The sequence below is a fragment of the Manihot esculenta genome, chromosome 6 (genome assembly GCF_001659605.2).
Source record: "Manihot esculenta cultivar AM560-2 chromosome 6, M.esculenta_v8, whole genome shotgun sequence".
Taxonomy (NCBI): domain Eukaryota; kingdom Viridiplantae; phylum Streptophyta; class Magnoliopsida; order Malpighiales; family Euphorbiaceae; genus Manihot; species Manihot esculenta.
The window spans coordinates 23653594-23715015 of record NC_035166.2 but is presented as its reverse complement, the minus strand read 5'-3'; the positions used below and the strand labels follow the sequence as shown (position 1 = coordinate 23715015).

The 61422-nt window shown below is 34.7% G+C and overlaps 9 protein-coding genes and 1 non-coding gene across 13 annotated transcripts; all 10 read right to left on the bottom strand.

The window, feature by feature from the left end:
• Positions 1-871: 871 nt before the first annotated feature.
• On the bottom strand, positions 872-5567 carry LOC110617990 (1-deoxy-D-xylulose 5-phosphate reductoisomerase, chloroplastic). Its single transcript, XM_021760982.2, has 12 exons — positions 5406-5567; positions 4915-5093; positions 4745-4831; positions 4396-4521; positions 4247-4309; positions 3653-3802; positions 3470-3537; positions 2957-3068; positions 2735-2839; positions 2498-2619; positions 1791-1937; positions 872-1258 (listed from the first exon to the last, which is right to left on the bottom strand). Exons 1-12 carry the CDS (start codon positions 5491-5493, stop codon positions 1090-1092), a joined length of 1416 nt encoding a protein of 471 aa, XP_021616674.1. The 5' UTR covers positions 5494-5567; the 3' UTR covers positions 872-1089.
• A 2739-nt stretch (positions 5568-8306) lies between these two features.
• LOC110617671 (peroxisomal membrane protein PEX14) lies at positions 8307-14755 on the bottom strand. Of its 3 annotated transcripts, none has more exons than XR_002488421.2 (14): positions 14597-14755; positions 14437-14517; positions 13351-13592; positions 13175-13214; positions 12874-13067; positions 12480-12669; positions 12254-12343; positions 10876-10952; positions 10694-10736; positions 10536-10603; positions 10021-10065; positions 9871-9939; positions 8963-9439; positions 8307-8712 (listed from the first exon to the last, which is right to left on the bottom strand). XR_002488421.2 is itself a non-coding variant. In XM_021760621.2 (13 exons), exons 2-13 carry the CDS (start codon positions 14498-14500, stop codon positions 9014-9016), a joined length of 1548 nt encoding a protein of 515 aa, XP_021616313.1. In that variant the 5' UTR covers positions 14501-14517; positions 14597-14755; the 3' UTR covers positions 8806-9013. The 3 variants fall into 3 exon arrangements, 1 of the variants encoding a protein (XP_021616313.1); XR_002488420.2 differs by having other exon boundaries at positions 8307-8703; XM_021760621.2 differs by lacking the exon at positions 8307-8712 and having other exon boundaries at positions 8806-9439.
• Positions 14756-18601: 3846 nt separating this feature from the next.
• On the bottom strand, positions 18602-22415 carry LOC110617198 (protein KINESIN LIGHT CHAIN-RELATED 3). 2 transcript variants are annotated; one of them, XM_021759833.2, is made up of 4 exons: positions 22085-22415; positions 21825-21877; positions 19394-21511; positions 18602-19109 (listed from the first exon to the last, which is right to left on the bottom strand). In XM_021759833.2, exons 3-4 carry the CDS (start codon positions 21463-21465, stop codon positions 18896-18898), a joined length of 2286 nt encoding a protein of 761 aa, XP_021615525.1. In that variant the 5' UTR covers positions 21466-21511; positions 21825-21877; positions 22085-22415; the 3' UTR covers positions 18602-18895. The 2 variants fall into 2 exon arrangements, with proteins under 2 accessions (XP_021615525.1, XP_021615524.1); XM_021759832.2 differs by lacking the exon at positions 21825-21877 and having other exon boundaries at positions 22085-22413.
• Positions 22416-26589: 4174 nt separating this feature from the next.
• TRNAL-UAG lies at positions 26590-26669 on the bottom strand. The gene has a single exon. It is a non-coding gene; the product is annotated as a tRNA-Leu (tRNA).
• A 75-nt stretch (positions 26670-26744) lies between these two features.
• On the bottom strand, positions 26745-30632 carry LOC110618211 (serine/threonine/tyrosine-protein kinase HT1). The gene is made up of 3 exons (XM_021761321.2): positions 29453-30632; positions 27716-28171; positions 26745-27215 (listed from the first exon to the last, which is right to left on the bottom strand). The coding sequence occupies exons 1-3, from the start codon at positions 29810-29812 to the stop codon at positions 26985-26987; spliced, it is 1047 nt and encodes a 348-aa protein (XP_021617013.1). The 5' UTR covers positions 29813-30632; the 3' UTR covers positions 26745-26984.
• A 3424-nt stretch (positions 30633-34056) lies between these two features.
• LOC110618212 (CASP-like protein 4A3) lies at positions 34057-38425 on the bottom strand. The gene is made up of 3 exons (XM_021761322.2): positions 36147-38425; positions 35206-35341; positions 34057-34505 (listed from the first exon to the last, which is right to left on the bottom strand). Exons 1-3 carry the CDS (start codon positions 36827-36829, stop codon positions 34311-34313), a joined length of 1014 nt encoding a protein of 337 aa, XP_021617014.1. The 5' UTR covers positions 36830-38425; the 3' UTR covers positions 34057-34310.
• Positions 38426-38576: 151 nt separating this feature from the next.
• LOC110618210 (protein EXECUTER 2, chloroplastic) lies at positions 38577-44986 on the bottom strand. The gene is made up of 11 exons (XM_021761320.2): positions 44582-44986; positions 43886-44002; positions 43735-43800; positions 43030-43136; positions 42885-42966; positions 41001-41699; positions 40489-40615; positions 40188-40351; positions 40020-40094; positions 39101-39193; positions 38577-38934 (listed from the first exon to the last, which is right to left on the bottom strand). Exons 1-11 carry the CDS (start codon positions 44918-44920, stop codon positions 38833-38835), a joined length of 1971 nt encoding a protein of 656 aa, XP_021617012.1. The 5' UTR covers positions 44921-44986; the 3' UTR covers positions 38577-38832.
• A 978-nt stretch (positions 44987-45964) lies between these two features.
• Positions 45965-50178, bottom strand: LOC110617470 (E3 ubiquitin-protein ligase SIS3). The gene is made up of 10 exons (XM_021760252.2): positions 49900-50178; positions 49746-49784; positions 49201-49267; positions 49020-49093; positions 48533-48671; positions 48236-48328; positions 47972-48037; positions 47766-47885; positions 47095-47208; positions 45965-46519 (listed from the first exon to the last, which is right to left on the bottom strand). Exons 1-10 carry the CDS (start codon positions 49926-49928, stop codon positions 46124-46126), a joined length of 1137 nt encoding a protein of 378 aa, XP_021615944.1. The 5' UTR covers positions 49929-50178; the 3' UTR covers positions 45965-46123.
• Positions 50179-51806: 1628 nt separating this feature from the next.
• Positions 51807-54103, bottom strand: LOC110617471. The gene is made up of 5 exons (XM_021760253.2): positions 53730-54103; positions 53301-53546; positions 52933-53014; positions 52221-52435; positions 51807-52133 (listed from the first exon to the last, which is right to left on the bottom strand). Exons 1-5 carry the CDS (start codon positions 53963-53965, stop codon positions 52013-52015), a joined length of 900 nt encoding a protein of 299 aa, XP_021615945.1. The 5' UTR covers positions 53966-54103; the 3' UTR covers positions 51807-52012.
• Positions 54104-55611: 1508 nt separating this feature from the next.
• On the bottom strand, positions 55612-58060 carry LOC110616473 (polyamine oxidase 1). The gene is made up of 8 exons (XM_021758839.2): positions 57848-58060; positions 57457-57703; positions 57221-57370; positions 56764-57142; positions 56531-56680; positions 56183-56437; positions 56017-56098; positions 55612-55948 (listed from the first exon to the last, which is right to left on the bottom strand). The coding sequence occupies exons 1-8, from the start codon at positions 57957-57959 to the stop codon at positions 55869-55871; spliced, it is 1455 nt and encodes a 484-aa protein (XP_021614531.1). The 5' UTR covers positions 57960-58060; the 3' UTR covers positions 55612-55868.
• Positions 58061-61422: the final 3362 nt, after the last annotated feature.

The following is a 61422-nucleotide window of genomic DNA, read 5'->3' as shown; positions in this document are numbered from 1 at the left end:
TTGTTTGGATGCATATACATAGCTCCATTATTGAACCCTAAGGTTTGTTTGGAATACACTGCACCGCCCTCTTCCCTTGATTGATTGATTAGCAGCGTAAAGCCTCCAAGAAATTGGATGAATTCCCAACTACCAAACAACTCACAAGTCACCTTGGATACGTGCAGGAGGAACAGTTGCACCTAAAATTCCAAAGAAAAATCAATCGAGTTTTTGACGTACATGAAGGATTGATGATCGTTGTTCGTTTTTTTCTGAGAAAAGATCATGTTTTTTATTGCTAATTTTAGCTAAGACAGTAGTTATAAGTAAATTGGATATTTAGACCAGATATAATTAAGAATTGCTAGTGTAAAACAACTTTAATAGGAAATAAAAAAAAAAATAAAGGTATTGCCTTTGATTCTTGAGATGGGCTTCGTTTTATAAAATTTTCAGCCCAGGACTCACCAAGTCTAACCAGGCCAGGACGTGCTTGAGTTACTTGTCTTTGTTCACGGTTCAATGGGAAGTTGGCCTTGGCTTTTGCTGGAAGGCCTGCAACTTTCTTCATGCTCGCTCAATAGCAACAGCGTCAGCGTTTGATAGTACAAAATTTACGTCTTGAATTACCTGATCAGATTTTGTTATGGAATTTTCTTTGATGACTGAGTTTTAACAAAGTAATCCTCATTTTGTTAGTAGTTACTCTTGAATGATCAGCACTAGTTCCTTCATCTTCATGATGAGAAAGGAAAAGTTGTGCATAATCTAAAATGCTGTCAGCATCCAACCAAATAAAATTCAAATTAACTGAAACTTTACTTTTTAGGAACAAAATACAAATTCTTTTTTTCTTTTTTCCTTTTTCCAAAATGGCGACTTTGAAAACTTATCTTTAACTTCCAACTTTCTTAAAGGGCTCAAGGATAGCAATTATACAATCAGTATGAAATGGAAGATGAAACACATTCATCTTCCTATTTTATATGATACACCATGCTCGCTCCCATAAACCCCAGCAAGAAAGCCATTTTCTTCTTGGCTGGAACACATAATCTATCTCCAGTTCCAAAATTACTAACTCCTTTGGCATGGGCAGGCTGTTAATCATGCAAGAACAGGGCTTAGACCAGAAGAGTGCTGCAAACTAGCAGCATATTCTCTTGCCCACAAGTCGTAATGTATAATTTCCTCCAGTGAGGGTGAGGTCACCAGCTCTGCCCTATGTTTATCACATGTTAGCTCCACAATCTTGAAAATATCGAGATACCCGATCCTGAAAAGAGTCAAATTATGCATTAGCTAAAGATTCTCAACCCAGCATATACATATGATAGCGCCCTGTTCGCCACATGATGTTGAAAGCAAGCAAGATTAAGTAAAGCCGAACCCACATCCAAATGCATCAGATAGTAGTAATCTAGCCTCAAAATACCCACCACTACAACGTACAACACTATCAAGATAAGAACTCACGTTTACCAATTTACAGGATCATACCATGCTAAATGAGGCTTCTAAAAGATGGTGATTCAAGCTATTATTCAATTACCTTTCCTAAATATTCATAAGTAAAATCAGTAAGCTGAAGTTTTATCATTCTTCACGCATTGGATATGAACAAGTAGTGAAGCACACAGCGATCAAACCATCATCAAAGCAAGTATAGAATGATATTAAATCCCTTAAATTTTCCACAAGAAATAAGCTCTTAAGAACTATTCTGCCAGAAGCTATGCCAGCAAAAGACTGACCCTTGACACAAATTTTATTATTTGAAATAGATAACTGGAAGTTAATAAACATACTTTTCATTGATGAACATCTCTACAGCTTTCTCATTAGCAGCACTAAGTACTCCAGTCATAGTGCCTCCAGCCCGTCCAGCAGCATAGGCAAGATCCATAGAAGGATATTTTACATTGTCAGGAGCTTTAAATGTTAGAGACCCAAGCCTGCATCATTTGTTTAATTTTAAACATTAGGTAACAAATAATATTTAGATGAGTATTCAACATCTTATGATATCCTAAATATCAAAATTCCAAAACTTCAGCTCATTAGTTCCATAAATAAAAGATGATTAATCATCCTGGGATTCTCAGTACTACTATATCCGGAAATTTTGCTGAAAGATACTAAATTCACAAAACATTCTTTGTTGATGTTAGTTATACAGTGAATGAAAAGTGTGTCCTGAGTTGAGAAATTTCATGTACTGGAAACAGAAAAGTGCGCTATGCTCGTGCATCTGCTTACAAGTCCATGCTCATGATCAAAACATGTCATCAATTTCTTGAAAAGTAAGTTTGTTTTTAATCCTTCTTCATCTACTAGGAATCCCTGGCTAATGGTTCTCAAACCAAGTGATGCATCTTTCCTTGGAAAAAGGCATACAGATAGCTCAAGTCCTAGGATTGTAACCAGGAATGGCTGAGAAAAATAACCATCACAAAACCTTTTTGTTAAAAGCTTGCAATATATTTAAAGCCATATTATGGAAGGAAATCATTACTTGCAAAGATCAAGGCGAGGCCAGGTTATTTCAGAGCAGTATATTCTGTCAGGCCATGACATAGTGTATAGAATTGGTAAGCGCATATCAGGCCATCCCAATTGTGCAAGAACAGATGAATCCTGGAAAGAAAAGGAAATGGATCTAGAATATAAGAAAAGAACGAAAACCCACAGTAATTTCTAATGTCCTGCATCTAAAAAGTAAAAGCAGCAGAAAAGTTACGAGTTATAATACCTGTGTTTCAACCATTGAATGTATTATAGATTGTGGATGAATTACTATCTCAATATTATCATAGTCAGCTCCAAACAAGTAATGGGCTTCAATGACTTCTAAACCCTGCAAGAAAGAAAATAAACTTGACTGTAAACCAAAGCATGGTTGCCAAACTGATTGTCACTCAATATTCTGCTTGCAATTTGTGCAAACTACAGGCAGCAAAGCAACATAACAAACCTTATTGAAAAGGGTAGCAGAGTCCACAGTGATCTTTTTCCCCATGTTCCAGTTAGGATGCTTTAAAGCATCAGCTACTTTAACTTCTTTCAATTTATCAACAGGCCAATCCCTATCAGCAATAGCTAATAGTTAAAATCAGCTTCTTCAAAATTTAATAAAGAGTTCATGATATCCAGAATCAGCCATAAAAAATAAAATATATGACAGATCAGTTTTTCAGTACTGAACAAATTTAATATGCAGTCACTGCAAGACTGAAAGTCTAAACAGTTTATAAATTGAACTTGGATAGGCACCTAAGTTTTTGTAGTGTCAATTTAATTGCATTTAAGATTAAAATGACATGAAGAGTGCATCATAACAAGTTCTAAGCAAATAAAACTCTCCAAATTGTCAGCAAACCTATATCTCTAGAATAAAAAGAACCTAACTTGAGGCAGAAGATTAATATTCCCCAGGTAGACTTAGATTACAAGCTTAAAAGTTGCAGCTTGAATTATGAATTCGCACCTGAAAGCTCCACCAGAAGCAGTTAAAATAATACGCCGCAATGCACCATCTGGCAGGCCCTGGATGCACTGTTGAAAAGAGATCTCTTAATAGTTGCATATTTAGTAATGTCAAAGATTGTGCAAATGCTAGAAATAAGACAAGAAACTTCCAGAGGCAAAATGCATGGATATATTTTCATACCTGAAATATAGCAGAATGTTCTGAATCAGCTGGAAGAATTTTCACATTGTATTTTTTAGCGAGAGGAAGGACAAAGGGACCTCCAGCAATTAACGTCTCTTTATTGGCCAAGCATATGTCTTTTCCAGCTTCTATTGCAGCCACCGTAGGCTAAAAATATACAATTAAAAAAAGATTAGGTGATTCATCCATTATTCCTGTTGTTAATAATTGGACTAATTCTTGGTTTTCAGCCCAATGCTCAATTTAAATCTAAAAGAAGTAACTCAGGCTCATCAAATAGCCAAAATATTAAGGTCGGCAGAAAATAAGAATGGACATGTGAAGACAAGCACACATTGACAAACAAATTATGTTTTAAAGTATATTTACATAGATGATCAACTGAATCAACAAGAAAGGAAATTCATGCACATTTATGTTCACAACTCCGCATCATATTGAAGTAGGATATAAGCTTCTTAAATTATATCATGTCCCTAATCCAACATCCTTTTTACCTGATAAAGGCACCAAATCTTTTTTATCCTATGGTGCAAAAAAAAAAAAAAATACAAATAAAAGATTAAAAATTACAAAATACTAGGGCTTTACCTTTAAGCCTGCACAACCTACAATTCCTGTAACTACACTGACAGCATCTGGATGGCGAGCAACCTGAAAATAAATGATGGGCAATTAATAACAAGAACATCTTCATGAACCAAACCAAACCAAAGATGAGGTGTTAAATGGTACGATACCTCAACAACTCCTTGCTCCCCAGGAATAATCTCAGGCTTTTCTTCAACATCAGCCAAAGCCTCTTTGAGTTCATCAACTAATGACTCATCTCTAACAGCAACTAGTTGAGGTTTGAAAGTCTTCACCTGTACAATGTGAACAATTTATTAAGTGACAAAGCTCTGAGCAAGGTTGACTTTCACTAGATTCCATTCGTTTTCATCAATACCCGCTTAAAAAAATAAAAAGCTGCCCAGCACTAGAGAACAGTAATTATATGAAAGATAAAGATAAGGAAAGGAGATAACCACAAGGGCGTAAAAACATAAGAACTGCAGACACTACAGAACGTAACGAAACTGATATTACCTGATCTGCAAGAAGAGTAACATTTGAACCAGCTGCAAGTGCCACAATTCTGAATTTATCTGGATTCTCTGCCACGATGTCCAATGTCTGCAAAATTATCAAATCCTGTCATTAAGATAAGGGGGCAGAAGTTGTTTATATATCACTTGCATACTTGTTCTCTTAATTACCTGAGTCCCAATGGAACCAGTGGATCCAACGACTGAAATAGGCTTTGGACCATCCCAATTCTTACGGCTTAACTCTGGAAAAGCTCTTCCTGGCCAGGCTGGCGGTGGAGGTTGGGCCGAACACTGAACTTTCTTCCCAAATGCTACCCCAAAATCCTTCCTCTTTACACTGAAACCACCTGAAATTTCACAAACACACAAGGAAAGCTTATATTTAACCTCCAAAAAACACACGAAAAACAATCATTTCATACAAAATGCTTCAGTACCACAGAACCGACAATGACAAAATACTTTTTTCCCTTTTTTGATCACAGAAATCTCAGAAAAATAAAAAAAATTCATACTCTTTTATCTTTTCGTCAATACCCTCTTGGGATTGTATAAAAGCAAAGAGTTTCGCTTTTTAAGAATTGGAAAAGGTAAGAGTATGCTGCAACCAAACAGAAAAGTGAAAAGAAAAATTGACAGAAAGAATGAAGAATTGAAACCTGAAAGCTTAGGGAGGTGATTGGACTTTGTAGAATCCAAGAAGGAGATGGCCTTGATTTCAGCAGGGGACAGCAAATTAAGCGCCATTGGCTTCAGCGAAGTAAAATCAAGGAAAGATGAGTGAGCAGGCAGGGGAGTATTGGGCCTGGATAGAGAAATAATATATAGTGCCAGGAATTATTTAATTAATTAATTTTATCGGGAGCTTCTATGATAAAAAAAAATAACTAAAATAAATAAAAAAAATATGAATTTTTATTAAAAATGAAATTAGCTTTGGCTTTTGGCTGTGTGGGATAAGACACTAATGGAATCAGCACATCTTTATGGACTAGTGCAACTTATCTATACTCTTGCACTCCCGACATATTTAATTAATTATATAAAGAATATATTGAAAAATTACTGATTGATCCCTATAATATTTAATAATTTATTAATTAGTCTTTTACTTTTAAAAAAAATATATTAAAATATCTTTTATATTTTAAAAATTATGAATTCAATTAATAAATTTTTTTATAATATTAAAATCAAATAGTAAATTTTCTTTTATTATTTTATATTATATTTATTACCCTAAAATACATATTTTGATTATTATTTATCTATCTATTTATTTTTTAAATTTATTTAGTTGTATCTTGATGATTTCTTCATAGGGATTGATGTTGCATCGTTAACCATTAAGACAAGGTCAAATCATGCATCAACTTCACAATCTCAGAAAATATTGAGATTTTGAGATAATTGTAAAGATTTGTATTTGGGTAAATTTGGATTCCAGAAAAATCATGTAAATTAAACTGTATATATAAATGTCAGATATTAAAAAAAAAAAAATTATAAATTTTGGTTGAAGACTGACTATTATCCAATTCTTATAATATAATTTCTTTCTTTTGTTTTTATGCAAAAAGAATCTTCTGAGTTTTTGATGCTCAACTATATCTAATATCAATTCTCCTAATTTCATATCTGAAAGGTAGAGATTAATTAGAAAAGAAAATATAGTTGGAAATATAACTCTAAAACTAAAAAAAAAAAAAAAATTAACCTAATAGGTTAAAATACGTTTTCAAAACTATAAATTTAATTGTTTTTTTCCATTTCAAAAAAAAAAAATTTAATTGTTTTTTGTACAGCATGTATTATTCTGTGGCATCTTGAATTAATAGAGATAATATAATAAGAAGATGCTTGAGTTGGCCACTTGTACATTGTTGAAAGCATGTATCACCTTTTTTTAAAAAAAAAAAAAATTAATGAGATTTTTTAAATAATTTTTGCATTTCTTGATAATTTTAAATTTCCTAAGTGATTTATCCAATCAAATAAGGCAAATTATTTATATTGAAGTAAACAGTAGAGTTGTACAGGTAATTTTCATTCAAGAAATGACTGCTCTAAAATTCTGAGGCAGCTCAGCTCAACAATTTTCCATTTATTATTATCAAGTAATATGATTTTAAAATTTTAATTTATATAATACTATGTAGAATTTAATTAATAATAAATCAGGAATTTATTTATTGTGCAATTGATTCTAAAATAATACCAGTCAAAAAAAGGCAGCTCAAATATTTTTCATTAGAGTTAGAAAATGAGGAAGGAGAACTATGAGAGAGTCAACGAAAGACTATACCCAGTAGTAACCCCAGCAGTCTGCATGTTATATTTTGTTGGGCTGCTATTTATTAATTAGATCTGGCGTTCTTGCACCGTTGTTGCAATTCTTAAATTAAAATTTTAAAACAAATCTATTCAGAGAGGGCTGCTTTTAAAAAATCACCCAATGATGAAATATTTTATAATATTTCACTCCACTGCTGATTTATAAGTATGATGATGTAATGATCATCAGTTGCATTCACAAAATTTCCAACCAAGAAAAACACATAATATAATTGCTGAGTCAAAGTTGGAATATATATATATATATATATATATAGCTGTGAGGACCAGACACCAGACCAGACCAGTAGGATCTTGTTCTTGGCTGATCGAAATTGAAGATCCAAACACCACGTGCTGTTACGTAGGCTGCTCTGAGGAACTAAGCAGTCAAGAATGGCTAGCTCTACTGGAATATAAAATTTCATTGCCAACTCCTTCAATTTTGAGCTGCTGCTTTGAATATCTATTATATGTTGAAATTATTAATTTCTCATCATAATTATAATTATTGAGAAATTGGAAAGAGCTTATTAAAGCATTAGAAAAATAGAAAAATTTCCATGCTGAGGGGAAGTCAGTTCTTCAACTGGTAAAAACGTAATAAGGTTGACAATTTAACGCTGATATTATAAAATAAGAAGCAATAAAGACTTGACGAATTTCCACTAACTGAGAAGAGGGAAGCCTACAAACTACACTTGTGGAGCTTTGATTCACCAAAAGTGCATTGGCCACAAGTGTCCATTATCACTAAGCCACTCCCAGCATGGATCTTTATTTTTTTTAATAATCTTATCCTTGAACAAATATTATCATTTATATTTATTAAATTAAAAGCTGATTTATGTTCTTCTTGGTAATGGTATTGGTGGGTGTTATTTGCCTGCTGAACAAATCAAGTTGAGCCACCCATTTCTACGTGCATAAAATCAGAGCTGATTTTTAACGAATCACAGCCGGGAGGAAAAAGATGAAATTCGATGATTAGAAAATAAAGTAATACAATAGTATAACTTTGTGATTCACGAGCATATATTTTTTAGAAATCAGCGCTCTAGCAAACACGTGTACATTTATTGTCACATGAAATCATACCAGAAACATTAATTTAATGCACGTGGATTGATGTGAAGAATGCCTCCTTAAAACCCAGGAAAACTTCAAACAGGTAAGATCTGTTAGGTTAAAAATCTAATCATTTAACCAAACCAGTAAAGCATCTATTTAGAAATTGGATTCAATGTAATTGATATCTTAGAAAGTTTTTGTATTTTTGTTTTCCTCGTTCATTTTTCAAAAAATTTATAATTGAGCTATTTCGCATGAGCAGTACAGTGTAATTCAGCTTGACACGCATATAGTGAAAAATTGTAAAATAAATCAATTGCATCGTATATCAATTTTCACCCATGCAAAAGATTTCTCCAAGGTAGGCGCATCTGGGCCTGGATGATGGTTGACTCAAGATTATCAGGAAGGATGGTGTCCCATATAAGTTTTCAGCCAATTTTCCCAGCTAAACAAGTATGAAGCATCCTCAAAACAAATGGACTGCAATGCGGTAGAAACGACAGCATTCTTCCGATTCGGTACAGTAGCAGGCTTTGACGGTAAACAAAGCTGCAAAAGCTAAATGTTTGATTCAGTGCACGAAATAACCACGAAAATACAATACACACATATCATGGGCCACAAAATACTTTGTGCAAACAAAATTTGTAATGAGCTTTCAGAATTCATAACTTTATTCCTCTCGAAATAAACAACACATATAGCTTCAGCAATCAGTTTGATACACAACAGTCGTGGCACTAGAATGGTCGTATCAGGCTGGATATATAATATGCGTGGGCACTTACTTTCAATTTTAAGTACCTAACTTTATCTTAGGGAAAGCAAGTCATCCAAACTGAATTCCATCTTCAATTCTTCATAGAACCTCCACCGCACTCCCTGATTCAGATACTTTTGTTATTCTTTGCAACTCATCTGTTACAGCTGTTGAGAGAGAGACAGACTGATCCTCTGCCACCTGTTCTTTCTGAACTGATGATTTTGGCTGTCGAATGGCCTCCGCTGCTTCAGGCATTGCAACTGGGGGAGGTTGGGGAGGAACCCAAGTACGCTGAATTGGCTGCTCATTAGTTCGTGCAACATTAGGTCGGGCCTTGAGTTCATCCTCATTTTCAATCTCCGTAATCCTGGCATTCTTCCGCTGCCACCAAGGCGTGGCACTCTCACCATCAAACTGATAGGTAACCCCATTGTCTTGTACCTTGGGTTTTAAACTTTCTCCATTTACATGAGGCTGAAGTACTTGGCTTGAACTGTTTAAGAATTGACCAGCCTCCCAGGGCTACATGAGGATGAAAAGGCAACAATTAGATTTCAGGAAAGGATACTTTTCAATAGAGCAGATAAGCACCAACAGGTATTCTAGGTGTCTCAAAGTCAAATATGTGTATTCTTTAATAAATTTCATATCACACACCAGTAATAGTGATGATGGAATATTAAAATGGAAGAATGAATTTAAAAAATGATCTTCCCCAAGAAAAGTGGACTTGAACTTTTGAACGACCAAATAGGATTAGAATCCCAAAATTCTATACCACGTATAGCCAATCACATCCAAAATTCTAGTCTTTCTATTCCTTGTATGGACAATCACAACCAGAACTCTAGTCCACATATTGACGGGAAGTAAAAAGGAAGAGATAGAAAAGAAAAAGAAACAAAAGCGGGGGGAGAAGGTATTGAGTACGGCAAATCTTTCCGAAAGCACACCTTGCTCCTTGGTGCTAAGCGAGTATTTGAAATTTGCTGGTTAGGGTTGGGTGGCTGATCATTGATATCCTGTACATAATTCCAGGAAACTAAGTTAAAAGTTCACCTGAAAACAAACCAACCTTAGTGTAGAAACTAGGTCCACATTACTCTGATGTTAGGAGGTCTCTCTCCTCTTTGGACCATTGCCATGATCTGCAACATCATTAATGTATATATATAGAAAAAAGAATCAGCAGGATGCCATAAAAAATTACTCAACAATAGCAAGTTAAAACTTGATCCATTATTGCTATCCAGACCATTAGATATAAATGAAGCAGTTCACATTAGATATAAGCATGCAGTAATAATTTGTCAAATTATGAACACAAATTCTATCACAATAAGTATCATCAAGCTCAGGCAATTTTTTTTTAAAGAATATTTTATTCTAAAATTTGGTAATTCCTTAAATCCAGTTCAGACAAGCTAATAAAAGAAACTTCTAACCTCAACTGCAACCCTGTTTCATCCCCAATGCCTAGGACCACAAAACAGGGGAGGACAAAATCCTCCAGGTACCAGTCTAAGATACAAAAAAGAGGGTCTCTACATGCTTAGGTGGACCAACCAAAGCACTTATGATCCAAACTTAAATAAACAAATTATACAATTTTCTTCACCTCCATATATGACATTGGATGTGGTGCAACAGAGGGTTCAGCAGATGTAGGTGGCGACAAAGATCTCACTGTCCATGAGATTATAATTACATGAGTGGAAAACTAAATCATCAATAAAGAAACAACAAAGAAAAAAACTGGAATTACTGGTAAACAACCTGAACGTGAATCAGACTCAACCTTCCCATTCACATAGGTTTGCTGTGGAGACAAACAAAAAAGAACAAATGAATCAGCAAGAACGTGGATCTGACCAACTGAAACTCAGACTAGAGAATTCATAGTCCAATTTCACTTTCCAGATCATGAAGCTTCATCATTTCACACGTGTTCCACTCACCTTACTATGATTTGCCACTGAAAGAGTATAATCTTCTTGATCAACAAGAGAGGTTCTCCCATGGTTATTAGTTTGTCCTAACAGACAGGAAAAGAAAATGTTCAACCACAGATGAACAAAATCCTAGCTTCTTTTAAGATGGCTTTTCCAGAAACGTGAAATTTCAACAACCCTAATTTGGTTAATGTAGGACCTCAAAACACGCAAGGGGGTTTGCAAAATTTCCACAAATTGACAACAATGAGGAAAAGAAACTTCTGACAGTGCCAGTGGATAGTTTCATTTCACATTTTCACTGCTTGCCAAGGAACTTCATTACCACCATGCAAAACCACATTTACCACACACACACACATGAATGACTTCTTCCAAAGTTGTGAATGAGGTAGCAACATATCTATGTTTTTTATTTCTGACTTTTGTTTTTCTTACTTGTGCAAAGGCTGATAGTATAAATTTGTAAAGTTTCTTTATATTTTAATTTGTTTTAGGACTACAGTAGTCAGTAGATGACACATCAACACCAGTCTTGGCTTGCAACTGGGAGGCTTATGTTGGAATCTTGGGAGCAGCCAGTTCAGGCAAAAATCATGTTGAAGGATATGGATATCTGTAAATACCCTGGACCACACCTTTCAGGTCCATAACTAAGTAATGGGCTTCATAGCAGTAATTGACATGAAAGGTCTCAAGATAAGTTGACCAAGCCTGAACCTTGGTAGTTGGTAATAGGTAACAGTTAAGACTTGCAAGATAATGTTCTTCAGATATGATCATTCATGCATTTAGTTATCACCTAAACAAAAAAACTTGTGTTAGCAGGAAGGCTCTAACCATAAGAATCAAAGGTTTTGAGTAATCAAGAACTTGTGGACTGATTATAATTTGCCAAACAAAAAGGTTACATAATATGTGGCAAAAGCTTAGCAGAACACAAAATTTGTAAGAGTGCATCCTTAAACACTGATGAAACTGAGCCTCTTGTACTCATGGATGGAAAGGCCCAGCCTAGAAGGTTGAGCCTACTTGATTGTCCATACGTGACCTAATTAAGTAAAAATGTGCATAAAATACATCAGATCTATGTAATTTTTATGGGGCCAAGCCTCAAAGGAAGAGTAATCAAAAGCCTGGCCCACTTTGGGAGCTGGGTGGGTTGAGCAAAGAGACAATTATGAGCATTGTACCTCTCAAACACTAGAGATACATCAAGTTTTCCTTTTAACTACGAATGGATCATATGCAAATTACATCCTCAGCAAATCAAAATTTAGCATTCATTGCTCAGAGGTAGGTAAGAAACAGCATCTCAACCAACATGTCTATGCAACCATATTAGAAAATCTACTTGTTGGATAAGAAAAAAACAAGTCTTTACCTTCCAATTTACGTATTGCAGTCCTCATTGATTTCATTTCCTGAACTTGCACATCCAACAAATTCATAAATTTGTTGAAGTATCTTCTCTCTGAGAAAGAGAATCAAAGTTCAGAAAATATGAAGGCAATAAATTATAAGCGAAGGTAATCCAAATCACCATAACTAATGAAGCAAATGAAACATTAACAGCAAGTACTGACAGTACACAAGAGTCCACATCCCACCTTCCTTTTTTGAGTTCAACATTTCTTGACTTGCTTTCGCAACAGCAGCAGCAGCAGCTGCAGCTGCTTTTGCAGCCGCTGCTGCCTCTTCTGCCGAACTTGGTTTTGCATTACCTTTCATCACAGGGCCATCATCTTCTTCCAATACAACCTTACGTATCCAAGACTTCAATCTAGGGATAATAGCACTCTGAAAAAGAAATATGTTATTTTTACATCAAACTTCAAATGTAGAGTCATAAGAACCTCGAACACACATAGAATGCATAATTGGGCATACAATACATAAAGAATGATCTGACAATCTGGAAATAGCATATGAATGTCAGTTATTTGCTTATTTGACTAAATCAATGAAGTGGTAGACGTAGAACGAGAAAATAACTGTTGATACCTTAATTAATACTGCTGTTCCAGCACCTGAAGCTGACAGTAATCCTACAGCAAAAACAATATGATACCAGTGAAATCGGGATTGCATTAAAGTTCCCGCAGAGGAAATGGCGCCAGTTGGAGCAGCTGCTACAGGCTGAAGAGCCTGTGTTTGGGCTGGTGGCTGAACAATTGATGTTGATTTCATTTGCGGCTCTATTCCATATTATAGAAGAAATACAATAATATCAGTCATGAAAAGACAACAATAACAGCTCTAGGGAAATGACATAATCCCGCTTTAATACTACAAAATTTATTACCTTGATTTGTACCAGGTGGTTGTGTGCTTGGAGGTGGATCCTTCAATTTGCAGAAATGTTAACATGTTAGAGATAAGATGGAACAAACATGCACACAGCGGAAATTCATGGATTCTTCATAAAGTTTAAATGGAATTTATGCATAAAAAAGTGACTCAACAAAAGAACTTGCTTACTGGCACACGGCGAAAAGCTTCATCAATCTCCTCCTTTGTGAGGCCCTTCCTCTCGAGGAAGGATCGCCTATACATGACAGGAGAACCTCTAACTTTTGGGTGTGAGAGAAATTTTACAGCATTCTGTACTTGTTCCTCTCGCATTGGTTCGGAGTTCACAAAGACAGATGATGAACTTTGTGTAGGAGCCTCTTCCCTGGCATGTTGCTGAATCTCATTTGTTGGTTGTGGCAGCTCTGAACCTAAAAGTTCCAAAGAGCATTATTATGCTATTTAGCCAAGGTAATTCGACACATTCCATAAAGTAATCACTATATCCTATCAAAGACAAATAAATTTAACCGAAACTTTCAAGTTCTCTTTGATGTGAGATTCAACATGGTAATTGCTTTAAATTAGTTTGAGTTTAGGTAGGTGTGGCTATGAAATGAAGGGATGTGTATCTTAATGATGTTGATACTATAGATTTTATTTGCTCGGTTAGACTCACGATGAATATTTAGATTCACGAATGTGAGTTGAACTTCAAGAATGAAATTGAAATATTTACTAAAATAAGGTGATAGATAAGATATGGTCAAAGAATGTCTACACCCTCCACCTTTGCAAGTCTGAATCTCTACTGCTACTATAAAACAAAAATTCAAATTCTTGAATTTCGAAATCCCTATCAAGGCAAGACAATAGTAATGTTTATGGAAGTCAATCAAACATAATGCCCAATGACTTTTGCAAAGGTGTTAACATATTTGTGTCTCACCAGAAAATGGAATTATATAGAATTGTTTCAGCTTAACACCTGTTGATAAGGTTCTGCATTCATTTGAAGTCTAAATAATTTAATAACTTAGCATAAGTTCAGAAAGCATCAATTGAATGGCCTTGTCCTTTAAAGGACATCCATTGAAATTGAGAATAATATTTCTTGGTACTTCACCATTCAAACTTGATAAACATATTACATACGATTATGGATACGTCTTACACTGACAATACCTATCAGCAAGTTATTTACCCGAAAGGAAATAAAAAAATTCTATAAACAGGACAAAAATAACCAGAGGAAAAAAAAAGAGGAAATCTCACCTCGAATTCGGGGCTTGTCATCGGGCGGACTGGAAGGAGGAGGAGGCGCAGATTGAGTAGCCATGGAATCACCACGATTGACTGAAACACGATACCGAAAATTTTGAGCGATGAAAAGTGAAAAATTGGAAGGACAGATAAGAAAGCTCGTTTTCATTACCTGAAACGAGGACAAATTGATTATGGTGGTAGTACTGGTGGTATCAGAACTCAGAAGCGGTTTTAGCTGATTTGGACGAGCGTGCTGCTGCGCTGGTGCTCTCTACGCAAGAGTTGTTAGCTTCGGTGATGCATACAAACTGGAAAGGGATAATTACTATCTAAGTTGCTTAATTTTCAAAAATTTATTAGTCTATTTTTATTTTAAAATTATATTTTATATTTATAAAATTAATTTTTTAATTTTTATTTTTTATAAAAAATAATATTTATTATTTAATTCATATAATTTTAACTATAAACATTACATTATAAAAAAAATATACATTACATAGGCTTTGTAATTCTAAATATACATACAGCTAATTAATTCATTTTAACTATAGTTTAACTTAAAAATATATATATATATATTTTGATTAAATATTTTAAAAAATAAATCAACACAATTTTAAAAATTCAGACTTACAATAAAAAACTGTAACGGAATTATATAATAACGTGGTTTATTACAATCCATTTATTTATTGCTAAGTACATAAAAAAAAAAAAAGAGTCAACCGTTTTTATTTTTACTTTTTTTTGGTATATTCATTTATTTTTTATTTCACATGTTTTAATATTATTGACTTGTACATTATTTTTATATTCTAAAATCTCTTTTTGAATGATATTTATTTTTTAAAAAATTAAAACTGAAATATAATATAATTCATTAAATATAAATTAATATATTTAATTTACTTCAAACGCAATTCAAATTTAATACTCGATTAAGATGAAATAATCTTATTTCGTGCACTAAAAAAAAATACGATTAAGTGAAAAATAAAGAGAAAATATTTTTAATGAATGGATATTTATTTGTGTCGGCTATAATTTGCTTTGCTTTGCATTTTGAGGGTATGAATGATTTTGTAGGTATTGAGTGATTTCAATTTTTGAATTTTATTTACCTTTTTATTTTTTATTAGAAGACTGCATCGATAACATTCAGCACTAGAGCTCAATTGACTCCTCAGAGTAGCTATATAGCTATTAAAAATTAAAATGCTATGGGTCGATCATTCTCTTTAATAGTTGATAATGATGAATAGGAGCTTTGACTAGATGTACAGCTAGTGCTTCTTGGTTGTGAACCGGTGGCGTTGGGTTTTAGCACCCGTTGCTTGATGATGTTCTTATGATAATTCTTCTCACTTCGGCATACTTAGGCTTTTGCTATGGACTTGGTAGTAATATTGCTGTGAATAGTTCATTGGGCTTTTTCAGAGCAATGATGTAAATTTCATGCTCAAAGACCTTTTTTTTTTTCTTAAATCACTTTAAAACGAAAATTTCCAACAAAATATTAAATTTAATTAAGAGATTACAATTTTCAATTGCACTTTTTAAGTTCTAAATTGAAATCAGTGATTCAGTTTAAAACTAATCTAAATCGGTTCGTTGACCACTCAATAGTAAGTCATATTCATTTTTAAATTATTTTAATATTATATAAACTAATATATTAAAATAATATTTTTTCATCCCTTGCAGGGAATATGGCTATGGGCTCTTCTCCAGTCCATTTTCTTTTAGGTCATAGCGCAATTTTTGTAGCATTTCACACTTTCATGCGCTGCTTCTATGTGGATTTGGGTTTTGTTTATTAGCTGGATGCATGGTCCATAATCCGCCATGCTTTATAGCGTGGTTAAGAAGAGACTGATCCTAGAGTTCGGACAATATACTTGCATGGTCCATCTTCATGGCCAAGCTGGTAAAATTGCATTCATGCTAGATTGGCAGAAGTCATGGCTAATCACATTTTTTCTGGCTTGATTCTCATAATAAAGTTACTGAGTCATCCTTGTAAATTTATATGAAGATTCAGGGAAATGGAATGAAGTTACTCGACTTGGATTCAGACATTTAAGTAAATAGGAGTTGAAAGAATCATGCAGTTGGATTCAAGTTAATAACAGAATTCATTATTATAGTTTTAAAAAAATTCAAATCAACAGCCAACCGGAATGGCTTTAAATCATAACCATTTTCAAACCACAACCATATCAAAACACAACGCCAATGAACCGATAGTTCCAGCCCAAAACCAGACCAGACCGGAACTGGGCCAAGGCCCCTTCGAGGTGATTCATCACAATATCTTCTTTGGTGGTCTCTCACACGATTGGGGGACTTTTCTGAGCATCGTTGATGGTATTTCATTTCCAGGCAAACTTAATTAGCTGAGACGGGATCAGTACAAAATTCAGATCTGCCAGGAAACAGAGGTAAAAAGCTCCACCCCTGAGATGGTCAGCGAAGATTTTTGCTGGTCTTTGCAAGAGAATCAAGTCAAAGTATCATCATTTGTTACTTGGAAACCTGGGAAGTGAACTTACTGAAGTAAATTTTACATCAGCTAAGACCCTGTTTGCTTTCAAAGGAATGGAACCAGAAGTAACTAAATTCTCATCATTGATGCATGGTAAGGTGTCATGACCTGTAGCATCAAGTATCAACTTCCACGTTAAGCCTGTGAAGGGTAGCTGATGGTACATCATAACCTCTCAGGTGTTGGGTATTGTTGAGAAAAATACAGAGAAGAGGCACCATTTGCTACTAATTTGCCAAACAATGACTGGTTAATATAAAGCATTCTCAACTTCCAGTTGTAGGAGTGGGACACTGCGAGACAAGATCACATTTAGATTGGGACATTTGAACTGCTAGAAGCATATCTCTCCAGTACGCATTATTTGGTTATCGAGGCTACAAGAAACAAGAGCACTAGCTGAAGCCAGCTATTGAATGATAATGAAGAGATAGCTACCAAGATTTTTGTTTGCCGACTCTGGAAAACGTCAGCTTCTGTTTTGATTGTTCCTGTTGGGACAATAGTGTGTATGTGTAGTTTTATTTGGACCACTAACTTGTGGTGGCTGAAGACCATACCAGAATGTGAACCCATCCTTTAGGTGATCCCTCAATTGCTAAGAGAAGTTGTTTTCTAGAGTTCATAAATTTCAATTTCGTAAGATATAGAAATGATTATTTGACTAATGATTTTTATAATGGAGAAATGTAAATATTTGCAGAATAAAATGTAAGGCCTAAAAGATTACTTTGTACTAATAATAACGGAAGGAAGCAGTTTGTTCCAAGCTTCCAGAAGGGATAAACCACTACACCTGTTGAAGTGGGAAAATATCCTCCATACCTATTGGCTGGCTCCACTCATGCTCTAATCCTGTCTTGTCCCATACCTTTAGCATTTAATGCAGTTCTTTTAAGACAAAACAAAACTCTTAATAAAACGTGACATCACAAAACCATTCAAACTACCTTGATAAAAGATGTCCTCAAACGTTTTCTTTGGAGTGCAAAATTAGCTGACTGCAACTAAACATGGAGATGTGAGTTACTGTGAAATTCTGATGTTAATACCAGAGCTTTTTAGCTTGGAAAGAGGTAAGAATATCAATTTCAATTTCAACTCAGTTTGATTCAAATAGATTCCTTCCCGGCAGAATTATTGGGCTAAACAAACTTACTTCTCTAGCACCAAAAAAGAAATGGCTTTGATTTTCTATGAAAAAATGTCAATCAAACATATATAAATTTAACACTTTCTCGAAACTTAAAAGTTTCTTACTTGAGTTACCCAATAAAATAAGGCCGAACATCTTAGGATTCATCAGTTAAATAGAACCATCATTGTACTATTTAAAAGATAATCTCAAGTAGTTCATTCAAACACAATTTGAACAACTATAGCTGCAGCAGGCATCGTGATCCATCACATAACTGGTTGAAAGAAGATAAATGTATTATGCCAAAATGATCCACTTTACTTCCTTTGAATATGATAGATTGTTGGAAGTTCTCAAAACACAGAGAGATTAATTTAGGAATAAATGTTACTGCAGAAAGTATACTCGCAAAGATGTATCAGAGATATCACATTTCATACAAATAGAATACAAGTGAATCTACATTCCATAGCTTCTTGATCATGACATGAAACAATATAGTACCACCAAGGATTTACATTGATAACTTAAACCAGTGTGATACAAAATAGTACAACCTTTGATAAATGCAAAAATAGAGATCAATAATACAACCAAATCTGCATCTGCAGTTATTTTGTTCAACTCTCCCACAATCCTCACCCAGATTAAGAATCAAATCAAAATAGTGAAAAGTCCATCCCTGTATTCCTTTCTTCCTTTCCTTTTTCATTTCTTCTTAATTTAAGTCCTACAATTATCATATTATATTCAGTTCAAGTACACGTGTGTATAAAACATTCTTATGATACTGTAATGCCATCTTTGTTTACACTATGAGAGTTGGAATCAAGGAGATTCTCGAGTGACTTGGCTTTTCTGCTTCGAGCTCTTCCTGCTTCTTTCAATAACTCAGCTAACCTCTTCTTCTCATCATCAACATCTGGATTTGCTGTACCAAGTTTTTCCTCCCTCACCCCAACAACGTGCTCCAAGATCTCAATTGCATCATCCAACCTGCATTAAAGTTGCATAGCACCTTAAGAGACCAATTCAAACTTACTACTACAGGGAAAGAGAGAAACGTACATGCACATTCCAAGAGTTGTGGAACTCAAGTGAAGCAAGTAAAGCAAATGCATTTATTATCTATTGTAACTGGATTAACTATTAAACCTATCATTGCTGTGTAAAGACAGTAAAGTTAATAAATAAATAAAAGCTTTGCTCAAAGCAGAAAATTAACTTATGAGAGATGCATATGGAAGATGATACTAAAAGAACTGGTAAGTGGTGGTCACCTGCCCATCGCATCATAAGTTCCAGCAAGATTGCTATATGCCCCAAGAGTGTCAGGGTGATATGGTCCACACTCTTGTTCCAAAATACTCTTAGATTCTTCAAACAGCTCTGCAGCCTCACTTATAGAATAACGCTGCACACAAGCAAGTCCCATTTGGTTAAGAGCAATGCCAAAGAAAGCAGTTTTCCTCTCCCCACTTGCACGGAGCTTTGAAATTGCATCCTTGAAGGAGTTGTAGGATTCAGAATAATTCCCCATCATGTAGTACATGACCCCCATTTGGGCTTCAATTCCAGCAATTGTGCTCTGCTGACCAGGGGCGTCATTATATATTTTTAATGCCTTTTGAAGCAACTCGATTGCCTGCTCAAGCTCATTCATTGACTCATAGATAGCAGAAACGTCAGTGAGACCACTAGCAATCTCCTCTGGAGGGACCCCAGGCGTGGGTTTTTCATAGATCCGAAGGGCATTCTCACAGTACGATTTACATTCCCTTAACTTCCCAGTTTTATAGTATAAGTCGGCCAAGCGCACAAATACTGAACCAACAGCTGGATGATTCTCTCCTTTTGTGGTCTTAAAAGCAGTCAGAGCTTTTTGATAAGCAAAAACAGCCTCATCATATCTAGACAAAGATAAGTAAGTGTCTCCAATGCTGCAATCAACAGAGGCAACCTCAGATTCCTGGCCGTTTGCCACCATAGCCATGCTGGCTAAAACAAGATGCTCGAGAGCAGCTTCATGATCTCCCTTTGTTTCACATATAAGACCCATGAGCCTCCGATCAGCTGCCTCTTCAAGAGAAGCAGGTGTGCCATTCTCTTTGTGAACATCTAGAGCCATCGCACAAAGCCTCTGAGCTTCATCAAACTGCAATGCTTGAACATAGGCTTCAGCCAAATACCTACAGGTCTCACCAACCCTAGGGTCCGTTTCTCCCAGAACTTGTTTCTGGACTTCCAACCCTGTTGTGTAGCACTTTGTTGAATTCTCAAGTTGGCCCAGCATTGCATAAGTATCACCCAACTGCATGTGACCGGCAAACTTAGCAAGGGCATGCTCTTGGCCTTCCTCTATCAATGGAATCTCAATTGAGTGCTTAAGCACAGGAATTGCCTCGTTATATTGGCCTATGCTGCAGTATATTGCTGCCACAACATGCAGGCTCATCACCAATTCTAAACTGGGTTTCCCATTTGCACAAATTTCAAATGATTTAGCTGCTCGAAGAGCTAATTCAAGAGCCTTCTGGGGATTATCCCCTGAAGAAATCAAATCCCTTGCTTGCTTTAGCAAAAAACGTCCGAGATCCGGATTGTCCAATCCTGACTCAGATGAATCCTCAGCTCCATTCTTTAACTTTGATCCTCCTAGAGGAGAATTCCTTCGCTTCTTTGTTGACCTGAATGCTCCATTTACTTTTTTCAAATTTTTATCACTCCGCACAACAGTAGGGGGTTTCTCCGGAGGACTTTTGCCCTTAGGATTCAACTTTGATGATGCTTCAGAGTCCAATGCTAACTGAGGACCTTTCTTTGAGGTGTTTGAAGAAACGGATTTGGTGCTTGCAGATTGGTTTTTGTCCAGTTTTCCTGAATCCTTACTCCCAGATGATTCTCCCTTCTTAGAAGAGGAGTTACTATGATTATCATGCTCTGGCTTGTCTACCTCTTCCTCTTCCATTATCTCAACCTCTCTCATCTCTCCTCCCACAAGATGGCGCAATTCCGAGTCAATTCGGGACTCCTCGCCATCAGATCCAAAACTATGCCTCGAGGGTGATAGATCAGAACTCTGCATATCACAGACATTCTCATAAAGCTGCTCAATGGAGGTGTCAACCACACCATGACCAGTCTCATCAACAGCCACCTCATCAACAACCAACTCACTAGCAGGCATCCCACCAGCAGGAAAATCCATGCCTGTGCTGCGAGGACTTTGCGGACTCAATGTACTCCTAGGGGACTTATTCGACACCCCATTTTCTTTAATAGATACAGAATTTCCATCCATTTCATTCACTACTGCTTCCTCATTAATTCCATCCATGACCATTCCAGGCATCCTTAACTTCCCAAATCAACAGAAACACTGAATTCTAGTAAATTTCCTGCAGCAAGGGTTTAATATATTGAATAACTCAATCAAACAGTGGGAAAGCAGATCCAGCTAAGAGAGTCATGTATTTACAATAAAAATCCGGTTGCCTACAAATCACCAACTAACATATAGAACCAATATGCATAATCTACCATGTGCGAAAGAGGTCAAATGAAAACAAAGCGAGGGGGGAGAGACAATGATAACAATAAAAGTTCAATCTTTAAATTCTACGCTAAAATCTAAATTGCAAATCAAACTATCCACGTTTTGCCAAAAAATTTACATAGCCCGACGTGATCTACCAACACAAGAAAACTCACCCTTCCTTATTGGATCTTCCAAAAAAATCAACAAAAATGAACCCGCATAATAACTGAGCAACAACAATATGACAACAGCAGAAATCAGTATAAGAGATTAAACAACGCAAACCCATAAATAAGATAACTAATGAAAAAAGAAATCTAACAGAACGAAAGGCAAAAATCCATTTTTCGTGTAGTTGACCCCTCAGAGCAATCCAACAACCGCAGAAATAAAATGGGTAAAATAAACAGAAAGGATACAATAAATTCAATACCTTAGAAACCAGCCATGAAGAAAGATAAGAAGATGATAAATCTGACTTCTAAATGAAAGATAGAGATTGAGATATCCGTGTACATGTAAATGCAGAGAAAAAATCCATCTTTTGGTTTGTGTGTATATATAAGCACGAGGTGTAGAAAGAAAGGAAGATAAAAACAAGAGAGGTTTAAAGAATATGGTCGGGCTAAGATGGGAATTTGAGAAGAAAATAAAAAATGGGATTTAAAATTGAAGGAAAAAGATAGGCATTCAATAAAGAATATCAAAAAGGGTAAAGAATTTACAGAGGTGGAATGTCAGAAGAGGGAAAGGGGACTTCTAACCCACCCAAACAGCGCGCAACGACGGCAACTGCTGATCTGCTTTCTGTCTTTATTTTCCTGTTTAACTGGATTATGCCACGTGGCTTTAGGTAACTTGGGTGCCACTGGAAAGACAATTATGTCCGTGGAAGTACAAGTCCAACGAGGTAGGTTAATTTTAATTTTTTAAACTAAATAGATTCACAATTTTAGGTTTAATTTAGACTTGGGTGGTGAAATGTAAGAAGTTTGGAATGGAACTAAGAGGGTGATGATCATGAAGCCTCTTTGATCCTTTAGATCTAAGCATGAAAGGTGAGTGTCACCCCTCAACTATTTCTTTCTAAAAACATCTATTTCAAGTTCAAAATTACCTATTATTATTATTATTATTATCATAAAACAATACATAAGAACTTTTACCCTTCCATTTTAATATTAAAAAATTTTAGTCAAACAATATGTTTAGCTTAAAAAAATGGTTATAATGAATATAAATACACATCTCTTAATTAAAATTTATTTATTGCCCCATAGTATAAAAAATTATAATTTTACCTCGTTTAGAATAAATTTTCTTAATAATTTAATTTAATTAATTTTTTTTTCTAATAATTTTTCTGTTTAAAGTGAAATAATTTAGGGGAAAAAAAGTTGAAGCATTGAGTTTGAGTAGGATAGGATGTTTGAACTTTGAGGCTTATAGGATTTGGAGTTGAACAAAAGAATATAGAAAGTTGGTTGGAAGATGTTGAATTAAAGGGAAAGAGAATATATATTTAAAAAAAAAGAGATGTTGATGTTCAGATGTGTAGATGGGTGTCGGTGGATGAATTGATTCAATAACTCCTATTTTATTGGTAGTTTAACACTTTTCTCTGCTTAAGTAAAATCTCTTTTAATATTTCAATCCAATTACATTAATGAAAAAAAGAAGGTATAGCAATAATTTAATTAAAATTTAAATTTATTCATAAAGTATATGAATAATTTATGCATATACTTTTTTTTCCTTATAAATTAATGCAATGGTAATATATCAGAGGGATAAATTTTTTAGAAAAATAAATTTAACTATATAAAGTTAAAAATAATAATTGATGACCGCTGGATTCTCCTCACCCGGTCTAGAGCCAAGCCCATAGCAATAGCCTGTCACTCGAAGGCCCACAGGCTATCTGCATAAAACAAACCCAACTTCCTCAAACATTAAAATCGGACTCTACTTGGACCTCTCACTCAGTAATAAAGACCAAGCCTGCTCATTACCTAAGAAGGTCAGGAGCTCGGCTCACAGGTTAAAAACAGAGCTCACGGTTACGACTAGTCCAACTCGGAAAAAGATAAATAAAAAGTTCAAAGACGCAAGCAGATGGAAGCATGATAAAGACCAGACCTGCTCATTACCTAAGAAGGTCAAGAGCTCGGCTCACAGATTAAAAACAGAGCCCACGAGTACGACTAATCCAGCTCGGAAAAAGTAAGTCAAAAGCTCAGTTGGCTAAATGAACTCTAGTTCTGAACGACTAAAGGGGCGAGAGGGAAAAAGCAATACAGCAGATCCCCCCGGGAAAAAGTTATGGAGCAAGCAACCTAAGTACTTCATTTATGACAAGGAAAGAACAGCTCAAGTATGAACGCAAAACAAAAATTTCATTAAAAGAAAAACACATTATAGCATGTCACAAATACCAATACTACGGGATAAAAGGCTATCCTTAAAGGATTTACATGTCCAGATACATCATCATCTACGTTTACATCACTGTCGCCTACCCCACTACCTTAGCTTTCGACTGTAGAAGAATTCTCATAGTTCGGAAGATGAGCTTCGCAGGTCGGCTGAGCTCTATCTCGTTATTATAGGGGAACTGAACAAGTCGATCCCCATAAGCATCTTTCACTGTTCCGTCATAGGTAGGCATTCTGAAGAGCAATGGAACAAGTGAATGTTGCAAGCCTACACCCAAATGTGATGCACGATACACTCATGCACACCCAGGAAAACCAGCGATACATTCTGAAGAGCAATGGAACAAGTTAAACTTTCAATATCTTGAAACATATATGGAAAGGCATCATCAGGAGGTGGGGCAGGCTTTGTTCCCATCGACCTGAAGTCTTCGATTGATCTCAAAGTCCGAGAGGACCTGAGAGTTCGAACAATTAGAGCAGCTGAGACTGACTTGACACCGATGTACAGCCTTGAAGATTCGGAACCTCGAGAACTAGCCATGGAAGCCCGAGCTGGAGCAAGGGAAGGGCAAACCATACTCCTTCCGCACAACAAAGATAACTAAACTCGCATCTTTCGGGAGATCGGTTGAACAAGAAGAAGGAAGATCGAAAAGAGAAATCTCGCTGTTTCGTTAAAGATCCCAAGGATGAGAAGGAAATGTTAGTAATATATAGTCAGAGGCTGAGCTTTTAATGTGAAACAGGGCGACTTCATACTCTAGGCAAGCAGCATCAGAATCTTTAAAGGCTATTTATCGAAAGGGAAAGAAAGCGTACTGGGAAGATAAAAGTAAGAAAGCGAGGATAACATCGCGCACAAAGAGCAGAGGAAAGCTAAAAATAGAAAAAAGACAGAGAAGATTTAAAGTTACAAGTAACAATAAGATGAAAGGGCAAGCCGAATTCAAACAGACGCGGTCATAATGATTCTAGGGGTTTACCCCCTCGACAGTTGGGGCAATAACTGCCGAGAAGGTAAAGGGGCAATTGATGACTTCTGAGTTCACCTGACCCAGTCTAAGGCCAGGCCCAAGAAAATAACCCATTACTTAGAGATCCTCAAGCCACTCACGCCAATCGGGTCCAGTTCGCTCAGCCTCACGACCGGGCTTCATCTGGCTTTCTCCACCAGGCCGGCCTCGTCTTCACTGTACTCGGGTCGATCCCATTTGGGCCCAGCTTTGTTCCTATCCTCCAACCCAACCCGGAACCCGAAGAAGGATCCATCCACCCGCCTCGTAGACCCGCCTACACGCGCACAGGGAGAATCAGAGGCTGTTACGCATGGGGCAGAGATCTGACGTCCGTATCAGCGTAGCAGAGATAGGTGGTCTAATGATATTCGTTCTGTTGGCACATCACTAGCAGACAAAAGAAAACATATAAAAGGGAAAAAGCTCCTCTCTATGTTTAAGCTTTTTCTAAATTTTATAAAGTCCATTGTAAAAATTTTATTTTCTGGATCTCAGATCATCAATAATAAATAATTAATTGAAAAATAATTTTTTTTTGAAAAAAAACAAAGTTTTAGTGAAATCGAAGAGAAGAGTGTAAGAAAGAGAATTGTGTCAAATGATTATAATTGGATGAGTAATTTAACAAGTATTTTGTAGTTAAAGTATGTGCTGTGATATTCTTTATAATCTATCATTCGTTAGATGAATACGATCTTATAAAAATTTTCATAGGAAAATAGATAATTTAAATAAAAGTTGTAAATTTTATACTTCTTCCTAAAAATTCAAACAAGATAATTTTGATGAAAGACCTGACCTGCTTGACTTTTAAGATTGCAAAAGACGCTTTTGTTTTATTTAACTGACTAATTATTTGCATGTAAGAGCAATTATTTGAGGCATACAATTACAAAGAAACCCCAAGACATAATTCAGAATAAAATAATAAAAGAAAATAGAGAGGGTTGGGAGTTGTGGATGCCAAAATCAAGATGTAAAGTTACCCAACTTTTGCATAAATTATATGAAGCCCATAGACTTTTGAAATGACCAAAGCTGGACTCAGACTTAAAACTCAATCATATGCCTTCAAATTATATTTTAAAAAGAGATTTGCATAATTTTTTTTAAAAAAAAAAACTATATATTATTGTTATTCCGAAATAATAAAGAATAATGCTTCGCACGTACCTTTCATTCTGCACTCTTTTATCGTTGAAATTTCAATAAACACCACCTCAATAATTCAGCTTTGCTCTGCAATTTTTCTTTGTATAAATTACTATAATTTTTTTTTATTTTCTAAAATTAACTAATTTTTACAATTTTAATTTATAATAAATAATACATTAATAATTGTACTTTAGTTTTTATTAGAAAAAAAAAGGACCGACTATCTTTACAGATAGAAAGGTTAAAAATTAAAAATTTTAATTTCACAATATATATATATTTTATTTATGTTAAAATTGGAAAAGTCTGTTGGAAAAAGAAAAAACATGTGACAGCTGTGGGATTTGAACCCACGCCCTTTCGGACCAGAGCCTAAATCTGGCGCCTTAGACCACTCGGCCAAACTGTCCTTCGCATTCTTTCTCTTCATGTTTTTCTTCACTAAATTTAAAGTAAAGCGGCGATTGAAAACTTGGGGGCTGGGTTTAATTCATGATTTATCACTCCTGCCTCAATTTAAGGCTTTTTTTTTTATTTTGGCTGATAGGGATGAAAGGAACTGTTTACGTTCCAATATATTTTATGCAGAAGGATTACAGAAAAAGGAAATAAAGAAAGGGGGCTAAAGATAGGCTGCTAATCATAATTGAAGATACAAAAACCTAAAGAAAAGAATTATAAATTATGTTACACTTAGCATCACACGTAACTGAAGAAAGAGGTACTAGGCTTTTACAGAAGCCATGCATTGCAGGAAGCAACACATACTTTGTTCAGAGGAAGGTTTGTAATTTGAGAAAAATTCTGGATCCTGTTCAAGCCACTCTGAATATCTTTCCAAAATTCCAACTATCTCATCAAAATGCGGTCTTTTATCTGGATTGCTTGACCAGCATCTATTGATAAGATGACTGAATGCTAATGGACATCCGGCGGGTAATGGTGGTCGCGCATTCTGCAGAAAACTCCCAACATATCAGCTATTAGAACTAAATGAACTCTGGCATTGAGACAAGCTTAATCATGGCAGAAGTTGTGACCATTGCTTACAGTCCCTTGAGGAATTAAAAGGGAAAAAGAATTATGCACCATTGTCAATAAAAATATACAGATATACCAGGACATTCATTTTAAGGTATGTAAGTTTAGCCACATGATCTCTTACTTTTGGAAACTCTTTTATCAAGATAAATTGTTCAAAATCAGTACTTTATGACAATTTCATCACGCAAAATCTACTGTCAATGATAAACTCATTATCACACCAAACATCTATTTCCCAGCAGTCTAGGTTTGTTCCTTTCTACTCCAAGCTTTATCTAAAGGAGATATTGCACGTCCTTGATCCTACTGACTGGCATGCATAAGTGGACTCAAGGTGCAATGCATAAAATCGCGCAATAACTATTTAAAACTGGAAAAAGTCATACCAAAGAAACTAATTGTATGAACTACCTTTTGGCAGACTGCAAATGCAGCTTGTTCCGGGGTCATGTTGTCAAATGGTGTCATTGCAGTTAAAAGCTCCCATAGTACTATACCAAAACTATAAACATCAACTTTCTTTGTGTGATGTTTCTCCTTAATCATTTCAGGAGCCATCCAACGGTAAGTCCCTGTAAATCCCTTTGCACTACCACACTGAGATTCCAAGCAAGATATACCAAAATCAGCGACTTTAACACACATGTCTTCCGTGAGCAATAAATTTTCTGATTTGAGATCCCTGTGAAGTACTCCTTGGGAATGAAGATATAGCATCCCGCGTGCAATGTCAAGAGCTAATTTCAGAACTAGTTCAAGTGGAACTGAGTGTGGCTCTTGCTGGTGGAGATATTTTCTCAATGATCCTCCAGCCAAATACTCAGTAATTATACAAAACACAGGAGGTTTCTTGCAAGCTGCAACAAACTGAATGAAGAAGTCAAAAGGATTCAGAGATTTTTCATAATGATAATTAACAGAGACTATTATGCTATTTGATTTCTCATTTAGCAAGGATACAACTACAATCTCCATAGGTTGCTAGATGTAAAATCTCATGAGGCTAACCCATCAACAGTAGCATTTCATATAAACCTGAGGCTCTGTTAAGACATTATTGAGCCATTTACTTTTAATTTCAAAAACTATGAATACCCATACAAACAACACATACATTAATTATATATATATATATATCCTCAAGTCTTTAATCTTGACTCTTGATATATGCTAAAGTCTTCAATATATTGCTCTCGCCTAAATTCATCAATCTAGAAAGACAACAAAGGCGTTATTTGCCATCATAAGTTCTGATAATATCTTTATCTTTCTGGTCTGTGTTTTCTATTAAAATAATTTAAGTAAACAGTGAAATTAGAGCCATGTTACAACTGCCTGAAGAAATTTCTGCTAAATGATTTTAATGCAGAAGATAACTACCACAGATCATAAAACTAGCTAATGAGCATGTGCGTGACACTTATCCATTAATTGCATGTTCACCCCATTCCTGGAGCAAAAATCTGCTTGTTGGCATCATCAAGATAATAGAAGAATCCTTGATGGCATAGATCAAATGTTAGAATTTGTAACTCCCATTTGTCACTTAAGTAATAATCTAGAGCGTATTCACCTGATCAATGAATAAGTGACATTTTAGTGATAATGGTAGGTCTCATATTTAAATTTAAATCAATTTAGACGTGTGTACAAACACCTTTGCATATATACCAGCAAGTGAAATTCTACGCTATTGGTAGAGATTTTAAAGCTCTTCCTCATCAACAGATGCTAAAAAAGCATTGTAATAAATAATGCACATGGGTAACGTTACAGGCATGATAAACAAAGATGCAATAAATGTCTATCAGATTGTACAACCCCGACCCAGAAAAGCATTAACTGTTGGAATCAGGAAAAGGCAGAAATCTTATCTACCAGAGGAAAAAAGATACTGTGGTTCCCCAACCCTAAGCATTTCACTATGATAATAAAGTTTCTTTCCTATGACTTCGATTTTTTTCAGAAACCTCGCCAGCCATTTGCATCAACTTTAACGAGTTAGTAACATCATTTTTTGGCAACCAATCACAGGCTCTAGCACCAGGCTCCATAGGAAATTATGAGTATCTTCCTTTTGTATTCTAAACAAAAATAATAATAAGAAGAAAAGGCAGAGCCACCTCCGTTAAAGAAATAAAAGCTTACAGTGACGATATTAGGATGACTTAACCGAAAAAGCAGAGCCACCTCTGACGTAAACTGCTTCTCAAGCGTAGAAGCCAACTCCTCATCCTCCTCAGGTTGGCTTATGATCTTAATTGCCACGTCTCTTTGCTTATAAATCCCTCTATAAATTCTACTATGCCTCCCTGATGCAAATTTGTTACCAATAAACAATTGGGACATATCTGCACTCCATTCTACCTCTCCCTCTCCTTTAATCTCTGCCCCAGATGACACCAAATATTTGGACCAAGAAACTGCGTTCTTGTACTCTCCAAGAGAGAGTCTCCTTCCTGATCTGCCGTTGTTGGAGATTTGCTTAAACCAGTAAAAATTTTTCATGGGTCTGAACCAAACTTAGCAAAATAATCAAAAGGAAACCAGAAACCCACAAATTTGGAAGTAAAACCTCAACTTGAATGTGATCCGATGAGGAAAAAAATTGAACTAGCAAGCAGTGGAACTAATTCTCCCTCAACTACATTTGGAGAAAAATCATTATTCATGCATTGAAACGTTGATTAATAGAAGTGATGTAAAACATAGAAAGAAAATGCTCTATTCAGTAACCAGCCATTTAAATTGAATTCCCATACTTGAAAACAAATTTGAAGATAGAAAATATGGCTTTTCACATCAAAATCAAAATAACAAGTTGGCTAGTTTTGCAGCAGAAACAAAAGTCATTCTTGGATAAGAGAGAAGAGGGAGTGAGAGACCCATTGCAAATCCCAAACCTTTAGCATAAAATCAGACAAACGAGACAGAATGAACAGAAAAAGGCACCGTCTTGATTTTTGTTTTCTCAAAAAGTTCAAAGTACACCGCTTTTGATAATTTTGAAACGTTGAAGCTAAGGCCAAAGTGGTTCAGAGAGCCATTTCAATGGCGAGAAAAGATTACAACTTGTGTGTGAAGATTGAAGACGGGAAGGAGAGAGTTGTTGTAAACATTGTAGTAGTGTTTGAGGCGTGTGCAGTAGAGAGCATATGCAAAGAGCTGGCGCTTCTCGTTCTCTCTATAAGATTCATAACGTGCCAAGATCCACTTCTGAGGAGACACTGGGGTCTTGTGACGGTGACATCTGCCGTCAGTTTCCCATATTCTCCTTCCATTTCTTCCTTAATTTCGACTCTGTCCACCCTGGGATTTGGCGTTTGTCCTAGAAGAAAAAGGGTAGTTAGGTAAAAGCAGAGAAAAGGGCAATTGGGTCAATGAATCAGCAGAGGCGTTATAAGCTTCTACGACTTCATAACAGAAAGAAGAACGGAAAGAGGTGGGACCCAGCAGAAGAGGGTGGTATCCGTGGATGCGTCGGACAAAGCCGTATGGTATGGTCCTCTTCCGTATACGGTCTCTGTCTCTCTCTTTACATCGATATCAGTAAAGCAAAAAGAAAGAAATAAAGAAAACAAACACAGAGTAACTTTTGATTTTTTAAAGAAAAAAAAAAGGGTTAGCTAATAAAAATGGCATAGTAATTTTATTGCAAAGGTGTTGTGATTGGAAGAGAAGGCCCACTCTTAGAAGGGGGGAATGGGTGGCGCACGCTCCACCACCACAGGCAGGGAACCACCCACCAAGAATGGCTGGCATTTCCACCCCTTGAGCCGGCAACTCTTCAGACACACTCGGTTTTGACTCTTCTTATGTCTGCCTTTGATTTCCTTTTACTCATATTTACTCAATTCCTTCTAAAAATAAAATTAAAAATAATAAATTTTATTTAATGTTAAATATATTTCTACTCATATCATTTTATAATATAATTTATTTCGTCTAAAACTCAAACTACTTTATAGTTTTGGAGACAATTTTCTTTTTAATTATCTAAATTCCATTAATTCATCCATATTACTTTATTAAAATTAAATAATTTTATATAATTAAACTAATTTTTAAAGTAATTCTTCGATTATTTTATTCTTGTTAATTCTCATTTCATTTACATCATACCAAACATGCCCTTGCATGGTATAGTAAATAGCAAATTGCTCGTAAGGTAAAACAAAATAAACCTATATGATATAGGTTGGGTGTTACGTGGTTTTCTATGAATCAGTTGATGAAGTTCGGGCAACTGATTCTGATCCTGATTGAATCGGCAAAATTAAATAATTGGATTATTAAAATATAAAAATTAAATAATTAATATTGTGTTGATTAATTCATTTCACATTTTAAAATATAATTAAATAATTAAGAAAATATAGTTAATGCAATTAAAATAATAAATTTTGCGCTATTTTCTTATAATACATATTCCATTCATATTACTTTTTTATTAAATTAATATTTATTTTTTAAATACAATATTAAATAAGTAATTTATAAATCAATAAATAAATTATCATAAAAATGAATTAAAAAGATAAATAAACCAGTAAGTAACCCAATAAATTTTCAAAGAATCAGAGCATAATGTGCACTGTGTACAGCATGAAAAATAATTTAAAAAAAAAATTATAGATTTATTCCAATTAAAATATAAAAAAAAAACTGAAATTATTCGGGAGAGAGTAACCTTGTTCGAAAGAAGAATCAATTAGGACGAGAGAAGGGAAAAACAACACTGCAAAAAAAAAGCAAAAAAAGAAGATAAGATTGTGAAAGCCGATAGCTGTTCAAAAATGGAATTCGGTTTTTTTCTCTGAAAAATCAAATAAGAAATTAAAAATTAAATTTTCTGAAAAATATTATTTTAAAATATAAAATTCTTTAAACATTAATCTAATTAGTATTAATATTATTTATTAGGTAAAAAATTAATTTAATGTATTTTAAATTAATAAAAAAAGAGTTAAAAGATTTGTCTCCCACTCACCTACCCTTCATCCATTTCTTTCCCACCTATCAAATCCATCAATTCATTCCTTATTCCTCATCTCTCTCCCACTCTCAAGCCTCATCAAAATCAAAGGAATTCCCAATCATGAAACCAAAGCTTCAAAACCTCATAAAAAGAAAAATCGAAGATTCAAAACAAAGGTAAAGTTCCAAAAACCTTTCTTTGCACCTAAAAACTGAAATTCCTAATTATGGAATCAAAGTTTTAAAACCTCAACAAAAATCAAAGCTTCTAAACCATGGGGAAAAGAGTACGCTTATCGAAATATTCGATCATGAAATTCCTTGTTTTTTTAAATTTGTGATTCTCTACATACGAAAATAAGATCAAACTCTGTTGTCAACTGGGTACCTTCCTTGACTTGAAATTTTTGGCCTCTGTTGATGATAAGACTTTTCTTCTTCTCTATACGGATCCCCAAAATTCTTTTCGGGCTGTCTTTAGACCCTTTTTTTTAGATGCTTATCTCCTGTGTTTCGGTCAATGTTTTGCCTATGGACTACAATAATGGGGATTCGTCAGCCGTTTATGGCGTTTCCTTTGGTGGCTGGCGTTCTGGAGGGAGAAGGAAGGATCAATTGCTTTTGCCTAGAGTTTTTCGGGAATTGACATTGACAGGTTGTTTGGATTGGTGGAAAGGGGAGGGGAAGGAAAATATTTGGAGGAAAGTAAAGGGAAATCCCACTTTCCCTTGTTTGGATATGTAAGGGAAAATAAATGGAGGAGGGAAAATAACATGAATTTTCATCTGGTTATTATCCCTCCATTTTGGAGTGAAAGTGTGAGGATCGAGGAGTAAAGTCCGCCATTGGCTATGAAATTATTCATGTGCCCCTATCATCTGTTTTAAATTATTTTCCTATCATTAGCTAATATAGGTTGGTTTATTTTGAGGTTGTAACTTTATAATATAATTTTTATTTGTGTCCAATTCTGTGATAGTATTCAAAAAATATAAGAATGACTGGATTCTATATATAATAATGTTCAATACAATACATAAATTTTAATAAAATAAATTGATGTAAAAATTATAATAAAGTTTATTCGTTAAAAATATATTTTTTTCTTATAAAAAAATATGGATAGATAATTTTAGTGAAATTTATTATTTAATATGTTTGATATTATTACTGTTGATAGATTTTTAGTCAAATAATAAATTATAATTTATCTAATAAGAGCATATTAGTATTTTAATTTTTTTTTTCATTTCTTCCACCTTTAAATAAGAGAAAATAAATTTATTTTCCACTCATCCAAACAAATGAAGGAAAAATAAAAAAGAAAAAATAAAATTTATTTATTTTTGTTTTCCTTTCCCTCCAAAATTTTATCCTTACATAGCATGAGTTTTGGATCGGAATTTAGTTTACATTTTAACCTTTTTTTATTCTCGTAAGTCTGTATTAGTTGGTGTTTAGTTTGTTAGACGTTTTTTAGACGATGTACTCTTTTTCATAATAATGACATCTTTCTAACTTTTCGAAAAAAAGAAAAGGAAAAAGAGTGAATGAGAGAGACTAACAATATTAAGTAGAAAAATTTAGAGAAATATTATAAATAAAAACATTAAAAATAAAGCTTGATGAAAGGGTGAGACTAACATGAGACATCCTTGCAAGCCAATGGGTAACTACATTAATTTGTAGCCTAATACAGTTTACTGTCCAATCAAACTAAATTAGTATGATTAAAGAAAAGAATGCATTTTATTCATGTTATTTGCTTCCAGGAATAATCAAACAATACCTGCTAAAATGCTCTGTTATTGATGGCTTAGTAACGTTCATATACATTCCAAATGTTCACTTTTTCACTATCGCTAAAAGGAGGAGAGAAAAAGAGAAAAAAAAGGAGAGAAAAAGAGAAACAAAGGTTGAAAAAAATGCTGTCTGTCTCTGTACAGAATAAAAAATGATTGGCATTTAACATTTACTTAATTCCTTTCCCCACAACATTATTTGATACAATCTGAAACTGCCTCTGAGATCAACTCGAGCTATTGTTGTATAAGTTGTAACCTGAAATGAGGGAGCTAACAGCAAAGGCAATAAAAGCTAGGAAGGCCATAGCGACTGAAGCACTAGCCATCTTTGTAAACTCATCCTTTCCCCAATTAGATTGCCAGTCATCTACCCGCGTGGCTGCTGATGAAGCAGCTGATATCAGAAGATACGCCAGTATCTGCCATTTGAGACAACAAAGCAAGTTTTCCCCTTTAGGCATACAAAAATGTGAAAACATTTAATGTTCATTCAGTTATGCTAGTTTTGTTTTAAACAAAAGTTCCACCCCACCCACACACTGATCCCGACAAAACCAAAAGGCTTAAAATGTTTCACAAGCTAGACAAAATTTTGTATTGAAAGTTTAAGAAGTTTACCACTGCACCATATGGAAACTATTTTTAAAGTTCTATCAGCCCAATTAAGACCTTCTACCAGCAATAGGTACGGTAAGTAATTAAATGCATTGAGACTCAAAAGTTATTACAATAGGAAAATTATAACCCATTAGATGATATGCATTGCCCAATCCAGAAATAAGCAAGTGCATGTTCTCATCCTATTCTAGATAATCATTAAGCTACTACAAGAAGCAACACATTTTTTATCCATGACGACTGGCATTGGCCCTAGCACAGAAGTTAAACTCACATTTCAAGACTCTACATCACAAGATGCAATCCTGACTGACAAATCATTAAACTGAATATCAGTCTCCTAGGTCATTGACATATTTCTGCAAAAAGCTTGCTTCCCTACATCATCTGGCAACAAAATAGGAAATGACAGAAACTGAACAGAATGTCCCCAGACCCCAGGGGAGATGACTAACATAGGATGCATGGAATTCAAATAAATAGCGAATTTAAGTAACTTGCCTGATCCATAAAGAAATTAAAATGATAGCGTAGGTGGTGCCGTATCACATGTTTGCCTGTGGCCAGATGGTAGCCAAGATCATAAGCTTGGAATCCTGAATATACAAATGCTATAACATTCACAGACAAGCAATACCTGTCATCAAATAATCTCAATCAGGCAATCAAATCACTTCAAGAAGTCTGGAGTGGAGTTAAAAAAGGAAGTCACACATGAATAAGGGAAAGGGTGGGAGAGTATCTCATAGGTCAATTCAACGAAATTTCAGCACATTGACAGAGATATAGAGCATAGCATAGACTGCCGCTACAATCACTAAGGATTATAATTTATATCTTCTTTAGGTCACATATCCAGCATAGCCAAAAATTTTAATAAGTATTACATGCATGTTAAGGACTTGGGGGAACAATGATCACCCTACCAATCACAATCAATCAATTAATGACAACATAACTATAGAAGCAGTAACTGCAAGTAAGATTATTCTCTTTCCCCAGAAAATTTTGAAATTATTATGTTATTTTATTAAAAGATTATATTAAGTTGCCTATACTTGTCCCTGAAGTTCTTCTTTTCCCTTCATAAAATTCGACTTCTTGTTAAGCTCCTTTCCAAAGGACTAAGTTAAAAGAGCAGACTGAATCAGTGATGAGAACTAAATACCACACAAATTCAACTTCTTGTTAAGCTCCTTTCGAAAGGACTAAGTTAAAAGAGCAGACTGAATCAGTGTGGAGAATTAAATACCACACTTGGAAATGTAAGCATCTTAAACAACCATGGAAGATTTCTCCAACTGAAAAACTAGTATTTGGATGAAAGACACAAACCAAATGCATAACAGTGAATAAACACCAAAGTGACGATTTTTTACAAGCGAATCATTAGAACATACAGAAGATGTACATTTATGTAAGCTTCTCAAGAGAGGACAAACCTGTATTCTCTGTACCGATCATAGGAATCACCACTCCACCCCTGAGTCTTGTCAGCTGCCATAACCGAGAACGAGATCAAGCACAAGACGACCTCACTAATTCTAAACCCTAACTCAGCGACCTTCATCGTATCCTCTCTCCTTGATTTCCAGGAATCCACCACAGCCGATCTCCCATTAGGCCTCACCTTCCCAACGACTGGCGGCCCTTCTTCTCTCATTGCCCTGTTAAACATCATCGCCGAAGCCTGAGGATACGCAGTATTTTCGTGGGGGCGAGGGGACGGTTGCGGAGTGCACTGAGTGAATTTATCGACAGCGACAATAGCCATTGAGTTATCAACCGGAGGAGACTTTCCCGGGGAGTTCATGGGGGAGACGAAGGGAGGAGACTCATGGGGATCGCCCTGGTCGGAAGGGAGGGGCGAGTTGAGTCGGAGAGGAGAGTGGGGGGAGTCGACGTGGGACTGTGAATCCGAGGATGATTGTTTCATGTTGTTTGGGATTTGAATTTTGGGTTTGGAGCTGGTTTCCATGATTTTGATTTCGCGGAATTTTATGGACAAGTTATAGACTTTGTGTTGGGCTGTGAAGGGGGGACATGAAAAAGAGGAAGCTGAAGAAGGAGGAGGCTTTAACTTCATGTTTGAATTGATAGTAGGGACCATCACCACGTGGGTCATACCTTTAATTGCACAATTATGTGGCAGAAATTCATTGGCTTAGAGTGCTTTTACTTAAGAGAGTGAGATTCCATATAAAATATTGCACGCTAGATACGCGGGAGAAAGAATTCCGACGAAATTATATATTTACCCCGCAAAAAATCTTAAATTTCACATTTCTTCCTCTTTATTCTTATTCTCATTCTTTTTTGGAAATACAAATGCACCAAGACCTTTTCCCTAACCAATTCGAACAAATTTCAAGAAATTACTGACCAAAAAAAAAAAAAAAAGAAATTACATACTGGCTAATAGCTTTACCAAGAAATTAAGAAAAAAAAATTATTAGGCCAAAAAATAGATTTTATTATGAGAGGATTTTTTTTTTTTTGGTATGAATTGGATGTACCGGTAGGTAGGATTAACAAGAAAGCTTAAGCAGAGCAAGAAAAAGGAATAAACACAAAACTAATTAGTGAGGAAGATTTGAGTGAGCAAAAGTGGAGTTCTTTAGCATTTCTTTATGGGTGGGATTTCTTTTATGCTAAAGGGAACGAAGCACAAATTTCTCTCACAACTTTTTCATTTTCTTAAGAATGATCAGATTCCTTGCAATGCTGTGCAGGGTGTCCACGGGAATGAATACCTATCTCTGCCCACTACCTGCCTCCTTCGCTTATGATATATTCTCATAATCAATAGCCCTATCGGCTTTGTGTGGATATACCTAAAAGCCACAAGAAAAGCATCAAATCACTCTCCATATCCAAAGCTCTTTGCTTTCTTTTCCCCTGCAAAACTCCATTGCATAAAAGTCTATAAGCCAATTACATCAAATGACTGAGGCCTGGAATACAAACAGAGGCAATCTAATATCGAAACCAAAATCTCAACTTTGGAAGATGAGCAAAACTACTGGCATCACTGCCCACATCAAGCAAACACCATCTGAGCAGCTGGCTTCAACCAAAGGACTTTAGAAGCGATTGCTCCCATCTAAAGCAAACACAACTGAGCAAATCAACAAGCTTCAGGAGGAAGAACAATAGGCAACACCCCACGATCCACAAATCCAACAGAATCACTAGCTTTTTTCATCTATAACTATAAAGGGGAAAAGCTGAGCCACAGCATCTCTACCGTAGTCGGAGACAAGCCAGGAAACTTTAACCCAGAGCTTGAAACAGCGAAACAGAGCAACCTCACCACTAGTCTAAAGCTTAACCCTCATAGAGTATCAATCAACACCTGAGATCAAAGAACCAAAACCACGCTATCTAAATCCTTTTCAGTAGGAGAACAAATCTCCTCCTGCAGCTACGCTCCTTTGGCGTTGCCTTAAATAACAAAATGAACTACCTAGCGTATTTTTGCTTCTTTCAACTTTTGATGCCACCAGATTTTTCAATGTCATACTCCTTACTAAAAACGAAAGCGACATGATGATGTCCATTCTTTTCCTGAACTTAAATTGCCATTTCAATGTCAATGCTATCCAACAGTCGATGACTGTTTCAGGCTTTAATCATGCAACCTAATGAGCTGTTGCTTATGGTATAAAGCCTGATGATATTAGAGTGAGATTTCAAGTTTGAGTGCAATGGAAGCCAAGGCATCTTAAAACATTTCTGGTGCCAAAAGGCTCCCAATCATTCAATGAATAAACACACTTACATTTGGGGAAGCAAACCAATTAAAAATCCCCTTGAAATTATCAATTCAAATACCCTGAAAAAGCATCGAAACTAAGTAAACTGCAGGTGAATGATCCTTCAAATGCACTACATGATTATTAGTTCGGTTAGTTAACAAACAAAGAAGATTTACATGAGGAAAGAATTTATATATGGAAGGCATACAAGGAAAAATGCCCCTCACAAAAATAAAATATGATAAGGTATAAGCGCTTACGAAGTGGGATAAAACCGCCTGCATTTCTCAACAAACTATATACACAAGTACTCTCCTCACTATCAGATGCTTCAATTCTCACCGTATCAGAATGGAGACAAAAATGTGGCTTAGTCTGGTAGTTTCAACCGATTAAACAACACAAGGAAACTTTGCTCAGGAACAACGTAAAGAAAGCCAAGATCTGCGCCTTTGACATAAGGTCCAATACCCTAAAATAAATGAAAAAATTACAAATAAATTCAGCCAAATTACATGAATAGAAATTCTACTTAGCAAATCATATGAAGAAAATTCTAGTTAGAAACTGCAAGAAAATAAGATGGAGGAGCAGCAGCAGGAAGAAATGTTTGTGAGCATCTTGAAGAATTTCATTACCTTCCCATTGAGTTGGAGAAGTTCACCATCAACCCATTGTGGATTTCGGAAGCCAAATTCTGCTATCCTTCCTTGACCTTTGTAACTTGCAACCTGATTAAAATAGCCTTTTCACACACCATTGCATGCATGATGCACCTTTAGGGTACATGTATATAAGGAGACCAAAATGAAGCAGCCAACAAGTGAATTTATTTTTCAGATGCTATTAAACTTCCACAATTTACAACTTATCTGCTTAGTACATGTGACTAAGAAGATGGGGTCAAATTCTATACCTTGTTTGCATTATTCACATTTCCATGCACACGTAAACACAAATTCACCGAAAAATATGGTATCTACGGTGATAAAGCAAAGAAGCTGAATGCAGAAGAATATGTGAACCAATAGATGTCCTGGCTGAGATTGTGATTACATTCATAGATAAAGCAGCCCTAAAATCCTTAATATCTGCAAATCGTGAGGCACATTTTTCTCTACTTTGTACGCTAAGATTTATTAGAGAAGATTTTAAGCTTTCTGGGTTTTTTTTAAACCTCCATTAAAGACTGGAGCAACCACAGTACAGATTTTTGCAAGGAACAACAGGTCTGATATTCTTTATAACAATAAAAGAAGACCAAGAGAACAACAACAATGAGAAGATACCAAACAAGCATAATAGTTGACAAACACATGCGAGCATGTGCGGCACACACATTGAGAGAGAGAGAGAGAGAGAGAGAGAGAGAGTGATGCATGAGCAAGTATAGTTACCACTCCTAATTCATCTGGATACATTCCACGATTAGAATTGTGACTCCCTTTCCCAATTTTGGCATGAAATGTGCACATGCGCACACACACACACACATAGAGAGAGAGAGTGAGAGAGAGAGAGAGAGAGAGAGAGTAACGCATGAGCAAGTATAGTTACCACTCCTAATTCATCTGGATACATTCCACGGTTAGAATTGCGACTCCCTTTCCCAATTTTGGCACGAAATGTTACCTAAATATGGAAATGGTAATTCATTACTATGAATTTTCTGTTCTACGAACAATTTGAGTAGCCTAATTACCAATAAATTTTAATGATGCAAACCTGGCCAGCAGGAACATTAAGGTCTCCAGTTAGTTTCACTGCCTCAACATACTCAAAGAATTCTACATCTGAGGACTTTTCATCCACACCATTCCAGTGACCAAATTTACGCCTCAATTGTACTATCTCCGTTCCATAGGGGCCAAAAGCACCAACATATAGGCCTGCACTCAAAAGGTTATATCATCATTAAATATCTTCTACCAATTAAATCAAGGATGCCTCGATCACAATGAACCTCACTTTTGGGGGGCAACACTATATCAAGGAAGTAGGGAAAAAGAAATGTAAATTGACTGACAATCAAATGGATCAAAATTGTTATTGGAAGTGGTAATTCTACTGAAATTTGTGTATTTGCATAAACGATTTTGCTTCTGAGCTTGACTAACAGCAAGTTTGACAATTTCGCGCACATCTCTTGAAACCTGAAAGAAAAGTAAATGAACTATCAGCTTCTTGTTGAGAGAAACATACTCTTAATATACAGAATAAGGTAGCAGGTTATTAAGCACACCAGTCAGCCTTCAGGGGCCAAAGGTCTGAATGTAGCTAACTACTATAAAGATTTTAGCATTCATACAGTTACCAATTTTGTTATGAATCAAACTGGATGAAATTTGATCAGCATAATATCATGAACATCAAAATGTCCAGCGTTCTGTGATTGTCCAAGTTGATGTTGGAAGCCTAGAACAGCTAAACTAAGAAATTCCCCAACAGGGCAGTTTCTTTTACCATTTAATTTTGTGACATCAAGAAGCAGAGAATAAATGAGAATTAAGGGTCTGCTAATTCTAAATTAAACCATACCTTTGAAGAAACTTTATCAGCACCCCAAAATGCCTTAGCAACATCTGGAGGCATCAACTCAGAAACACCTTTAGCTGCTATAGCTGCCACTTTTATCCTAGAAGCTTTACTTTGTCTACTGTCATAGTCTAGACTTCTCTCAGGAATATGTAGTACAAAAGAATCTTTCTCCATGTCATTAATTTCAGCAGGTAAACGTACATAGTCATCCTTATTAGGAGTGTCCTCATCACTGTGAACAACTCCACCGATAAAAAGCTTCATATCTAAATCTTTTGCATCTTCTGAGGGATCACTATCACCTTCCAGGGAAACTCCATCTGGCTGAATCTCTTCCAACTTATCAATTTCATCCTCAGAATTTTCACTACTAGTTGCCTGCTCTTCATCTTCTTGCATCAGCTGCTTCACAGAATCATTATCCTCTATCACTTCCTCAGCAGCATTGATGTTCATCACTTTTACTTTCAACCCTGGAATCTTATCTTTAAGAAAGTTTATCACACTTTTTATCCCTTCCTCAGTTGCTCCCTCAATATTTATCCCCTGCTCCTCACTTTCCTCTGGCTTGATTTCATTTTGCTTTACATCTACCGCAGAAGCCTTCTCAACTTCGGAAGTGGATGGGCTTGTACCAGATTTAGAATGTGAACTTGTGGAGTTTGTTGAAGCTCCTTTAGCACGCTGCAGACGTACAACCTGTCAAGAGATGCAATATGAGTGCCACAAAATACAGAGAATGTGAATGGAAAGTATAAAATTTATATCTAAAATAACATTATGAGCAGCTCAATCAGATCTTTACAGGCCAAAATTCTCAATATACATGTTTCGTGAATTTGATTTGATATTAGATGTACTCCTTGAATGACAGCAAGTTTTCAGCGAAATGTATGCTACACATATACATCCAAGTAGAGTAAAAGACAGATGCAAAGCTGATATTAGCCGCCTGTCTATACATGGTTAAACACTTGCTATTTCTTCTGTACATCTCCAATGTTACACTCACAAGTCAATACCAGCAAAAGAGATACCAGGTATCTATAAAATTTAGCTGTGTGTCCAAAGTTCCAATAGAAATTGAGAACATCATATGCCTAAAAGACAAGAACCACCGCACATATAACCAGGAGAGTAGACAGAGCATGTTATCAAAGCAGTTATCACTTAGCAGCCATCTGAAAATCCTGAGATGGGTCAATGGAAGCCCTATTTAGCATCAGCTTTACGTTACTAAGCAGAAAAACTCAGATTGGTTGATATGATTTTAAGTTCTGCTTTAGAGGGCCTGTTTGGCATTGCTGTTAAAGCTACTATTGAGAAAAACACTTTCATAAATATAATAGTTACAAAATATTAAAAATTGATTTAAATTTATTTTTAATATAGTTTAGTAATAAGAACACCAAGATAACAAAAATAGCTTCTCAACAACATGTAACATATTGCTTGTTCTGAAAAGCGCTTTTCTAATCCCTAACCTCAATGCCCTCAACAACATCTAAAGTATTGCCTGTTCTAAAAGCGCTTTTCTAATCCCTAGCCTCAATGCCAAACAGGCTTGGAGTGTTGGTTGTAGGAAAAAAGGAAAAAAATGATAATGAAACAGCCAGACATAAGAACTAACCTCAAGTAACATACAGATTTAATTAAATGTATAAATAATAAATATTGGAATACCTTCTCCAAACTGAGAGCAGAAATAATGCCAAAAAGTATCTAGACATGACATGATGAATATGAGTTAAAAAGATGAAATTGGTTGTAGTATAAATGGACCAAGACAATTAAATGCATAATCTGAAATCTACCCTATGCTGTCCTTCAACCCACACGAATTTCCCTTGCACCTCATGACTGAAAAACTTAAATGAGCTATACCTGCATAACATATCTTTCATCTGCATCTTTGACTACAAAAATTTCGAACAATGGAGTTCCAGGAGATGCAGTGACCAACTGCCTGTAGCAAACAATATTTATCAGCAGTTCAGAGAATTAAACAATACAAGCCACAGATTCTCACCTTGGACTGTAACTCCTGCCAACAAATCTGCCCACTCCAGGTGTTATCTGTACCAGTCTACCAAAGGGATCATCAGAATCTGTCGAGTAGCCCACCCACCAACCTACCTGTTAACAGAAAACAGAGAATTTTCATCAAAACTTCAAAAACCCACATTTCATTAGAGCATGTGTATGACATAACCATTCAATTGAACTTGCGCAATTGTGTAGGTGACAAACTGATAATACCAGCAAAAATCATGGTATCCCAACTTTTTGGTAAAAAAATGCATGAAAAATCAAATTTCCACAGCTGTATCAATTGATTAGAGGTAAAGTTACAAGAAGCCGTCCTTAATCATACAATGAAAAATGTTGGTTACGTTTACTGGCAACTATGCTGGGCAAGGAATAGTAGACATGCACTAGAAATTCACACCCATCTTTAGTTATTGATTAAACATGAAACCTCAGAAAAATAGTGCCTATGGAAAAGCAGTTTATATGATTTCTGGGGCCAAAATGGAACCACCACATTTTTATCAAATCAGCAACACTCCTCTAAATTGTGGGTCCTTATTAACCTTAGGCTATATATATTAATGATCTTTGCCTTTCCACCTTACTGGCCAAGAAAGCAAATCAAGAATTTCACTAAAAACTTGGAAGCAGGAAACATTTAAATGGAAAGATGAGATTATATTGACAAAGGGACGCTAATTACCAATCCACTGCCAGTATATTTACACAATCTTGAAGCATCATGATACCGTTCCTCATCTATTGCATTCTGCAGATAAAACAAAGATTAGATTCATACAGGTTTTCAAAGAACTTGGACAAATTTCTAGATCCACACTTGTAGGGACTCTAACCTGCAACTCCGTCATTATTTCAGCAACACTATCCTTTGAAGTAGCTTCTGCAATGGCCATTTTCAATTTTGCAGCTTCTTTGAAGTCTTCCTTCTCAATTGCATCTTCAAGTTGGAACTGCAGAAATCAGTATTGCATTAGTGATTGAAGTTAGACTAGATTTGATGGACCTCAATAATATGATACCCAAATCTACGTTTAGAATTCATTAAGCAGGTTTTAATTGTTTGACTCAAAGAACTACTGAATTGCTGAAGTTAATTAACTTATGAGTTGTTTTCAAATAATAATAATAATTTATAGCATTCAGAATATACTGAATATGTAATTAGTCAAACTGGATAAAATATACTGATTACTGACTCAATGAAGATATGCAGTTTCATTTTCCAATAGCACAAAGTCAAAATTCTCTAATTTTCTTTTGTCTTTAAAATGTCATAATATATAAAACTTATAATTTATCCCCTTCCCGATTTTTTTAAATAAAAATTTCAATAAACAATCACTTGCATGCATTGGCGATAATATTCAGGCAACTGCATAGCAGCAGGGAGAAAAAAAAAAACAACACACGAAAGAAGGGAATCATATTCCAATTTCCATCCGGATGAAGAATATTCCTAAAGGACAAGAAAAATAAACAGAACCACCATTAAAAAAATCCAAAAATCACCCAAAAAAAAGAAGAGGTACCTTGAGGACCGAGGCAAAACTTTCAGCTTGTTCCACCTCAGAAAAATGGCGACTCCATCTATTCCAATCCCAGGCCAAGGAAGAACTAGCAGCACCACTAATGTTACCGTCATAATTGTCACTGTTACTACAACGGCAACGGTGGAAAAGAGAGTTCTTGCGGTTCTTACTAAGAAAGGAAGAAGGCATCTTGTTCTTGTTGCTGCGGTAGTCGTGAAGAGAAGTGTAGCCCCAACCAAAAACAAAGCTGAAATTGGTGGGTTTCTTTGCTGAGAAATCTAAGCAACAAAAGGGGCTGAGGTGAGCTTGCGCCATCCCCCATATACTTGGCGCTGTCATCACTCTGAATCGCTGAGGGTTTTCTCAATCTGGATGGTAAGAGCGGTGTCCCTGTGAGGAAAAAAATATTATATTTGGGGGATAGATAAACTTTGGTGAGGCCAAGTGGAAGAGTACTCGGATAATTACACATTTAGTACCTGGATTTAACATATATAACGTAAAAGTGCTGCATTTTTTCTCTTTGGATCTTAAGTGCCTCAATTTTAATTTGTACTAAAAAGGTCCTTTGAAGTGACGTGAAGGTCCTGTGATTATTTATAGCGGCTGATTTTTCTAAGTTAAAATGAAAAATTAATATGCAAAAAAATTTTTTTTTTAATTTATATTATACAGCTTAATTTGTATACTATGACACTATTGGCCTATTTTTTTTATATAAAAGAAAACTACATTAAATATTCACAATTGCTTTATGAAATCGATAAATTATTTAAAATTTTAATTAAGATTCTATTAAGTTTAAACTATTCTATTATTATTATTATTATTATTATTATTATTAAAATTTATATATGAGATTTAAAATTTCGATTAAGATTTGATATGTGTACCAAATTCAATAATATATAGATTATTATATGTCTTTTACACTATGGCAAAGTGCACTTTATAATATTAAAAATAAATAATGATACAAGTAATTTACTGTTTTGTGTGTTTTTTTCAAAGTGCACTTTAATCCACGAAATATCATAAAAACCAATAGTGTAATGTCTTTGAAGGCCGAAGACGTTATGTTAAAAAAAATCATTTTAGTGCATCAAAGAGTGAGAAAAATATGTACATATTTCTGTTTCTTAAAGAGAGAACATAAATTCAATTGCATCGATATAGTCGAAAATATAAAATACTCAAAGCTTGCAAGAGCAACAGTAGGAATAATGCCTGATTGATATGCGCTGTATTTTCAGTTTGTAAGAACTTTCTGAACTGTATATTTTTGGTCAAGACTTCACTCCAACAGCAAAAATTATTATTTTCCATGCAAGTTTGAAATCGGTATAAGGATTAGGCAGTGACCCCTTTTTTTCTGTAATGAACTAAACAAAAGAGGTATGTATATATCATTGCCGATTTTCTGTTCACATGACTGTAGAAGAATGAGATTTTTTAACTACAGTGAAAGAACCAGCACAGCCACTAAACAATGGCCATTGCAAGGATCCTTTATCGGCTCAAGGTCACAAATTGGTAAAGAGACTAGCGTTGAGATTGACCAAGAAGCATGCTTCCAATTGAGCAAACTGGCTCCACATCTCTTGCTTCTCCAGTTGCCAAAACTGCATTTCCATTCTCAACAGCTTCCAGATCAAGAACTACATCACCAGAAGCCTCTGCATTCTCAGTGCGGACAGGTTGGAGTAGACCCTGCAATCTCAACAGGTAACTCTGGCTAGAGGGTTGAGTTCTCATATATCTGGAAGTTGTTACAACAGTGGCAGAAGGGCGTTCAGATTCGGCACCAAGATTTGATAGGGCACTAAGATCAAGGTTTGGGAAAACTGAGCAACGGCACCGCGGACATTTCACATTCAGGCGAAGCCACTCATCAATGCATTCCACATGGAAATTATGTGCACAAGGCAGGCCACGAACCTGCACCATCACTAGTAAGTAGCTTCCATTAAAAAACATAACAAATGATATTGGAACTCATTGTTCATGTGCATCTTTGTGCAGGATTTTAAAGGTTCAATTGTCTGATTCTCCCACGTCCTATAGCCAGTGCCATTTCTAACAGCTATGTGCCTGGCATTTCCAACAGCCCAGCAAGAGTTAACCCCAAACCAAAAACCCTGCCCCTCTTTGGCTTTAGGTTCTAGCTCCTCCACCACCATAAGTTTAATTATCAGGACAGAACCTCCAAAGTTATAGATGGAAGTTTGAATAGTTATAGTTTTCAGTTAATCCTTAATATGACCAGACATGGATCCATGTGGCATAAAAGGATTACATCCAAGCTAAAAACACTTGTCTTTATGATGAACAAAGGCCATTCTTTCTTTCTCTTTCTATATATATGGCTAGGGAGGGGGCAATGTACACAAAAGATCCTTTTGGAATAACAAGTCATATAGTATGAAGAGATCTTTTTTTTTTTAATAAGCAACATATGATAAGTAGAAACAGTTTGTCCATGATTGAGTAGCCATTGGAGAATGAATATTTACCTCATTCCCTACATGGAACTCTTCTAGACAGATGGGACATTCACTGCAATCAGTTGGAACAGCCTTTAGCCGGAACTTTGGAAGCTCCTGAATGAGCGCCTCCACTGCTTCTCGCTATCGAAATCCAAAACAAAGAAGTCAGGCATCAGAATAAAGAACTGATACAAGACTTCTATCACTAAACTATACAAGTGAATGGAAAGAATTAAACATACATGACCTCTAGATACAATAAAATAGTGTAATAATAGTTAAAAACCTGGACGAAACAAATTTATCCAAATTTTATCAGATTTGACATGGCCACAAGAACAGATTCTCAGACAGATACAATGAAAGAGAATGAGAATCTTATCTTCATAATTTAATTCACTTCCAATCATAATCTCTACAGAGACAAGTCCCTGTTTTGCAAATAATACTTGACAAGAATGTTTTCACCATTCAGAAATGTAGTTTCAAATACTGATTGATAGAGAGAAAATTCTAGAATGTGGACTTTAAAACTAATTGCTTCCCTAGCTTTCATCTCTTGGAGTTGAACAAACCCAGAAATTAGAAAATGAACAATCCCCTACCATACTTTGTAGGTAAAGTACAATAACAATAATATATCACCCTCGTAAAGGGCGGAAAATGTCAATTCTTGCCCTTAAGTAGCAAGCACTTGCCTGAGTAGGAGTTAGATAAAGTCCAGGATGGTATGCTGCAGCATCTTGCCCCATGCCTCTCATTTCTTGTCCTGAAGCTTCAAATGCCCAATCCGGTACCCGAACCATGTCAACCAAAACCTGGATTATCATATGTAAAAATTATGGAACCACCAAGAAAGGTAATAAACTCCATCTCCAACTATTCCATATGCAAGAAATATTACCCCATATTCTGAAATAGGAATTCCTTGCTGAGCACGAAATAGGTGTGCTTGTCTTCGTGTAAGCCACTATGAAAGAATTCATAAAAACAAGTGTAAGAAGGGGCATATGCTGTAAGAAAGAATCAGGAGCTATATTTTCTTGATGGGCAGGGTGAAATTTCAAAAAGATAGCTAATGAACTATTGCTGCTTTCAGTTTCATGTAGCAAGATCAAGCTTAAATCTAATGACCACTGCACAAGCAGTAAGAAGGTGCTATTATAACCTTTCCCATAGACATGCAAGCAATGCAAAGGAGTCCACAGTAGCTGAAAAGCAACCAAATAATAAAACCCCATTTCTGCCCTTCTTCTGGCAACTGCAAGAAAGAACATATATAAGAATGTTCCCACTGATCAAACTCTTAAAAAAAAAAAGGAAAGAAAGAAAGAAAGAAAAAGACAGAGAGAGAGGGAAGAAGAGGGCGAGGAGAGTGCGTGTGTGTGTGTGTGTGTGGGGGGGGGGGGGGGGGGTTCACTAATGACAATGCTCTCAATAGATGAGGAATCAGACAAGAACTTACACAATTTCTTGCACTTGTGAACCAGAGCGTACCAATTATAGTCCAAGCCCAGAGGAATGGATAGAGCAGCAAAGAAAGAATTGAAAGGACCACTACTCTTCCACAAAAACGAGCATACCGCTGCTGCGGTCCAAAATCCCTAAAAGCATGTGAAAATGAAGAAAGGTGAACAACTTATTATAAGATTCCTCGACCTGGCCAAATTAACTAAAGAAAAGGAAAACAAAACTTTTAGTTACAAAGTTCAATTTCTTTATGCAAGAGTTCACTGGCATGAGGAACGGGATTCCACAACAAAAAGGCAACAAATTCTCCAGCTAGTTGATGCATCTCCTGTGAGATGTTACAGGCTTTATGAACTCCAATAAAAAAGTTCTCTTTCACAAAATCCATTTTTCTGAGACACAAAAGACAAGGTACGAATTGATCTAAACCTACAAGTTCGTTACAGAAATTGATAGTAAGGAATATAAGATAAGGGCCTTACAAACCCATTCCAGCAGCAAGTCCATTATCTATGAACATCAAGAGGCGAAAGACAAAGACAGTAGTATAATCAACCTGAGGCAGTAAGATAGACACGAGGATATTGTCAGTAACGGATAAATCACAGTATATATATGAAACTCGATTGAGTCACTCGAGAAGATAGATAGAGAGAGACTCACCACGATCCATATGTGCAATGGATATGTACAAAGATGATATCGTTTCCAATTGATTGCAACAATGATTCTATGAAAGATTGTAAAGGAAATGCACCCAAAGACATTAACTTTTCAGTTGTATTAGACTGATCAAAATGCAATGCTCAAAGATAAGTGAATTTCAGAAAATGAAAAAGATCACACAGCCTAGTCCATGCAGAATGGTTTTAACGTTTACATATTCAATTTACGATCTTGTTTTCCTTTACTAGAAATGCCAAAAGGAGGGGGAAAAACAATAATAATGTGGCAAACTTATAATTCTTCAGCAACAAAGAGAAGTCAGTACAGACAGATTAAGACTGGAACTGAAATCAAAATAAGGGTTGCAATTGCAAAGCATACAGAATGCGAACCAAATAAAGAATCCAAAAGAGTTACTGAAAACGTAATTCACACTAAAAACATTAACATACGCTAAAAAAGAAAAAGAAGTTGAATGCTCTAAATCAGTTTATAAACCAACGAAGCAAAAAACCCTAAATGCTAAAAGGAGAAAAGGATACACACTTGTGGCCAGCATCGACAAGAAGAAACCATCGTACCTGCAAAAATCCATAACCGCATAAAAAAAGCAGCAGCAGCAGTAGTAGCTGGAGAAGAAGAAGAGACAAAACGAAGAAATCTGATGCATAAACGGAAGGAATGATAGGAACTGACCACTTGAAATCTACGCCTCTGATAGCCATAACAGGAAATCCCTAAAAGACCGAGACTGAAATCAAGAACTGAATCATCATTTCAGTCACGACATGAAAAAGGCTCCGAATCCGATGCCCCGAGATGAATCCAAATATTTCATGTATGAGTTTAACTGCTATGCAGTTACTTGAATAGAGATTGAGAAATAGAGAGAGAGAGAGAGAGAGAGAGAGATGTTACAGAGAGAACGAAGCTTTTCTTGAAGCAGAGAAAGAGTAGAAGCAGAGCAAAAGATTTGATGAGGGGCTCCGAAGAGACGGAAGTTTGACGGAAGTCATTGACAATTGACGGCGTTAAGTGATCCAGTGGCGGTGGGTTACGTTGCGCAGTGTTCAGTTGCTCTTGCGGGAAATAAAATAAATTAAAAATATTTTTTAATAATAAAAATTTAAAAGTGAAATGTTGGGAAGAGTACGGAAGCAAGGAGAAGCTATGCTGATGCGAATGCTGACGTGTTGAAATTAGGTACGCCGTGGGTTGGTCGGCCCCCTGCTTTTTTAGGGTCCAACCACGATCTTTTTTTGTCAGTTATAATTAATTTTTATACCTATGCCACGTACCTTTAAGTTATTGGATTAATTCGAAGTGATTAGGTAAACATAAATTCGAATGTGACGATTATTTGACTGTCGATTTGAACTTCCATAGAGGAAAGAGCAAAAAGAACTGTGAGACAGAGGAAAAGAAATTCGGGTGAATGGACTTTTGGGCTTCTTCATTTTTTTTTACGAAGGATGTCCTCTGTAGAAATAATGTTTGTATCGTTTATGTTTTGGATTATTTCGCTGTTTTAAATTTTTATTTAGTTGTAATTTAATTTGTGCGATTTTGCTTGAGTTTTTTTCTTACGTGTTGCTCGTGTCGGTGATGGATTGATAATTATTTAATATTAAAATATAAAAAATATTTTAAATGGTGGTTATATAAATATATAAGAGTAAATTAATTTTTTTTAACGGTCATAGATGCTGTTTGTACTAAAATTTATATTTCATTTTTTGGTGTTATATAATATAAGAGTTATATAAACAATTGAATAAGATTAATTAATTTTCATAAATTATTTAAACATTTCATCAACATTTAAAATTAATAATGCTCTATACTATAAGAATTTCCAATTAATTTTATGTATCATAAAAGTAAAAATAATTTTAATATATATAATATATAATAACTTAATCAAACCAAACTAATTACATATACATATATAAAACATACGTGACTAATAGGTAAGTTGAGTTCCAGCAGTTAAGGGCTATGAAGGAATCCATCTCAAGTTTGAAACGGTAATCTAGGGTTTGTATCTCTATCTCGTTTAGAATAAAAATTTTACAAAATTGATTTTTTTAAATATTAATTTAAAAAATATTAATTCAAACTAAACTAAAATCATACATAATTTAGTATAAATTTATTTGAAATTTTTATACGAAATCTTAATGTTTCTAACATTTTTGGTTTTTTTTGGTTAAGATAATGAATTGGTCCAGGTCAGTTGAACAAGACCGGGTTGACCATCATTTGGATGGTTTTCAAGGGTCAAGCTCGGTTTTTCTATTAAAAACGGCTTTCTGTGTAAACTGAATCAACCATTGGTTGGTTTCTGATTAGACCAGTCCAACTGGCTAGGCTAGTCCACTTTCTAACAACACTAAATATTTTCAAGCTAATCAAAGTCCCTAGAAAATTGATGAATAAATTTGGAGGTTCCAACTAGGCGGGTCACTGACAAGAAACTGAAACCACAACTTGACGAAATCCATACAAAACAAGAAGTTGCAACGCCATGGCCTCTAGTATGTTTAATAGGAGGATGTCAACGACAGCAGATTTCTATAAAGAGTTCAGTGCAACAATTCATATGTAGATACTTCACAACCTTTTTCATCTTCATGTACTGTAGTTCAAATTAACAAGCGAAAAGGCTAACATTTCATCCAACTGATTTACAGGATATCAACATAAGCGCAAAAATGGATCGGGTACACGTGAAAATGAATTAGATACAGAAGAAATAAAAAGTCAGTTGCTTTAAAAACAAATTGCCCAACTAAATGAACATATAATTTCAGTTGCAAACTGGTGGGTTTAGACATTTATATACAGCAGATGCAGGTTGCTTATAAGTAGGTATGCTATTGGTATCAACGAATCTGACTTCCCCAGGACCAAATGAAAGATCTCTGTGCCTGCGACAATGGTGAAAGGCAAGTTATCACAAGATAGGTGATGATTTCTGTACGACACTAAAATAACAGTTAAAATGCCTTGGTTACCTTCGAAGATCAAGTCCAACTAAACCAGCCTGTAGAATTGATAAATTGTCAGAATCTGGAGAGACAATAATGATTGTTTCCCCAGAATATTGGGTTTCAAGAATGGACATAAGTTGGGTCACACGGACAAATACGTCTGCAACACTCTCATTTGGGGTGCCATCATCAATTGGAGGAGGCTTGTTTCTCGGAGAAACAGTATCTGATTCATACACCTGAACCATTTGCAGAATGTATTAATACAACAGACAAGGCAGCAGCTCATGTAGGCACAGAAAGAGAAGGGATCTAGATGGATCCTAATAGCGAATATCCTTGAAGAAATACTTTGGGGGCCAAAAAAAGAATCATATTATTAAAATTCCTCGAGTGTTTTATATGATTAATTTCCTTTTGTTGTATTGTTAAATTATTAGAACTAAAATATCAAGAAGGCTCAGCAAAGTTTTGTTATGTTAATCAATCAAGTTCTACTGTAAAAGCTTTGTGAATCTCATGATTCCCCAAATAATAACTATTTCCTTTAAATAATTATGAATTCTTACTTTGAATCCAAAGCCATTTTGTGTAAGGAAAAGTAGATAGATTCATGTGCATATGTTTAAACCAAATCTACTGTGGTTTGAAATAGGATTATGGGATCTAAGGAAACTCTAAAAGCCTTTGAATGAATCCATAAAATTCCATAGCAACGAAGATAAAGGGATTTTACTTCTGAAAGAGCTTCCAAGTTCTTGCCCTCATAAGCTCCCAATCCACGAGCATCGAGGAAGCTGTACTCTGGAACTATAAAACTACAACCAACAGGAAACTACTGACGTTTTAAAACAATAAGTAGCAATACCAACACTCAACAGATATCAAAGAAGTGAAAGAAGTTAATATCATCTAAAAATAAACGGAGTTTGATGTACAAAAATTGGCAGGTGATATGGCTGTTGAAATGAGCTTCAACTTACAACAATGAACGCCAAAATTAGTTCTTCCCCATCCAGACTAGCCAAAGTTCAATAAAGGTAATTTGGCTATATACAAGAGAGCTTATAACATCAGTTAATTAGACATTAAATTCAGTAATACCTCCTGCTGATTCCATTAATTGCAGCTATAATCTCTGCAGCCTGGTAAGCTCTCTGAGTAATGGAGGGCCAAATCCAGCAACCCTTATCACAAGCTCCCATTGCCTTCAATTCTAAAGCAGCCTTCACAGTCTGCTTCTTTCCTTTCTCTGACAAACCGCTATCAACCGATGTTTTTGCAACTGGATTCGTGTTGATAATCCCGAGGCTCTCAAATTCAGATTCCCCAGCTCTCACCAAATAGTACCTTTATTACTCACAATGCAATAAATCACCCAAAATCAAACAAAAGGAAAGAAGCTAGATTACCAGATACAGTATTCAACTATGGCGTAACCTAACTGAGGACGAATTTTACATCTGAAGAGCACTAGTTACTCAGAAATCAAATTTATAATGTAACATAATTTGTAGGTTTTCATGGAATTACCGGTTGGTGAGGCGGACGGGGGGCATTTGGAAGAGGCCACGGGCAGTGGCTGCTGGTATGAGAAGAGGGGAGATAGAGAGGGAAGCAAGGACAAGGAGGTGGCGGCGGAATACGGGTTTAAAAGAATGATGAAGGTTTTGAGGGGCATGTGTTATTGAGGACGGCGGAGGAGGAGGAGGAGATAGGCGAGGAAGTTGGGTTGTTATTGAAGATGAAGAGGTGGTGATTGCTGGCATTTTGGCGGGCTTCTGCCTGGGTGCTGTTCTTTGGTATCTGTAATTTCATCCTCTCCGATTAGTGGGACCTCGTTTTCTCTTTCCTATGCATTCATAAACCCATTTGCTGCCTGAGTTGAAAGGCAAGTCGTTGCTTATGATAGGCAAGACACCCAACTGAGCACGGGCCAAGGCCCAAGGCTAGTTTGCGGGAAATTGAATGCTCCTGTTACACCAAATTAATAATTTATTAAAAAAAAATAACTATTTACTAAATTTCTATCACCACTAAAGATATATTCTCATTATACCATATATAATAATAAATATTTATCATAAATAAATTTCTATTATATAAAATATCATTTATAAATATTTTATATTAAAAGTATTTGCCAAACTTTATTTTATATTAACAATAATATTATATACTTTGATTTAAAAATTTTTGTTTTGTTTCAACTTTTATATTTTCATCATTCACTAATACATTGATAAGCATATAAAATTGTAAATAAAGATATATAATAAAATTGATAAAAAATTATATTGTTAAACAAAAATAGTTAGTTTAAGAACTATTTTATTAATTAAAAAAATTAAGCGTTGTATTTTAATTTCTTATTAAATATTTTTAAATTTAATTTAATGCTTTAACTATAATTGTAATAAATTAAAATTATTTTATTTTTATTAGTTATGATTTAAAATTTTAAACACAATTAATTAATTAATTATATGATATACCCATATATAACTTCTATAATATAGGATTTTTAACTAAAGAGAGAAGAAAGGGAAAGTTTATTGAAAGTTAAAAGAATTAATAATTTTTTTTTCGATTTAGTTGAATTTTAGTTAAGTATTTGATTTTATTAGTTTAGTTTCTCTTTAGGTTCATTTTTCTTTATTTTTAGATTTTATTTTGTTTTGGATTCAGACTTTAGTTTTCTCTTTAAACCCTTTTGCATATACCCTTTGGATTCTTATTATAATGCTATTTTCTGACCATTGATAAAAAAGAATTTATAACATATATTTTAATCAGCTAAGAAATAACATATGAAGTTATTTTATTTAAAATAAATAAATACTATAAAAAAATATAATATCAAAGTTTTAAAATTTTAATAGATTATATTTATAAAATTATTATATATCTTTGTTAAAAGTATTAATCATACGAGTGTAACGTGCAGGAAGAGAGCACGGCCCCAACACAACAAAGCCCTATGACTCTAAGAAACGTGGGGCAACTGATAGCTGATTTTAATAATTTTATTATTTATTTATAGTATTATTTATTATATCTATTATTTTAAATAATTTAATGATATATAAATTTAATTTAAAAAGTTATAATTAATAATTTTTTATAAAATAAAAAATCAAAAAGTTATTGACAAAAAAAAACAATTTTAATGATAGAGTTCAAAATGTCAGCTAATAATTGCCTTTGAAGCATTCATTAGACAGTACATAAAATTGGGGGCCACTTTTGAATCTCAACCCCCGAAATCATAGCGACAGGACAGAAAAATCCTCCAATATCTTTAATTTGATTTTGTTCGTGATCCTGCTTAGACATGGAATTTTAAATTTCAAACTGTCTTTAATTTTATACACGAATTTTGTATGCCAACCATCCATCCACATCAAGTAGTCAATTGAAAAATAATTCTCGTGCTGATATTATTGATCAAATAAAGCACGAATTCAATTTTGATTTTGCACCAGCGTGCTATTGGTAAGTCATTTTCAGTGCTAATGAAGTCTCAATTTTAAATTCTAATCGAAAATTTTATTTTCACCCAAAAAAAAACTACTTGACTTTGCTCATCCCTGTCTCAACCTACACAATAATTGTGCTAATTTTTCCAGAAAAACAGAGTAGAGATTCTCCTTCAGAAGGAGCATTCCCTTCTCAATGCCATCTGTTTCTGTTAAAGCCTCTGCAAGATTTATTCTTTATGCACTCGATTAAATCATTTGCAGTGTCGATTCCTGCAATTACCAATTTATTAGCAGAATACACATAATCAGAGAGAGAGAGAGAGAGAAAGAGAGGGAACCTGCAAGATAAGCGCCAGTAGCATATCCTATGTATTTATCGTTGGTATGCTCCCCTGTAAAGTATACAGGACCAACAGGATCCTGCATAGGAAAAAAATGCTTCTACTTTTAACTTTGAGGAAAATGAAAAACATTTCTTGCACCACCAAGCAACATAGGAATTACCGCTAATTGGTCTTTGCGGTTTTGACTGTAGCCATCAGGCCAATTAGAATAGCTACCCTTGTAGAACTTGTCCATGCCCCATCTGGGTACAAGAATTGATTCTGCTTTTGGAACGTTTTCCCCAAACAACTTCTTAAGTATTTCCATGATCTCTGCTTCGATTGTTTCATCAGGCAATTGCTCTATCCTTCTCGACTCATCAGCTGTTACCGTCACGAATAATATATTAGATCCTGGATACTCATTCTCCAAATGCTGTCAAGAAAAGAAACACCCTGTCAAACATTTTGCCCTCGCAATTTGGAGCTAGAACTGATTTTTTTTTTTTTTCTGATGTGTGTTCAAGACCTGCCAAAGTGGATAGTATCCCCGCCTCGCATGAGTGTAGAGGAAGAACTCAGTTCCAGGGCCAGTAGGCCAGAATGCATACGAAAACTTTAGAAAGATCTTGGTATATATTGTCATACTGAAATCTGATATTGCAATTCTTTTCCATAGCTGATTCATTATCAAGATTAAGACTCAGGGAACAGAAAAGGATCCTTAAGAAAGCTGAGAAAAGAAATTGGTAGTGAACTTACAGGTAACGTGGGCTTGAAGTCAATTAGGCCACTCTGGAGGACTCCAAGGCTGACAGATACAATAACATACCTGGAATTGTATGTGGAGCCATCTTCTGTTTTTACAGTAACTCCATGGCTCGAGTAGATGATTTCTCTAACTACCTTGTTTAACTTGAGCCTGGGATCACTCGTCAAAGAGGAAAGGAACTGCTTAGCGAGATATTGAGATAGAATCTCAAAGCCTCTGGGATCGGCCACGAAGTATGCATCATCTCCATGGTCTACGATCTCATTTCGAGGGTATGTGTGCTTTAGACTAGTCACTTTTGGTGGCTCTGCATCTTGATAGTCATTGTAATAGTAATCAATCACCATTTCAAGTGGCGTTTTGGGCTCCCTGCAAGATGCACTCAGCTCTGTCGGCACATTTTCAGACAAAGTAACTTCAAACCAGATAAATAGAATTATTTATTACTGTTTATATATGCGGTGTGCAGCCAAAATTGAGACATCAACATCCTTCTTTTTAGACGATAATCTTTCTGAAAGCTTTGAGCAGAAATCATTTCTGGCAGTAGCAACCTTATTAATTGCCTCTACCAGCTTAGAAGGGTACAGTCCACCTCTGTGGGGAGTGAAAAAAACAAAGAAAATTACTACTTATGAAAAAAAACCCAAAAAGGGCATAATAGAAAAGCAGCAGTTGTTTACTCTTGTTTATAGGTATTTGATGTGATATTTTCAAAGTCGTTAAGGGAAGTTCTGAGCTTAAGTTTTGTGGCCATGTCTAATAAGGGATTGGCTACAGTTCCTCCACCATAAAGCCAATTGGCTCCCAGCTCAACTGTGAGTCCACTAAATTGAGTTTTCTTGAGACGGCCACCAATTTTAGGAGTTGCCTCGAGAATCAATATATCATGAATGCCTGCCTCATGTAGAGTTTTTGCTGCTGAAATTCCTGAAATTTACAGGTGAAAGAACCCAAAATGAAACATTAAAAAATGAATGACTTGCACCCATTTCATTCAAAATCATATATACATGTCTCTATAGACCAGCTAAAAAAGCAGCGCTACACTATATTCTTGCTATATACAGTCACCTGACATGCCGGCTCCGATGACAATGACGGTGGGTGACGGTGAGGCAGAAGCTGCAGCCAGCAAGAAATGGAAAAGCAGGACAAGCACCATGGCCAAAAGCTTCTTCTTCATTCTTAAAGCAGCAAGTGAATTTGTTGTTTTGCTTGGGAGAGGAGTAGCATAGCAGTAAGTGAAGCAGCTGTTTATATTTGCAGCAATGCAACTATGAGCATAATGTTCACGCGTTTCACTGTTCTAAAAGATAAGAAAAAAGATGAGGATTTTGCAGGCAATTATTTAAGTCGCATTCCAATTCCATGAAGTACCCACCAAATTAAATTGTATCAAAAACAAAAATTTCAATAACGAAATATTTATTTTGAAAATGTATATATTTTTAAATTGAAAAATATAAAAAAATTAATTTTATAAAATTTCAAAAACGAATAATAATATAAATTGCTCATTATAATTTAATTCTCTCACTTATTTCAAGCGGTTATTATCTGATTTGAGATGAATTGATTTATTTTATTAAAATTTAAATAATTTAATTTTATAATTTTAGATTTCCTTATCATGGCTGTCAATAGATCGACTTTTCATTGTGGTAGGCTTGCATGTTTGTACTCATGGGCTTAAATGGAGAGACCAGTTTTCTGGCCCAAGCCTAATTTCAATCCCAGTGGGCTCCAGGCCTCTTGTCCTTTCTATAGAAAAACAAAAGATTGGCTCGGAGGAAGACATCATGAGCACAAAGTAAACTGTCATCAGTTTTTTTTTGTACTTATATGCAAGTTGCATTAATGGTAAGTCATGTAATAATATAAGGCAAATGTGTGGTCACATCAATAGATGTAAAGTTGAATAAGAAGTTGAAAGGGACAGTCAAAAAAATAATCTACATTACAGCATAACTTCAATATGATGTATATGTTTTTTGTGTGATTTCTATGTTTTGGTTCTAAAAGAATCTTCAAAGAGCCGCCGTGCGAGTGTCAGCACTACGAGCCATATCGTTAGCCCCACCATGAGAAAAAGATTGATTATTTCTTCTTCTTTACCGGTGTGTCTCTTGAGTTGCTCTCCAACCAGAGTCTAGCTAATGTGCATCACACTCTCTGTAACTCTAGTATTAAAAACCAAGAGAGAGACTTTTGCTGTTGCTCCACGATAAAACTGAAATGAGGAAATAAATAAACTGAGAAAATGTTGCAATTTCAGTGAACTAGTAAGCTAGAATGAATGACCTGTATTAATTTATGACCATCACTATCGTTATGACTACGTGTTCAATTTTTTTTCTAAATTTTATGATATATTTGTATACTCACGTGACAAAAATGATTATATATAAATATATTAACAATAATAATTATATATTTTTTACTAAACGCTTAAATATTTTAATTATAATTAAAAATTATTTCATTACATCAAAGTCCACAGCGTTAAAGTCACGTCACAAAGACTCATGACTTGGACTTACGCTGAGAACCTAAACCATTTATTTCAATCTTAAAAATCAAGCCTAGAACCTTTATATTATATTATTAAGAGTTTGTTTGATTTAAATGATTTATTTTTTTTAGAAATTTATAAATAATTTAATTAAATTAAAAAAATAAATTAATTTTTTTCATTAATAAAAGAAAAGTTGCTAATTTTCTAAAAAATTAAAAAAAAATTGAGTGATTTTTTAAAAGAAGGAAACACTAAGAATGGTTGTGAAGGACAATAGGCAAAGTGGAGCCAAGCTTGGTGAAGGCATACTCTGAACCTGAATTTTACAATGCAATTAATAAGAATAAGTGTTTTCTATTTGATCACCAAGGTTTGGTTAGTCAATATTAAGAAGATATATAAACAATAAATATTTATTTACAAAAAGTTATTTAGAAAAAATCCGCAAATTTCCCCAACTGTGAGAAATATTATGAAAAGAGAGAAATAATATATAATATATACCTATATCAGTTTAATTTTGTAAATAAAAAAATCACATATATATTAGCATTAGAATTTTTTAAAGCTTTTTAACAAATTATATAAAGATTGTTCAACAAATGAAAATTTTCGGATTATAATTTTTAATACTTCAATAGCCTTCGCGAAAAGTAAAAGAAGGTATCAAATTCAAGAGGTAAAAGAAGATATAAAATTCAAGAGGAAGAGGACTCAAGTTTTGGAAAATACCAAATAAGTTTCATTTTGAATTATTTTTTAGGAGATTTTGGGTATTGTCATTATTAACAAGTCAATCCTTGCATTTTTAGAAACCTATTAAAATGTTCTAATATTTTCTTTCCGTCAACAAAATAGTCTTTCCGTCTATTTATACATTTAACAATATAGCAAAAGACCAAATTATTCTCCTTATTTTCCTCCTCCTCCTCCTTTATTGATTCTTCCTCCACCTACTCTTCTTTTTCTTCTTCTTCTTTGATTCTTTTTTTTATTAGGAGGAGGAGATTTTTATTCTTCTTCTTCTTCTTTTTTTTCTTTTTTTCTTCTTCTCTCTTTCGTCATCATCATTTTTTTTTTCTTCTTTTTGGAGGAGGAGGGACTATTTCGTTAATAGAAAGAAACGATAAGGACATATTAATAGATATGCGAAAAGATAATGACGTTTTAATAGATTTTTAAAAATATAGAAACTGACTTGTTAATAATAGTAATATCTAATGACTAAATAAGGGATTTTATTTGAGGGCAAAATTAGATTTTAAATCTCTCATCATTTATCTATTTTTAACAGAAAAGATGACAGAAGAACTATTTCGTTGACGAGAAGAAAAATTAAGGATGTTTTAATAGGTTTTTGAAATTGTAGGAACTGAGTTATTAATAATAATAATATTCAGTGACTAAAAAATAAATCTTTCTTATTTTTTAAACGTGCTTTTTACGTAAGAAATTTAGTATATTAGTGAGAGTATTTAATTGAAATAAAAAAATTATCAAATTGAATTAATTTAGAAATTTAGTTTTTTCTATTTTATTTTGGTTCAGTTTAATTTTTATTTTTAAAATTTTTTATTATTTTAGTTTAATTTTAATAAAAAATTGATAAAGTAAAATCAAACCGATTAGTGACAATAATATATTATTTTTAAAATATAAAAGGATTAGACATTATCAATATTGAAATATTTCAATTAAATTTTATAATATTAAAAAATTTAAAAAAAATTAAAAAGCTCTTAAATGATCAAACCAAATCAAAGCAAATTGATTTTTTAAATTCAGTTCGATTCGATTTTCACAAATACTAAAATTCAGTTTTTAATTTATTTAATTCATTTACTGAATGCTCACTTTTTAGATTTATAAAATGATTCCTATGCTTTAGTTGCTAATCAAGCCAACCAAGCTACTTGATATTATAAATTAAAAATATATTTATTAATGATTAGGTTAAAAATGTGAAAATAATGTTAATAGTCTTTTAAAATAAAAAATTTACTATCATTAATTAATCTATAAAATTTAAAAATACATAAAAATATCTCAACTATTTTGAAAAACTACTAAATGGTTTCTGTTAGTTTTAATCATTAAAATTTTTTACTATTTAGTATGAAAAAAACTCATT

Excerpts from the sequence above, each read along its gene's own strand:
- LOC110618210 (XM_021761320.2), bottom strand. The coding sequence starts at position 44,920 with ATGACAGCGCCAAGTATATGGGGGATGGCGCAAGCTCACCTCAGCCCC. Across the intron at positions 43,137-43,734 it reads AATATACTGGCAGTGGATTG|GTAGGTTGGTGGGTGGGCTA; the intron begins GTAATTAGCGTC and ends TTCTGTTAACAG. Across the intron at positions 40,616-41,000 it reads CTGATAAAGTTTCTTCAAAG|GTTTCAAGAGATGTGCGCGA; the intron begins GTATGGTTTAAT and ends CTTTTCTTTCAG.
- LOC110618211 (XM_021761321.2), bottom strand. The coding sequence starts at position 29,812 with ATGAAAAATTTTTACTGGTTTAAGCAAATCTCCAACAACGGCAGATCA. Across the intron at positions 28,172-29,452 it reads GTCATCCTAATATCGTCACT|TTTGTTGCAGCTTGCAAGAA; the intron begins GTAAGCTTTTAT and ends TTCTTCATTCAG. Across the intron at positions 27,216-27,715 it reads CATTTGCAGTCTGCCAAAAG|AATGCGCGACCACCATTACC; the intron begins GTAGTTCATACA and ends AGTTTTCTGCAG.
- LOC110618212 (XM_021761322.2), bottom strand. The coding sequence starts at position 36,829 with ATGACCCACGTGGTGATGGTCCCTACTATCAATTCAAACATGAAGTTA. Across the intron at positions 35,342-36,146 it reads GATCGGTACAGAGAATACAG|GTATTGCTTGTCTGTGAATG; the intron begins GTTTGTCCTCTC and ends ATTTGATGACAG. Across the intron at positions 34,506-35,205 it reads TTAATTTCTTTATGGATCAG|ATACTGGCGTATCTTCTGAT; the intron begins GCAAGTTACTTA and ends CTCAAATGGCAG.
- LOC110617671 (XM_021760621.2), bottom strand. The coding sequence starts at position 14,500 with ATGGCTACTCAATCTGCGCCTCCTCCTCCTTCCAGTCCGCCCGATGAC. Across the intron at positions 12,670-12,873 it reads GAACAGCAGTATTAATTAAG|AGTGCTATTATCCCTAGATT; the intron begins GTATCAACAGTT and ends TTTCTTTTTCAG. Across the intron at positions 9,940-10,020 it reads AGAGACCTCCTAACATCAGA|GATATCAATGATCAGCCACC; the intron begins GTAATGTGGACC and ends AATTATGTACAG.
- LOC110617470 (XM_021760252.2), bottom strand. The coding sequence starts at position 49,928 with ATGGCTATCAGAGGCGTAGATTTCAAGTG. Across the intron at positions 49,268-49,745 it reads TCGATGCTGGCCACAAGTGT|AATCATTGTTGCAATCAATT; the intron begins GTATCCTTTTCT and ends AATCTTTCATAG. Across the intron at positions 48,672-49,019 it reads CTTGCTGCTGGAATGGGTTT|GGATTTTGGACCGCAGCAGC; the intron begins GTAAGGCCCTTA and ends ACATGCTTTTAG.
- LOC110617471 (XM_021760253.2), bottom strand. The coding sequence starts at position 53,965 with ATGCCAGCAATCACCACCTCTTCATCTTCAATAACAACCCAACTTCCT. Across the intron at positions 52,436-52,932 it reads ACTTGGAAGCTCTTTCAGAA|GTGTATGAATCAGATACTGT; the intron begins GTAAAATCCCTT and ends CAAATGGTTCAG. Across the intron at positions 52,134-52,220 it reads GTTGGACTTGATCTTCGAAG|GCACAGAGATCTTTCATTTG; the intron begins GTAACCAAGGCA and ends CCATTGTCGCAG.
- LOC110617198 (XM_021759833.2), bottom strand. The coding sequence starts at position 21,465 with ATGCCTGGAATGGTCATGGATGGAATTAATGAGGAAGCAGTAGTGAAT. Across the intron at positions 19,110-19,393 it reads ACTTATGATGCGATGGGCAG|GTTGGATGATGCAATTGAGA; the intron begins GTGACCACCACT and ends ACTTTAATGCAG.
- LOC110616473 (XM_021758839.2), bottom strand. The coding sequence starts at position 57,959 with ATGAAGAAGAAGCTTTTGGCCATGGTGCTTGTCCTGCTTTTCCATTTC. Across the intron at positions 57,371-57,456 it reads TCAAATACCTATAAACAAGA|AGGTGGACTGTACCCTTCTA; the intron begins GTAAACAACTGC and ends CACTCCCCACAG. Across the intron at positions 57,143-57,220 it reads GCACACCGCATATATAAACA|GGAGCCCAAAACGCCACTTG; the intron begins GTAATAAATAAT and ends TGCATCTTGCAG.
- LOC110617990 (XM_021760982.2), bottom strand. The coding sequence starts at position 5,493 with ATGGCGCTTAATTTGCTGTCCCCTGCTGAAATCAAGGCCATCTCCTTC. Across the intron at positions 4,832-4,914 it reads CTGGTTCCATTGGGACTCAG|ACATTGGACATCGTGGCAGA; the intron begins GTAATTAAGAGA and ends ATAATTTTGCAG. Across the intron at positions 2,620-2,734 it reads ATTCAATGGTTGAAACACAG|GATTCATCTGTTCTTGCACA; the intron begins GTATTATAACTC and ends TTTTCTTTCCAG.